General features: G+C 31.6%; 6 protein-coding genes across 6 annotated transcripts in view; 2 read left to right on the forward strand and 4 right to left on the reverse strand.

Moving 5' to 3' along the window:
* LOC133313030 (glycylpeptide N-tetradecanoyltransferase 1-like) overlaps nucleotides 1-2,448 on the forward strand; it is a 2,557-nt gene extending 109 nt beyond the window's left edge. Inside the window, exon 2 of the mRNA XM_061514336.1 lies at nucleotides 729-2,448. Coding sequence (XP_061370320.1) covers nucleotides 753-2,057 — 1,305 coding nt within the window. The 5' untranslated portion in view covers nucleotides 729-752 and the 3' untranslated portion in view covers nucleotides 2,058-2,448. The remainder of the gene's footprint in view (nucleotides 1-728) is intronic.
* Nucleotides 2,449-16,146: 13,698 nt separating this feature from the next.
* On the forward strand, nucleotides 16,147-18,838 carry LOC133313028 (glycylpeptide N-tetradecanoyltransferase 1-like). The gene is made up of 2 exons (XM_061514332.1): nucleotides 16,147-16,261; nucleotides 17,278-18,838. The coding sequence occupies exon 2, from the start codon at nucleotides 17,302-17,304 to the stop codon at nucleotides 18,604-18,606; it is 1,305 nt and encodes a 434-aa protein (XP_061370316.1). The 5' UTR covers nucleotides 16,147-16,261; nucleotides 17,278-17,301; the 3' UTR covers nucleotides 18,607-18,838.
* A 1,404-nt stretch (nucleotides 18,839-20,242) lies between these two features.
* On the reverse strand, nucleotides 20,243-24,266 carry LOC133313029 (telomere repeat-binding factor 4-like). Its single transcript, XM_061514335.1, has 6 exons — nucleotides 24,044-24,266; nucleotides 23,760-23,941; nucleotides 22,536-22,620; nucleotides 21,951-22,034; nucleotides 20,695-20,977; nucleotides 20,243-20,597 (listed from the first exon to the last, which is right to left on the reverse strand). The coding sequence occupies exons 1-6, from the start codon at nucleotides 24,191-24,193 to the stop codon at nucleotides 20,566-20,568; spliced, it is 816 nt and encodes a 271-aa protein (XP_061370319.1). The 5' UTR covers nucleotides 24,194-24,266; the 3' UTR covers nucleotides 20,243-20,565.
* A 1,317-nt stretch (nucleotides 24,267-25,583) lies between these two features.
* On the reverse strand, nucleotides 25,584-32,497 carry LOC133313032 (seed linoleate 9S-lipoxygenase-3-like). Its single transcript, XM_061514338.1, has 9 exons — nucleotides 32,293-32,497; nucleotides 30,393-30,679; nucleotides 29,471-29,711; nucleotides 27,893-28,216; nucleotides 27,681-27,766; nucleotides 27,413-27,520; nucleotides 26,965-27,269; nucleotides 26,612-26,875; nucleotides 25,584-26,470 (listed from the first exon to the last, which is right to left on the reverse strand). Exons 1-9 carry the CDS (start codon nucleotides 32,495-32,497, stop codon nucleotides 25,714-25,716), a joined length of 2,577 nt encoding a protein of 858 aa, XP_061370322.1. The 3' UTR covers nucleotides 25,584-25,713.
* Nucleotides 32,498-34,508: 2,011 nt separating this feature from the next.
* On the reverse strand, nucleotides 34,509-39,484 carry LOC133313052 (linoleate 9S-lipoxygenase-like). The gene is made up of 10 exons (XM_061514358.1): nucleotides 39,274-39,484; nucleotides 37,988-38,274; nucleotides 37,217-37,457; nucleotides 36,678-36,889; nucleotides 36,569-36,602; nucleotides 36,396-36,481; nucleotides 36,170-36,277; nucleotides 35,722-36,026; nucleotides 35,368-35,631; nucleotides 34,509-35,265 (listed from the first exon to the last, which is right to left on the reverse strand). Exons 1-10 carry the CDS (start codon nucleotides 39,482-39,484, stop codon nucleotides 34,509-34,511), a joined length of 2,505 nt encoding a protein of 834 aa, XP_061370342.1.
* A 20,684-nt stretch (nucleotides 39,485-60,168) lies between these two features.
* Nucleotides 60,169-64,390, reverse strand: LOC133313034 (linoleate 9S-lipoxygenase-like). Its single transcript, XM_061514340.1, has 9 exons — nucleotides 64,153-64,390; nucleotides 63,302-63,588; nucleotides 62,946-63,186; nucleotides 62,328-62,648; nucleotides 62,155-62,240; nucleotides 61,939-62,046; nucleotides 61,514-61,818; nucleotides 61,159-61,422; nucleotides 60,169-61,051 (listed from the first exon to the last, which is right to left on the reverse strand). Exons 1-9 carry the CDS (start codon nucleotides 64,388-64,390, stop codon nucleotides 60,295-60,297), a joined length of 2,607 nt encoding a protein of 868 aa, XP_061370324.1. The 3' UTR covers nucleotides 60,169-60,294.
* Between the last annotated feature and the right edge of the window lie 7,699 nt (nucleotides 64,391-72,089).

The following is a 72,089-nucleotide window of genomic DNA, read 5'->3' on the forward strand; positions in this document are numbered from 1 at the left end:
TCTTTTACTTCCATTTTGTGTTTTCGATCGAAACCCTTCTTTCATTCCCTTTGTTTCCCCTGAAAAACCATGGAAAATAGAAAACAAGTTGCTTAGATATTAGGTGCCATAATTATTACTAGTGGATCTGTGGATTCTCTCGTTTTCACCTCTCTTTTTAACCATTTTATGATGTTTGATGGACTTGTTTTGTGTTTCAATAGGTTCAATCCCCTTCCTCGTAACCTGTTCTAATACTATATATATATATAGTTAAACGGAAAATTTAAAGTACATAGGGTTACACACTGCCATCTAGACATGGAAATCCCACCATTCACAATTCATGGGGGAAAGGTTTATCAATTAGGAGATACTATGCTTCCCCCTTTTTAGTTGTAGCAGCTAACTATTGTGAATGATAAGCATTTTATTTTCTTGTGTGGTTATCCAACAAAATTTCACATCTTGTGCCTGATCCAGGGGGGATATGAAGATACTTAATTCTAAATATCAGTTTTGGTTTTATATGATACAGTACAGGTTTCTTCCCATTGATTTGAATAGAAGAAGATAATAGTTAACCAGAACCAGAACACATTGATCAAGGAATGGCTGAACATGGCAGGATTAGCATTAGTGTCGTTTTGTTTGATAAGAAAATTAAGCTTTAGTTGTCTAGTGTTAAGGGAAAACTTTGCTTTCTTCTATCAAATCTTTTTATTGAAAATATTTATTTTGTCTTACAGACTGCCTTTCTGAAAGCATTTCAAATGGTTGATAGCAATACTTCCTCTGGATCACCTGAAGAAACTCAAAATCCCAACCCAGATGGGAATGCACCTTCTGATAGTGATCTTGCATTGGATAATCTAGCGCAAAAAGTTCAAGAATCTCTTTCTCTGGAAAAAAAACATAAGTTTTGGGAAACCCAACCTGTTGGGCAATTCAAGGATATAGGGGATACCAGTTTGCCAGAAGGCCCTATTGAACCTCCGACCCCCTTATCTGAGGTCAAACAAGAACCATACAACCTTCCTAACCTCTATGAATGGGTTACATGTGACATCAACTCCGAGAGTATGTGCGATGAGATATACAACCTTCTTGCTCATAATTATGTTGAGGATGATGAGAACATGTTTAGATTTAACTACTCAAAGGAATTTCTGCGCTGGGCTCTACAACCCCCTGGTTATTTCAGGAGTTGGCATATTGGTGTCCGTGTTAAAAGTTCCAAGAAGATGGTTGCCTTTATATCAGGTGTTCCTGCTAGAATCCGAGTTCGTGATGAGGTAGTGAATATGTCAGAGATAAATTTTCTTTGTGTTCATAAGAAGCTTCGAACAAAGAGGCTTGCTCCGGTCATGATCAAAGAGGTGACCAGGAGGGTACACTTGGAGAATATGTGGCAGGCAGCCTACACTGCGGGAGTGATTCTTCCTACACCAATAGCAACTTGCCAATACTGGCACAGATCGTTGAATCCCAAGAAGCTAATTGATGTTGGTTTCTCCCGGCTTGGTGCACGGATGACAATGAGTCGAACCATCAAGCTTTACAAGCTACCGGAATCAACAGTCACCCCAGGGTTCAGAAAGATGGAAATACATGATGTTCCTGCGGTTACAAGGCTAATTAGGAATTATTTGAGCAATTTTGTTGTTGCACCTGATTTTGATGAAAATGATGTGGAGCATTGGCTTCTTCCAAGGGAGAATGTTGTTGATAGTTACCTGGTTGAAAGTCCTGAAACTAATGAGGTCACTGACTTTTGTAGTTTTTACACACTTCCTTCCACTATCCTTGGCAACCAAAATTATTCAATTTTGAAAGCAGCATATTCATTTTATAACGTTTCGATAGTGACGCCGTTGCTTCAGCTAATGAATGATGCTCTCATTGTGGCAAAGCAGAAGGATTATGATGTTTTCAATGCATTGGATGTCATGCAGAATGAAACCTTCTTGAAGGAACTGAAGTTTGGACCAGGTGACGGGAAACTTCATTATTATCTTTACAACTACAGAATAAAGCATGCATTGAAGCCATCAGAACTTGGTCTTGTGCTTCTGTAGTTTAAATTTTGGAAATTTATCTATGGATGAATTCGGAATCATAATGATTTTCCTAGCAGATGGTTGCATGTTCTGTGGTGATCCACATGGTTAGACCTTAAATTTTGCTTTACTTTTTAAACAAACAAAATTTTTAAAGCCTTTGGAGGCAGTTATGGTGTGTCAGTAACGCACTGGTATAACTTAAGAATAGCCAAATTCCTGTTTGCAATCTTTTTATGCTGCTGCTGATGATGTCTTTTCTTAAATTTAAATGCACTGGTTTAACATTCCTTTTAGCAAAGCATGTGATTATGTGCTCCTGGACTTTTATATCAGTGGTTATTACTGCATGTTTCAGCCATATGGCTGAAACTACGGGTGCTAAACGAGCCAGGGCCTTTGGCTCGGCTCGTGAAGGCCTGAGCTTACATGTCTAAAATTGATTGTTGGACCCAGGCTTGGACTTGTATAAAAGCTCGTTTAATAAAAAGGCCTCATGCTCCAATTCAAAAACTCGGCCTTAGAGCCTCTCAAGCTTGCCTAATATATTATTTATTTATTTATTTTTTATACTACTTGTGATAGCCCTCTCTCTCTTCTCAATTCATTTCATCCCATTTTATTAATTAAACAGACTTTTTAAATGATTTTGTTTTATATTATGCTATTTTGATATACATTAAATTTATGAATATTTATGGAATTAATAGTGTTGTTGATTGTATATTTTATTTGGATAAATTTTTGTTGTCTTATTTTTTTAAACAGGCTAAACAAGGTTTTTATTTTTTGTAAATGAGCCAGGCCACAGGCTGATATTATATTCGTAACAGGTAACAGGCTAAGGCCAGTCTGACACATTTGAACACAGGCTCGGCCCGTTAAGACCAAAGCTCGGCTCGTTAACACCCCTAGCTGAAATTAGGATTTTCTTCACAAAATGATATATATATATATATATATATATATATATATATATATATATATATATATATATATATATATATATATATATAGGGAAAACAACTTCTTTAAAAGGAGAATAGCCATCTTATGCGGTAGAAAGAGTTGCTGTGGGTCCCATTTGTTTTTTTGAAAAAGAAAAAGAAAAAAAGCTGGACACAAGAATGGATGTGAGAGCAGTAGATGTTTTTTGATTACAGTAACATGAGAGGTATAAACCCCATATATATATATATATATATATATATGGATTAGTGTTTCTCATGTTGTAGGAGATAATTTTATCTCACACATAAAAAAATGTGGACCCATATTTTTTTTTTCTTCTCTTCGCATGAGCCCTTCACATGAGCTCACATACTTTTATGTATGTGTAGGAGATAAAATTATTTCCTATAACATGAAAAACATTAACTCCATATATATATATATATATATATATATATATATATATATATATATATATATGCACTTGTTATATTAAGAGCCCGTTTGTTTCACCTTCTACAAAAAGTAACTTTTATCTCTTCTTTATTTTAGAAGTGTTTTTTACAAAAGTTAAAGCTATTTATATTTTTATAAAAATATTTAGTTTTTGAAAAAAATATTTGGCTTTTGACTTTTGCTTTTTTTAGAAGTTAAAATTTTTAGCTTATAAAAAAGTAGGTTTTTGACTTTTTTTGTGACTTCTATTTTTTTTAAAAGTAGACATCCAAACGAACTTAAAGTAAGAAGTGTTTTTTTTTTTTTTCTTAAAAAAAGCAGTTTTTGAAGAAAAAAAAAAACACATCCAAACGGGCCCTAAAACTAGGATTTGTATGTTTTCTTATGTAAAATGATATTAACTTTTTTTATTATTATTATTAGTGATAAATGATTATATGAACATTCATAAACAGAACCAAGTTTTCATTCATATGGTAGCCAGGCTTATGGTTTCTCAACCATATGCCCTCTGGGTCAACATTTGGCTAGCAAAATGTGGTCCAAAGTGAGGTGTTCAAAGCAAATCTTATGATTCACACTTCCTGAGAAGTTTGTGCAGTGTCTGACTGATTTTCTTGATAGCACTCAAAGTGACTGATAAGTGGGTGGGGATGGACAGTCCTCTAATGTATTAGCTTCCCACCCCCTTCCTTGACTAACTTTGAAATGACGGTGGTTGAGGCGGTTAATCGGGAATGTGTGACCTTTGGAATTGGGAGCTGGGAGTATTTAGACAGATTTTTAAACCAACATACCCTCTTGAGCTTGCATGGCAGTACAATCTTCATAACATCATTATTGAAGGAGACTCTTGCAAACGATCTCCCCAATCCTAGCAGTGATGCTCCAAACTCTCAGATGGTGGGTGGAATTCAAGCCTGATTGAATAAAAATTGGTCAGTTAAGCTCAAGCATGCTCCTGTCAATACAATAGATGTGCTTATTGGTTAGCAAATGATGCTCTCTATGATAATCCAGAAAAAAAATTGATAATAATAATAAATAATGGTGTATAACATAATATATATATATATGGGTTTTATAAGAGTTATGTTATAGGAAAAGTGATTATGTAATGTTATAGGGATTCGATTTGCGTGTTTTAGTGTTTTTTTTTTTTTTTTGCTTTAAAAAATGCGGGCCCTAAAAAATGAAGTGTGTGTAGGAAATTATTTTGTGTCATGTTAAAGGACAAACTACAATTCTTATATATATATATAGGTAGGATCTTTTGACACCAATTATAATTATTGATTAATGCTTGAGTTGATTATGATGAATTATTACAATGGAATATCTTGATTAATGCTTGAGTTATATATATAAATAATATATTTATCTTGAATTATATATATAAATAATGGATCATTTTTTATAGCAATGGCATATCTTGATTAATGCTTGAGTTGATTATGATGAATTATTACAATTATAATTATTCTTTTTGTGTTTTGGATTGAAATTATCAACTTTTACTGCATGTTTGTGTTTATGTGCTACAATGATCCTTTAGAAAAATAGATTCTCAACGATGGGTTATATTCAAAAAGGTAAAAAAGAGGGGGCAAAAAACTATTAAGTTTCGACATTTAACCCTTCACATGCCTTGTGGTATAAATACCAATATCCTCTTACTATTTTGATGTGATTGTGATTGTTGGGAATAAAATGTGTTAGGATAAAATTTAAAGATGATTTTGTCTCGTTAAGTTTTTGGAGTTTATCAAAATCTTTACTAACATTAAAAAGATAAGATTCTATTTTTTTAAATAAAAATTGTGAATATCTTTAAAGAAGGAGATAAATCCAAAAACATTACAGAGACAAATTTATATAAAATTTTAAAATGAGAGAATCTATTTTAATAATTTGTTAAATATAGTTTTTAAAAGCTAAGAATATTTTTTTTAGACAAGTTAAGCAATTTTAATCGGTAGTTGTTAAACTAATTGCGTTTTTTTAATTGTTGGAAAAAAAATTCTTTCAATAAATTTACACATATTTTTATAGACATTACCTTTATTAATCAAATTGCAAATTTATTTAACTAATAGTTTGTAATTTGTTTATCAGTCATAACTGAAATGCATATAATTATTTAATTATGGTTCGTGGCACAAGTTCTTTAATTAATTGTAAGTAGACTGATAGTTTAATATGTGTAATATTTAATCTCAATGTGGTGTAAAATAATATTTTGACAAGTGTAGCATTAAGAATTATTCCAAATTCTTTTAAGCTTTCGTTTAAAACATTAAACAAATTTCTTAAAAAAATATGATGTACTTGATTGGAAATGTATCACCCTCACGTGTGATTTTACATAAAGAGAAATGTGAAAGGTTGTTAATGGGTTGATAGACAAATCATATGTGATTTTCATCACTACTAGAAAATGCTGAAATTGCGACGGAAATTGCTACGAAAAATCAATTATCGCATTTTGAGACGGAAATTGCGATCGTAAAATAATTGTGACTGAATTACGTCCAAATTTTGGTCACTAAAGAATTGGACACAAATTTTGTCGCATTTCCATCGCAAATTGCGACGGAAAGTAATTCGGTCGCAAAAATGAAAAACTTTCGACGGGTGTTTATGACGGAAATTTTTACGACGGGCAAACCAATCGCAAACCTTGGGAGCAAACTTTCCGACGACTATGAGAGTTAATCCGTTGCAATTTGAGATGGAATTTGCGACGATATTATTAGCAGGCTTTTAAAATTTTGAAATTCAAAAATATTGCGTAAATTTGCGACCGAAAACATATCCGTCACAAATTGTGACGGAATTTACCGTCGCAATTTGAAAACTAAAATTAGCGGGCTTTTAATATTTTAAAATTCAAAAATATTGTGTAAAATTGCGACCGAAAATAAATTCGTCACAAATTGGGACGGATATTTTCCGTCGTAATTTCAAAAATGAAATTTGCGCACTTTAAAATTTTTAAAATTCAAAAATATTTCACAAATTTGCAACCGAAAATATATTCATCGCAAATTGCGATGGAAATTTCCGTCACAATTAAAAAATAAAATTAGTGCACTTTTAAAATTTCGAAATTTAAAAATATTGCGCAAATTTATGATCAAAAATATATCCGTCACAAATTGCGACAGAATTTACCGTCGCAATTTGAAAACCAAAATTAGCGGGCTTTTAGTATTTTGAAATTCAAAAATATTGCGTAAATTTGCGACCGAAAATATATCCGTCACAAATTGGGACGAAAACTTTTCGTTGCAATTTGGAAAATGAAATTAGTAGCCTTTAAAAATTTTAAAATTCAAAAATATTTCACAAATTTGCGACCGAAAATATATCCGTTGCAAATTGCGATGGAAATTTCCGTCGCAATTTGAAAAATAAAATTGGAACAATTTTAAAATTTCAAATTTTCAAAATATTACGCAAATTTATGACGGAAAATATATCTGTCACACATTGTTACGGAAATTTCCGTCGCAAAATGCTGTTAAGTACAAAAAATAACTTCACATTTTTCACTTCTCTCATTTCTCTTTCAACTCAATTCTCTTTCAATTTTTTCTACATTTCATGAAAAAAAAATTCATCATTTCACTTTTATCTCCATTTGACTTTACCATTTTCATCTTTCCTTCCATGGCCTCCTTTCCATGGCTTCTCTTCCATGGTTCCCTTCCATCTCCATTTCCTATCTTTTGGGTTTAATTCTCTATGTTTTTAGGTTCTCCAAAATGACTTCAATTTGTTGAATCCACCGGCCGAGCTCGAGAAAAGGAAGCACAAGCTCAAGGGTATGATTGATAGTGTTTTGATTTTTTTGTTTTTAAAACAGTTTTGTAAAATAGTTTATAAAAACTGTTTTTCAGAATAAAATAAGGAAAAAATCCGTTTGATAAAATTGTTTTTAAAAGAGTTTTTAAACTTAATAAACAGAAAAATTTGCTTGGTAATTTTGTTTTAAAAATATGTTTTCAAAGTTAAAAAACAAAAACTCGTTTGATTACTATGTTCTTAATCAACTTCAGTTTATAATTTTTTTAACCATAAGAAATCACATTATAATTATTTTTTAAAATTAAAACAAATCACATTGCAAACTAATAAAAACAAAATAAATATTTTAATCGCTATTTAAAATTGTTTTTCATGTCAGACTTCTTTTAACATTAAAAAGAGAAAATCATCAATAATGGTTTCAGTCCATTAAACTGACCACTAATTCAGTTATATGAGCATCATAGTAATGGAAGCAAGCATCATCATGTCACTCACGTAAACATAATCCTTGCATATGCATAACAGTCACATCGATACGCAGGTCATATTTTTTTCTAACATTTTTTATACTCAAATCTCCAAATGAACATTGAATCCCAAATGTTCTTCCCCCCATATAAACTGATGATGGTAATAAATTACCAAATAAAACATCTAATAAACAAAAAACACGCCGAAGATATGGCATCGTGCTGATTCAGAGCTGCAAGAGTAACGTTCCATTATTCTTCATCACTATCGTTACTAAATATAGAGGACACACCACTGAAACATTTTGCTTCTTTGCAACATTCTGCTTCTTGACACCAACCGTGCTACTACTACCATGCATTTCCTTCATTTCTTTGAAACACTGTATTAAACATCAAGGATTTAACATTAGGATTGAGGAGACAAATAATATTGAGCCAATTTGGAATTAAGACGACAAATGCAGAACCAAGTTAATATAAATTAAATTGTATACCTTTCTGTGACTGTGATATAAGAGCTTTAGTGTGCTTCAAATTCCATTGCCAATTTGTATTGCTTGTTGCAGAGATCACAATAAAACACCTTTCAAATTTCTTTCACCTCAATTTGAATGCAAGAAATAAAAAATGCAGGAAAGAGTTAGATTATAAAAAGATCATAGCAACTTCATCAACGAATTTTTAGTACTTCCATAAGACATTTAATTATAAAAAGAGTTAGATTCAAAATTTTCATAGAAGCACTTTGCCTTAGACATTAGGACTGCAGTGTTTCTTGTCCAATTAGAATGGAACACAGCAATACAGACCTCAAGCTTGCATTCTGTTTTTTCAGATAAACTTATGAAAGTAAAACCTTTAGATTAATTATATTAACTTATTTAGTTTAAAACAAATAAACAGTGGAAATTTTACGTTATGCTTCTTCCTTTGAGTAACCTAATCACTTACCCTGCATAACCTACTAGAATCCTATATTGCTCATTCTTTCACAACATACAAATAACCAATTCAACAAAGAGTTTAAAAAAAAAAATGCTTGCCACCAACATGGTTGCCATGATGTTTATCAACAAGTTCAACAAAACAAGGGCAAACAAATACTCTAATTAAATACCAATTCACCAATACACAAAAGATGTCAACAGTCAAAGAGCAATGATTGCACAGAAGAGAGCAATGGGCATATTAAAAAAACTCTCTTTTTGCGTTTGGGTGCCCACAGTCCCAATTTTATATTCAACAAACACCACAGTTATGTAGAGAGAATGGGACAAAGCACTCCACCTGAAAAAGATGCTTTCACCAAAAGAAACCAGTGAAATCACCCCAAAAAATTCTTCAGTTCCACACAACAACAGCTAAAAAAAAACTACAGTGTGTCCCAAGTAAAACGAAGAGTGTGAACCCAGAAAAGATAAAGCATTTTCCAATCTAAGATTCAAGTACAAGTAAATACAACACACAATTCAAATTCCACACACACATAGAAATAAAATAAAATGAAGAGTGTGAACCTGCAGCCTAAAGAACAATTGATGGATAAGGAAGAGGTGGGACATGTTGGTATGATTGGGGTGCTCAATGAAGTTAACGAGTGTTGCATGCAAGGGAATGAAAGGCTTTTCATTTGCATTTTAGATGATCGCACAAAAGGGAAATTAGAAAGAAGCAAAATGTGCTCACACCATTGAAAACCCTAACACCATTGAAGGAGGAGGAAGAAAACGAAAGATGTGCTCACACTTGCAGAGCCAGACACCATGGGTAAGGATAGTGTTCGATTAACTACACTTTTGCCATTAATGAAAACACCTTTTCTCCGTGTTTTTGGTGTTTTCAGAACAAAAACTAAAAAACTAAAATCAAAACACCTCGAAGGTGTTCTCTAATTTCTGTTTTAAAAACTAAAATTGAAAAACTGTTTTCAATTTTTTTTTTACAAAACAGTTGGTATCAAGCAAGTTTTTTTGTTTTTTTGTTTTTAAAAACAAAAAACTATTTTACAGAACACTTATCAAACAGGCCCCAAGTGTCTTGTTTCATTCTCAAACTCATTCTTCATGGTAGCCATTGTTATCACCTATCTTTGTTTGTGTTAGAATAATTTTTTATAATATAATCTTTGATATTTTGTTTTTCTTCAAATTTGTTGTAGGATGTAAAATTTCAAGATTGGTTGTTTTAATATGTAAGTCTCATATGAATCCCTATGTATTTATTTGAGTAAAAATTTAGTTTTTGAATTTTTGTGTGGTTCATTAATATTAAAAATTTATATATGTACAACCATTTTCTTCACTCACTTCCAAATGGTTGTGGTTTTTGAAAATTGCCATATCATTTTGTGGTTTCTTATTGGTGGAAGTGCTAGACTAATGAAGTTTGTTTGATGCAATTACTAGAGTCTTTTGTGGATTTTATTATAATTTAAATCTGTAAAATAAATGAATTTTATTTTATTTTATTTTTTTCGTAATTTTGCGACGGAATTTTTGGGACATTCCATCGCAAATTCAGCAGTTGACTTCGATGGTATTTATTATTCCACGCAAATTGTGACAGAATTTTTAAATATTCTGTCGCAAATTGTGACGGTATGTTAATATTTTCCGTCGTAAATTTGCGATGAAAATTTGCAATTAAATATTCCGTCGCAATTTGCGACGGTATTAGTCTACATTCAGCTCAATCTTTTGCGATGAAAAATGTTGTTTTGCGACGAAAAAAATCCATAGCATTTTGCGATGGAAAATAATCAGCCAAAATGCCGTTGCAAATTTTGTTTGCGACGAGGGTTTTTGCGACAACTTTTTTCCATCGCAATTTGCGTCCCAAAGTGTATTTGCGACGGAAATTGCCAATTTTGCGACGGAAAATGTCTGTCGCAAATAATGTATTTTCTAGTAGTGCATTTTTAAATATAATGTCCTTATTGGAATGAATCCTTTCATATGTAATTTTATATGACATAAAGAAAGTTCTTAATTTTTGATGAACAAACACTTATTTTTTCCCACCAAATATTCCAATATTTTTTCTTTCATATTTTATCATCCTTAATTTATTTATCAATAGATAACAACATTTTACTTGACTTAATCATATGAAATCACATATTACATAATCACACCCAATCTTTTTTAACTAGGAACCTTAATTACCTCTTCAAGACGAGTAGGATCTCCCAGTATTCCCACGACTTCGTCTCTTTGAGCCGGTTATGAGATAAATCCCGAGTTCGAGACGTGTCCAGGATTAAGATTTTAAACCCCCTCCTCAAGATGACATTGGTGAGAATAGAACGAGATCCTTCCACCACTCACTCAGCTCCCATGTACCAACTGAGCTACCATTATTGTGTCACACCCAATCTAATTACATAAAATATTTTCGGTGCTCCAAGATCAGAAAGTATTTGATACTCCTTTTACCAAATATAGTAAAAAGTAACACTTTTATACTACCATTGTCTTTATATTTCTTTTCACTCATATCCCATATTTTTTTTATTTTTAGGCAAGGAGTATTGCTTGTAAATTTCCAATATATGATTGTGAACACTAAGATAGAGAGTTACTCCATGTGCAAGTATACATGATTAACAAGTAATTCAATGTGTGAGAGTAAGTGATCGTTACCTCGAGGATTTATACAATAATGTATTCAATGAAATTTCTCAAGATCAATTGAAGAATCATGAAGTAAAAGTAAAGATAACCAAATGAACTAAGTATAAAACTAATATGCTGCAAAAATTAAACTACTAGTTCACAAAGAGGAGATTTTACTAATTAATAAAGCATCAGGTCTGAACTGCTTCCAAATACCTTATTTTACATTAAAATTTCTAAAATCCGCTACAAGATCTTTGTTAACTAACTAATCCGCTATAGCGGTTATGCACTTTCCAGTGATAGAACGTTAATTTGATCATGAAATGCATTATTCCTAATGTCTTCCACTCTCAAACGTCTTTAATGTCCTAGATCTAAGTTCTAAGTGATTGATTATTCCTAATCAAGCCAACACTGCTCAAGGTTTTTCCAGAAGATGTTTTCCAACTATCAATCCTAATTCTCCTCGTTCAAATTGGCCAAATAAGAAGAGGAATGTTCATTAATATTTCCTTGAACAAATTGATAAAGGTCCATCGCAGAATTCACATTAAACTATAAGGTATTTGTTAGCATATTCAGATATGGATTAGAAATTTAGCTTTCCATAGATTTACAATACAAATTCTCAAACTGAATCAATTCCATTATATTACTCAAATTCAACAACATTCCATTATATTACATAAATTCAACAGTTACACAAAGTGTCCTATATTAAGTGAACTGAAACAAAATTAAAATGAAGAGTAGAAGAGAAATTGAGTCTGGATTCTGCAGAGATATTTGCGCCAAGTAGCTCTCGATCTACTTTAAGAACTTCAATCAAAAAGTGCTCCAAGCTTTCGAAATGGAAAGTTGCACCAAAACGAAGAGGAAGAAGGAAGAAAATTTAGAAATAAAGTTTCGAATTACAAACGAAATTGAAAGCTGAAAAGTAACAGTATTTCTCTCAACTACCGTCATACCAAAATGTAGCTATGTGCTACAAATAACAAAAAGCAATTGAAAATTTACAAAATGACAAAAAGCTCCTAAAATATCCCGCTTTAGCCCTACTTGTAGCCTTGGTCTTCCCTTCAAAATTTCACCTAATGGTCCCCACATTTTCTTTTAGCTTTCCACGTCATTTTTGTTAAGTGAGTCTGCAAAAAAAATAAAATAAGGACTTGTTAATTTTTGTGCAAACAAATCACTAAAATTCATTTTTAGTAAACCTTTTCTCCATTTAACCATTATACAATAATGAGACGAGTCGGGTTTTGGTCTTGAAAGACTAAGTCTGTATTTAAATGTGTTAGACTAGTCTTAACTTGTAACCTATTACGAATATAATTATCGGCCTATGGCATGACTTATTTACAAAAAGTAAAAGTCTGGCTTAGCCTGTTAAAAAAAATAAGACAACAAAATTTCACAAAGATTCATAAATTCAATTTTTATCCAAACAGCATAATATAGAACAAAATTATTCAAAAAGTCTGCTTAACCAATAAACTAAAGTAGTACCAAATTCTGCATATCCAAAAAAATAAAAACACTACAAATTCTGTGTAAAAAATTTAATATATTGCGATGTTGCCTCTTCCTACATAAAAAACAAAAAACAAGTTAGATTATTTTTGACATTCAATTATAATATCATGAGACACTGAAAATACCTTATTTTTGATTCCCCATAATTGTTAGATATTTAAGAATTGCATTTGCAACATCGACTCTATGCCTTGGAAGTGACACTTTCACAAAAATCAAAACTCTTTTTTGTAAGTTCCATTCTGAATCAATGAAATGGCCAGTGATCATTATGTATTCAGCTATTTGGTGGTTAGACTTTCACATACAGTGGTGATGCTAATCTTGTTCACACTCATCAATTGAACCTGTAGCCATTTTTTTTGGCCTCATATAATCCAATGCAATCATTTTTTGTTGTATGATGTGACACTTTCTCAAAATTAGGATTTGCACACTGAAACACCCACCTCCAGGAAGTATCATCGAGAAAGCTAAAAGGATTCTTATGAACTATAATAGCAGTAGCAATAGCTTCTCTCATTTTTTCATTGGAACACTTTCGTTTCAACCTGAAGGCTGAAACGAAAGAGTGGTTTGAGTGCTTTCCTTCTTTCCGGATTGGGCTAATTTTTTTTTCAAGCAACTTGTTAAATGCCTCTTTAGATGGCTTGTGTTTGCTCCCAGTTCACCACGTGCAAATTTGGATTTACAATGGTTGCATAGTGCCTTAAGCCCAACATTAGGGATGTCCACTTCTTGAAAGTCGTCCTACACCTTTGATGTTTTTTGCCTCTTATTTGTGGTGCTTGCATATGCATCTTGGGTTGGTAGTTCTTGTTCTTGAACATCAACATTATTCACTGCATGTGAATTAGAGGTCATTTGCCTAGTTTGTCAAAGAAACAATACAAATAAATCAGCAATAATAAGCACCCAGAGCAGAACATATAGGGAAGGAATTTGAACATGCTTCTTATATGTTCCGTGAAAAATTCAAACCATTAAAATAATACCATGTAGTAATGAAAATATCACATTTCTCTTCAGGTCTAAACAAATACTGCAGCATACTCATCGTGATGTTATTAGAACAGTGGCTTGGATTCACATTGAACCTCAACACTTGAGATGTAGTTTCAAAACGATGTAGTTGTGTGTATGCAATGTCACGGTCCAGCTAAGACTGTGTTGGCAAACATCATTGTATTTGGCCATTCATTTCCATTTTCTTTCTCCTTAGGATCTTTCCCTTCTCTTTAATTCTTAAGACTAAGTTAGCAATGTGTAGGTAGTTGCATTGGTCACTCTGAAGATTTTTTTCACTGCCACCGACAGAATCCATCTTTACCATTTTAACTTTAGTTGCAGCACGATGTTGTCTCCTTATGAAGATCTACTTCTATTTCAGTTCAATGTCTTCAACTTTTTTTATTGATATTTTTTTTGTTGTTTGTTTTTTCTATGAAGGCAGCATGTGGACAAGGAAAATAATATATTGAGAAAAAAGAGAGGATATTAACGCTAGCAGAGAGAGAAAAAAGAGGAGGAAAATAAATAAATAATTATTTGTTGTATTCCTTTTATGTAAAATTAAGAGGAAATTATCCAACTATTACGAATAAAATAAATAAAAATAAAAATTTGACTTTATTGAATAAGTTTGACTTTAAATGACTTTATCGAGGAATCCTGACTTCAAATAGCTTTACTAGTAAGCTTGACCTCTTACACAAAGTGTTTTTTTATCAAATAATTCTTATGATGATTTTTATCAAATATTTCAATGTTTAAATAGATAATACAAACCAACAAAGTAACTACTCACTAACATTAGATAGGCTCCACTAATAGTTAATGCCTAAAGTTGAAATTCAAATAACAAATAAAATAACTACACACAACCCACTATTTAAATAAACCAACAATTCATAAAATAATAATAAAATAATAAAAATAAAAAAATGTAACACCAACCTTTTTCGTTTTTCATTCCTTTTATGTGAATTCAAGAGCTAGAGAACAAACACTCACATGCTATACAAAACAAGCTATAAATTCTAAACTGAAATTCACATCTTTAAAGCTACTTGGTAGCCAAAGCAGAATGCATATATTCAAAGAAAACAAATCCATAAATGTTTAATAATTCATTAAATATGATCATCAATTGACAACTCAAATTGTGTTAAGAAAAATAAAAAAAGTTATCCCCAAGATCATTCAAATAAACCAAAGTTAATAATGAGAAACCTGTGAGGATGATAAAAATAAACAATATATAATTTTCAGTATTAATCAAGTTAACAAGTGATCTTGTGTGTTTTCATTTTGTAGCTTTTATGAGATACAATGGTGAGAGGACGAAGCCTAAGAAGGTGAGGAGGAGCAATCAGAACTTTGAGTAAACTATACCTTGAAGGCAATCACGGTTCTCTGCCTTCTTCCTCACAAGCCAGCGGTAAGGAAGTCTGACCAAGAGTTTCCGGCGTGGCCTTGCAGATTTGCTTTTGTTGGGGACGATTACTTGGATCTTTGGTGGAGAAATGGGTTGAGGAGAGAGAGAGCAGTAAGGAATGTTGAAATAGAGGGATGTTGAAATGATTAATGCAAAAATTAAATAAATTTAATATAACAGACCAGCCTCCCAAACTCCAAGACCAGGCTTATCCATAAAAGCCTGAGACTTTTTAAATACAAAGAATATGAATTTAAGTTTGAATCCAATAATTAAAAAAGACGGGCTTGGCCAGGACATGCCGAAACAGCCTGGCCTAAGCCCCCTCGCGGACCCCCTACCCTTATTATCACCCCTAATATTAGCATCCAAAATATCCAATATACATATTAATTCCGGAACAGTGTGTTCATCAACTTTTTTACCTAAATGTCACGCGAACAGTATTATTTTCCAATATGCCACGTGGACAAGTTCGCTGGGTACTGTAGCAAACTCGATTTGCTGACGTGTCACGTAACGAACTTGGTACTGTGTCCACTAAAAATGTGACATGACAGCAAATCGAGTTCGCTACAGTATCCAGCGATCTTGTCCGTGTGGCACAGTGGAAAATAACATTGTTTGCATGGCATTCAGATAAAAAAATTGCTAAACAATGACATTTTGATCGGTATTCCTATTCATTCCTCTCTCTAAGGTTACCTAACAAGTATGTACTCGAGGATCACATGAAATGAGCTCCTAATTACATATTAGCTAATCACGTAATCTCACAAAACTTATAAATGGGCCCGGTCCGTTTGAAAGCCACAGTACTGGCCCAACACCCAACATGTCTTTGTCTCTCTCTGTGAGCATAGGATCTAACGAAATCGAGGAGTTAGGGGAAGAAGTTGAGACTGAGAGGGAAAGAATTGTATTCATCTTTATGCGCAGGTAAATTCGATCATAAAAACAGAATCTTTTCCTTCCGTTTTGCGTTTTCGATCGAAACCCTTCTTTCATTCCCTTTGTTTCCTCTGAAAAACCATCGAAAATAGAGAACTAGTTGCTTAGATATTAGGTGCCATATTTATTACTATTGGATCTGTGGATTGTCTCATTTTCACCTCTCTTTTTTTGAACCATTTTATGATGTTTAACAGGCTTGTCTTGTGTTTCAATAGATTCAATCCCCTTCCTCGTAACCTGTTCTAGTGAGTTATACTATATATATTATCCTATATATACATGTGTGTGTGTGGAGATTGAAATTTTATTGTTTGTTTTTGTTTTCTCAACATGCGTGTGTGTGTGTGTGTGTGGAGATTGAAATTTTATTGTTTCTTTTTGTTTTCTCAACATGCGTGTGTGTGTGTGTGTGTGTGTGTGTGTGTGTGGAGATTGAAATTTATTGTTTGTTTTTGTTATCTCAACATGTTTTTTCGTTGTGTGTCCCTAAGAAGTGGTCAAAGGTTGGGTTGTTGAATAATAGAATTGTATGTTGCAAATGGACTAGTTTGGAAAGCTATAGATGAATTATAGTTTTGTCAGGTAAGTTTGGGCTAGGCCTTTCTTTCCCTCCAAGGAAATACAGATGAATATCTCTTCTAAACACTTTTACAGCCACCCAGTGTTAAGGGTAACTTTTATTTCTTCTATCAAATCTGTTCGATGAAACATGGTTATTTAGTCTTTCAGAATTCAGACTACCGTTCTGTTTTATTTTATTTTTTCAAATGGTTGATAGCAATACTTCCCATTGATTTGAATAGAAGTAAATAGTAGTTAACCATAACACACTGATCAAGGAATGGCTGAACTTGGCAGGATTAGCAGTAGTGTCGTTTTGTTTGATAAGAAACGTAAGCTTTAGTGCATCTTATTAATTTTGCAGCCATCTAGTGTTAAGGGAAAACTTTTCTTTCTTCTATCAAATCTATTTATTGAAAAATATTTATTTTGTCTTTCAGACTGCTTTTCTGAAAGCATTTCAAATGGTTGATAGCAATACTTCCTCCGGATCACCTGAAGAAACTCAAAATCCCAACCCAGATGGGAATGCACCTTCTGATAGTGATCTTGCATTGGATAATCTAGCGCAAAAAGTTCAAGAATCTCTTTCTCTGGAAAAAAAACATAAGTTTTGGGAAACCCAACCTGTTGGGCAGTTCAAGGATTTAGGGGACACCAGTTTGCCAGAAGGACCTATTGAACCTCCAACCCCCTTATCTGAGGTCAAACTAGAACCATACAACCTTCCTAACCTCTATGAATGGGTTACTTGTGACATCAACTCCGAGAATATGTGCGATGAGATATACAACCTTCTCGCTAATAATTATGTTGAGGATGATGAGAACATGTTTAGATTTAATTATTCAAAGGAATTTCTGCGCTGGGCTTTGCAACCTCCTGGTTATTTCAAAAGTTGGCATATTAGTGTCCGTGTTAAAAGTTCCAAGAAGATGGTTGCCTTTATATCAGGTGTTCCTGCTAGAATCCGAGTTCGTGATGAGGTTGTTAATATGGCAGAGATAAATTTTCTCTGTGTTCATAAGAAGCTTCGAACAAAGAGGCTTGCTCCGGTCATGATCAAAGAGGTGACAAGGAGGGTGCACTTGGAGAATATGTGGCAGGCAGCCTACACTGCTGGAGTGATTCTTCCTACTCCAATAGCAACTTGCCAATACTGGCACAGATCATTGAATCCCAAGAAGCTGATTGATGTTGGTTTCTCTAGGCTTGGTGCACGAATGACAATGAGTCGAACCATCAAGCTTTACAAGCTACCAGAATCAACAGTCACCCCAGGGTTCAGAAAGATGGAAATCCATGATGTTCCTGCAGTTACAAGGCTAATTAGGAACTATTTTAGCCAATTTGTTGTTGCGCCTGATTTTGATGAAAATGATGTGGAGCATTGGCTTCTTCCAAAGGAGAACGTTGTTGATAGTTATCTGGTTGAAAGTCCTGAAACTCATGAGGTCACTGACTTTTGTAGTTTTTACACACTTCCTTCCACTATCCTTGGCAACCAAAATTATTCAATTTTGAAAGCAGCATATTCTTTTTATAACGTCTCGACAGTCACGCCGTTTCTTCAGCTGATGAATGATACTCTTGTTGTGGCAAAACAGAAGGATTATGATGTTTTCAATGCATTAGATGTCATGCAGAATGAAACCTTCTTGAAAGAACTGAAGTTTGGACCAGGCGATGGGAAACTTCATTATTATCTTTACAACTACAGAATAAGGCAGGCATTGAAGCCATCAGAGCTTGGTCTTGTGCTTCTGTAGTCTAAATTTTGGAATTAATCATGGTATGGATGAATTATGAATCATAATGGTTTTCCTGATAGATGGTTGCATGTTATGTGGTGATCCACACGGTTAAACCTTACATTTTGCTTTACCTTTTGATAAAACAAATTTTAGAGAGTCCTTGGTGGCAATTATGGTGTGTCAGTGTCTCAGTGATGGTATAACTTAAGGATTGCCAATTCCTGTTTGCGGATTTTTTCATGCTGATGGTGGTGATGTCTCTTTTTTAGTTTAAATGTTTGACATCTAATATTCCTTTTAGCAAAGCATATAATTATCTGTTCCTGGACTTTAATAACATTTGTTATTACTGCATGTTGGACACATGGCTGAAACTAGGATGTTCAGCACAAAATGCAAGAACAGTGTCATTGCAAATCTCCATGTTCCGCCTCTCATGCATTGATGATGCATATTCGAGAGGCCTACGCATATGGAGGATTAAAATCAATGTGAACAAATGACCCGTACGGAATGCCAATTTCGTAGCATTCCTCTTTCCCTGCGATTATCAATATTTAACATGCATTTTTCGTTTATTAATTTTGGAAGACAATATATGTTATATGGGTAAAGTGTGTGTCATTTTAAAGGATGTAAAATTATGTCATTTTAAGAGAGAGAAAGATATAGATAAAGAATGAGAGAGAGAGTTGACTAAAAAAAATAAAGGTGTGGGTCCTACCTCTTTATAAGAGTGAAAGGATATAAGTTGTGTCATTTAAAAGGATAAACACTTTTTCCATGTTATATATACTGGGATTGAGAGTATTTTATTCTTGGATGAATTTTATCTTCATGTTATTTTCTAGTTTTTGGATGATCTAATTTGATAAATATTATTCTTGCAAATCCTATCATGAACGAAATTATACAGAAAGCAATTCCAAAGTGATTTTATTAAGGGGGCAAAATGGATAAACTAAGTATACTTTTGATGGTTTTAAAACTGGACTTGGATGCAAAGAGTTATAGTAGAATTAAGCGATATAAAACAAAATAAAGGGGGTAAATGATTGTACGACAAACCACGAGAGGATTTATAAACTTTTCCCTAACTATTTATTCTTATTATTAATGATGAATAATTATGTGAACATTAGAATTGAACTAAATAATTTACTAAACTAATTCATATATCATTCATAAGTAAACAAGGTATCCATTTTGCAACTATAAATAACATTTATACTAGATGGAAACATCATCGTCCTACTCTCAAGTTTGGCACTTACATCAATTATGGTGATCAAGGCGGGTGAAATTATTTTGTGAGCTATAATTTTAAAATTAATCTTAATTAAATACAAAGACAAAAATATAATTAAAATTTGATTAGAATAAAAAAGTATTATTTGAATAATCTAAAAAATAATTAAACAATAACTTATATTATATGAGCACAAAATTGAAAATACCTATAGTGGTATCCAATCAAGTTATAAGTAAATACTGAGATTCGAGCTTTAAGATAACCTTAAATTTAGCCAAATGACAATAACATTAAATGAGTTTATATTGCTTCTACATTGGAAAAATATTCAGTAGTACGAATGTACCTATCACTCGATAGGACCTTTACCAAATACGAAAAAAAGTAACATATTTACACTATCCTTACCTTTAAAAAATTTTCCTTTCATATCCCTATTTTTTTCTTTTTTGATAAGGATGTACCTACTCCTGTCGTAGATTTACTCCTACATTGGATCCAAATCCAGATAGATTCAGTGGACTGTTACTATTAATACATAAAGACATGTTCGGCCTATAAACATCACATGCCACGCAATAAGAAATTAAAATGCCAAAGGAATCTGATAAAATAAATTCCCCCCAAAAAAAGTTGAAATACAATATCATTGGATCAACAAATTTTTATAAACAGAAAGTGAAATCAGGAGGAATCTATTTATCGACCTTGCATTGAACAACTTAAGCCAAGGGGATAATTTCACCGCGGCAACCTGCATGAATAGACCCACAAGATCAAATGGTTGTTATTATGAATCATACGATTGGAAAATTAACAAATAAGTAGGTAGGATTGCGTATGGATGGTACATTGTTCATAAAACTCTTTGGCTAGCTGTAACATTGAATCAGTATCTTCAGCCATCCATGAGATTCTTTCTGCCTCCTTGATTGCCTCAGCGGCCAAATATGATTTGCTTTCAGCATCAGCCACTCTGTAGGCCGCAGTATCAGCAGCTTCCTTTATTGTCTCATTAGATGCCATAAAAGCAGAGGCTGGCAATGGCCGTTGTGGCCGGACATCCTTTTGTTTCGGTGTAGGCGATTTTGTCCCTGATGAGGCCTCCTTTTTTATCTTGTAACAATTTTGTACCTGCAGTTTAGATGCTAAAGAGTTGAGAAATCCACCTTGAATGAAAACAAGCTTCAAGATCGTTCGGCTTAAATGTGTGGGATTTCTGCTTGTGTGCCCGTTGGAAGCAGTGGAACAACAATTTTGGGAGGGCAAGAGTCCTGAAAATGGAAGCTATGGTAATGGTGATAGTCTTGTGCAGTAGAAACTTGGAAAGCTATGATGCTGAAAAAGAAGAGAGCAAGGGACAGCTACTCCTTAGAGAATATCCCCCACCCAAGATCCTTACAGAAACATATGGCAGAACCACTACCCAATTTCAAACCATTCAGAGGTCTAAGGAATACGTATCAGTCAGAAAAGAATTTCAAAAAGACTGAGTGAGTGGCATAGATTGCTGGGCTGGCATATCACCGGCATGCTGGTGGAAAACAATGCTTACACCTTATAGCCTGTGGATACATTGGTAAGAAGTGTCTAGTGGGAAGCCCCATAGCCAATTGCCAAAGTAATGTTTTCGGACACCAGATTGCCAAAAATCCAAACCACCCTTCCTCTGCATGGCCCTACAAGTCTCCCAATTCAAACTGATCTCTCCATTTCTCTCCCACCCTGACCCGAAAAGTCTATCATATCCTCCCAATGCTTTGAGGAACCCCAATTGGATTTTTGAACAAAGATATGAAGCAAAGAGCATTGGTAGACTGGCAAGCTTGAATAAGGGTGACTTTTAGAGCAACAAAAGGTTTGAGGGCGTAGGAGCTTAGAAATAAGGGAATAAAACTGAGAAGCAGAGGAGGCAGGCAGATGCATACTGTTTAGGAAAAGAGAACAACAATCAGTCAATCACTGATCAAACATGCACTAAAGCCAAGTCAACCAAGTAAGATTCTTTGACGATAAAACAGCATAACATCCACAAGTTGAAATAATAAAAATTAATAACTATAATATACAATATATCTGTAAAAGCATCAATAGAGGATTGATTTACCTTTTCAAGTTTCCCTTGACTAACAAGCCTCCTCAACCTTGTACTTAATGCTCTTCTGAAATTTTGAGGAACCTGGTGCTTTTTCTGCAGTATTATATGTGGTTGTTGTTACTTCTAAAGTAAAGAAAAAAAGGTGCAGGGCTTCAACATACTACTTCGAAAGATCATAATGGAAAAAATATCATCTTCAGGTCAAAAATACTGGGAGGTTCTTTGAGTTGATGAATTGATCTTAAATGCCCAAAAGTAAGGTGAAGATGGCAAAGGGATACGTAACGTTACAATTTCCAAACATGTCAGGCATAACCAAAATAATTTAACCTAACAGGGAAACAAATTGTTTATTACTCTCTTGTAAGAGTGCACTGGGGAGTCAGACAGCCCAAGGAAAACTCAACCCTAGATCTTCAAAGCACAATAATGATCGCAAAATTATATCAAGGTAATTGAGATGCATTTCCATTCTAGGCTTTGATACGTAAAATATTTATTATGTAATATCAGAAACACCACGATGAAACTAAATGGTATAGTGAGAGCGTTGTCAAAATATGGTAACATTAAAAACAATAAAGATCATCTTACCTCGATGAAACTAACAATGGCATTTAGGTCAGATCCATTGGTATCTTTTAGTGTTGATAAAGCTTCAAAAACCATTGCATTATACCTGATAAAATGAACAAAAATACAAACAACCCCTCATAATATGATCTTAGTTGACTGAACAAATAGCATATCACATTAAAATGCTCCATCAAATTTATAACAACATAATTAATGACAGTCAGCTAGAAATGATGTAAAGGGTAAATGATAATGGAATGAATAGTTCTGTAAAACCACGTTTACTGCATAAAAAAAAATAAAGTTGATAAGTGGATAAGATAACATTAACATATCTCTCCATCATACATTTAAAATGACTGATATTTTGTTATATTGAAATTTCAACTTCAGTTGTCGTTTGGTGTCCTTGGTCGCAGTCAATGCAATGCCAGGACTTAAGGAAAACCTCTCTCCTTAGACTTGTTATTGGATGAGAATATTTTATGGCATCTTTTAGCTCAGCAGGTGGATTCTTCCAAGGCTTTTATTTGGTAGACATGCAGAGGTTGAGGGGTTGAATAGCTTTTTATTATGAACATCATTGTATGTTTTTACCTTTTGCTGCTTTGTATAAGTAACACATCTTATCATCTTTTTCTTTGTAACTTTTATTCAGTTTTTCATTCAAATAAACTTTCATCTATTCTCCATAAAAAGAAAAGTAAATGCAAAAATTCTGAATCAATTGTATCATCTATGACGCACGGATACTCCAAAATTGGTGACCTATCCATATCCGACACCAATACTCATACAACAAACTTGCATTTATTTTGGCATATCCCCAGATTTTTTGTTTTGTGAACACCCACCAGACCAACACCCAAAAAGTTTTATTATTTAAAAAAATCTAAGATACAAATTCAACTATTCAAGCCCCATTCCCACCAATTCCCAACCTCAGATTATAATACAACTCTTACAATTTTGTTTCCTTCAAAATTATTGCACAAAATAACCATCAACATGAATTATAACATAGGTAATCATCATAGACAAGGTGAAAAGTGGTCAACACTCAACAACAAGTAACTGTCAAATAATAATTCAAAACAAAAGCTGCCTCTGAATGAAAATATTTATTTTTTTGGGATTAATGTAAAGAACAGTCACTTCTAGGTTACTAATATAACATTAATTTTGCGTTAATGGGTGCAAATGGATAAGGCATATAGATAGTACTGACATAGATTAAGATACCTTGGAGGATTTTTGACATCATGGTCATTTTGAGAAGGATCAGAAGGTGCCGTTTGCTGAGGCACAGCAGTAATTTGTAGAGTGGCACTGGAAGCAGGAGAAGGAGCTTTGAGTTTGGGAACCCTGGATTTTTCTTTGGACCCTTGAGCACCATTACTCACACCCAAATTTCGCCATTTATCCTGAAAATCAAAATCAACAAAAAAATAAAATAAAATAAAATAAAATAAAAACAAAAATTGTAAAAGAAAGAAGTAGTTGGGTGTTAGGAGGTAGCTAGGTACCTTGAGGTCGATGTTGGAACGGGAAGTGAGGAAAGGGGCAAATTGGGGATCTTTGAGAATGTTCTTCCATTTCCCAGGGCCATGCTTTTCCACTCCAGCGATTAGGGCATCTTCTTCATCCTGCGTCCACTTCAGCTTCTGATTCCCCATTCAACATTCAAACCTTACCCCTTCCCTCTTCTTCTTCTTCCTCCTTTCACTTTCAGATAAAGCATGAAGTGTTCATGAAATAACTTGCATGTTAACAGCAAGTGTTCTTCCCTGGTGTTTCAGTATCATAGTTGGGCTTCATGATTAGGGCCTATTACATTTCTAGGCCCGATAGGCCCAGATCCAACATTACTGCTCTGGATTCACATATTTTATATTTTTTTGGTAAATTGTTAGGTCTGATTTAATTTGAGTAGGTTTGGGTTTCCCCAAAATAGCATGATCCAAGTGAATAATTAATTTTCATGAATCATGCCAAAGAGAATAACATGTATTCTATATTTCTATTTGCATTAATAACTATTATTAGTAAATATTTTTTTTAAAAGTATTTAGATTCAAATAAATATTTAAATTTAATTACCGTTTTATCTTTAAAAGTAAATATTTCGGGCAAAACATTCGTTTGTTTATCTTTATTGAATAATAAAATTTATCTTTACATGATGCCAAATACTCAACCCTTACGAAGCTTCAGTACATAACCAATTAAGAAATTTGTAAGTCAACTATTTTGTTATATATAGCATTTGTAAATTATTTTTAAATTATCAAAGTGATGACATACGAAATATATATATATATATATATATATATATATATATATATATATATATATATATATATATATGGGAAGAATTTGTTTATAAATTTTTTTTTACAAATTTTTTCAAATAAAACTATTTACTCCGGAAATACATAGTGTAACCTAATGTACTTCCGAGAGTACATAGTGTAGTTTATAAACAAAAATTTTGTAAATATAACTCTCCACATCTTCGTTTGTGTCTATGGCTAGTGAGTTTCCTGTAACATGATATTTGTATTTTCCAATATTTTATATATATATATATATATATATATATATATATATATATATTTCGTATGAGATATAATATTTTACTTACTTTTTTTCTTACTTATCTTACCTGCTCATTTTCAATACTACTAAATCAGAATCTCACTCTTTTTCTCTCCTCTTGAGATCAGAATTAGAGGTATTCTTCACAAGAAACAATCTTGTTCATGGAGCTAGTTCTCTAAAAGGAGATTTTTTGCATTCATAAAGACTTGAACACAAAATCTTACTTAAGCAGAATCAAGTATGTACTACTTGAACCAATCACTTGGTGACAAGTTGTAAACTTTTTATTGCAAGTGAATCTTTCGTTTTAATTTTCCACCTCCATAATTGAAGATTTTTAAAGCCTTTGGATATTAACTTAAATCCATAAAGTAAAGTACTTTGCAAGATGTTTAAGGGCTCCGCCACCCCTGCATATTGCAAATCTAGCACTGTACAAACATAATTGCTTATATTATTGCCAAAAACAATAACACGAACGCCTATAAACTCAAAAGATAATTATACATAAGTGGAAAAGGAATTAATATTCCTTGTCGTGCATAATTTATTCTAAGGTCACAACCACAACTATTCACAAACCAACAACACTTTTTTAAATGGAGATACTGTTGGGGATTCCTCTGAAAGTTAGTCCCTCCTCACTTGAAGGATAAAGCAAAGTGTAAGGCATGCTAACTGGACCAACTCGGTTTCTCAAAGTTTCATCATTGTTCCTTTGTATGAGTTGTTGCTCAATATCTGCTAGTGTTTTTCCAAACTTCTTGAAGGCAGCTAAGGCATTTGTATCAGAAGTCCAAAATTCAGCACTATCTCTCTGCCCAAGGTAATACTCATCAGAAGCATGCCTTGACAAGATTTCTATGACCGAAAGATCAATGAGAGTTTGAAACTTAGGTGTAATTGTTCTCAAGTAAGCCTTCTGAGGGTTTTTTACTAGCTCATCATACTCAGTGGTTCCTTTCTCAGGCATGAATCTTCTGCTAAGAGTTGGACGGTTTAAGATGAAACCTCCATAAGGGTATTGTCCAAAATTAACAGCTGCATGAAGTGCTGAAGCAATCCATATGATAATGCTGCAAGCTTGAATCAGGTCTTCACGAGATTGCATTTTAGGCCACCATGTCTCATTTTTCTTGTCACCATGACCAACCTCTACAGCTTCTTTCCACCAAGATTGGAGTTCAGAATCTTGCTGAATTGTGCTATCTGATGTGTAGTATAAGGAGACATAGTCTTGAACCCATGTATTAATAGCACCCCAAATGTCTAGTCCATCAACAGCATAAGGGTAGTCCTCTATCACAAGGCGAAGACCATGTGGGGAAGCTGAGTCCTCCACTGCTATTCCCCTACAAACAACATATATAATAATTAAGATCAAAAATGGTTTCAAATCCATGCCTTTTGTATTCAAATTTTCATTATTAATCAACTAAACTTCAATTGGAATTTTGGATTTTGTTAATGGTGTGTATATTTGTAAGGATTACCTCTTGATAAGATCAGCAGGTAGTGCTTGCTCTGGAAAAACCCAATCCTTGTAAATTACTGAAGACATTTCCATAGCATGACTTCCCCATAAGAATGTTTTTTCAATAACACCATCTTCATTGACTAATGCTAGCCTAGCAAGTGCATTTATATTCATGGTATCACGATAGTGAGGATGTAACAGTTTATAAATAGGATGAAGCACACTAAGCTGTCTGTTTGTTGCTATGACGAATGGCTCAACAACTGCATGCGTATTTAACCTGTAATCCATGTAAAGATATCACTAATCATTTTATATATACATAAACCTAAGTTTATTTGTATGAATCCCATTGACAAAATTTTATACCAGTGGCTGACTAGTTGATGAAAGCATGAGTCATTTACAATAACATAAGCCTTGGCCAATAGCCATATAGAACTTTCAACACCTTCAGCTGCAGGCAAGTAGACATTACTAACAGGACCATGTTGATCTCCCTGAGGATTTGGCAAACTTAACTCAATGGCCAATGGCTTTAAAGTTCCATCAGTTTTCAAGAAAAGGATGGTTCTAGAAGCATAAGCCTTTGTGGAAGTTGAGTTTATTATCTTTAGATATGGAAATATTGCATCATGGTGATCCAATAGAAACAATTTCTTGCTCTGGATAGCCTGCTCAACCCAATTTAACTTAAGTCAATTTTATTTATTGGAACCATACAAACAATAAAATGGCTTTGAGTCTTTGACTGCAAAGCAATAGCAAAATTCATCTCAATAATATATTAATACATGAGACACAAATTTATCTTTACCTCATCTGCAGTGAGCCCTTCTAAGGTAGGTTCTATAAGTTCTTTGGTTATTGTGCTAGTATGATCACCATAGACTGCGCTATCTAGCTTACTTTTTGGAGGAAAATCCTGCAATTAATTTTGTGAAATTATGAGGAATGTTTTTAAACAATGGTTCTCTCCATTAAGGCCATTAAGTAGATCAATGTTGAGAATAGGAATTTAAACTAGTATGAAAATTCAATGTTAGTTAGATGTAGTTGTTTAAACAATGAACTATCAATCTTACTTGAAGACAACGAATTAAGCCAGGATTTACACCAACAATAATCTCTCTTGCAAATTCTTCATCAGTCATCCATGCAGACTTACTCACTGCTCAAAATAATAAAGAATAACCATTGTCAAATTATCCATTAGCTTTGCATGCTGTTGAATGTAGAAAAATTATAACAATTTAAGTACTTGTAAGTGTCATTTTATCTAAGAAAGGTAAGATACCTTGAATAACTTTAGGAGGAGGAAACTTAAGGAACTGTTCACCATCAGTTCGGAAGATTTCACTTACCACTGGTAAAGATTGAGTAAGCTTACTAATTATATCTGTAGGCAGCTTAATTCCTCCTTCGTAGAGACTATTCACATCATCAAAGCTATCAAACTCATTTGGCGTGAAATTTATATCAAATACAGATTGTAACGCAGGGATTACATCTTGAGATACAGATTTCAGACCATAAGCAAGAAAGTCTGAGGATTTCACGTGACCAAAAGCTTCATCTCTTGGAATATAGACACTGTCGCTCCTGCTCTCACTCTTAGGATCTATTAAAGATGATAGAATAATAAATATAAGCAACGATAAAATGCTTTTTGAAGCCATGAAAAATTTCCATAACTCTTGAAACATTGCATAATTTTCAAGGCATTGTAGTACACCTTTCACCCAATGTAAACAATTATGTTATGTCTAAATTGTGGGGCTTCTTTATTGGACATGATTTAACTTGGAAGTATGGATTTAAATAAGTTTGGTTAGAATGTGACTAGCCAAAACATGGCTTTAAATTGATAAAGACTTATCACCCCCTTTAGCCAAAACATGGCTAGTACGAACCAAACCCAACTTTGATGAGAGTCAGTCAAGGAAAACCCATGGCAGTGGACCACAACCAATAAATCAACTATAACAAAATGTACTAAACACCACGATTCAACTCAAAACGTTAAGACATTGAATGTATGAGTATTCCAAATTATATGATATTTACTTAACCTTTTTTTTATAAATGTGAAATTCCATCGCACTTAATTGAATATCATAAGAAACTATGGGCGTGTTTGGATATGTTTTTATTTTTTTGTTTTAAAAACTATTTTGAATATAAATTTTGAAAATTGATTTTGAAAGTAAAAACACAATAAAACTTGTTTGAATATAGTTAGATTTGATGTTATAAAGAAAAACTTGTTTGAGTATAGTTAGATTTGAAGTTATAAAGAAGTTGCAGTTATTTACAAAAATATCATTAATAAAATTTCATAATTACAAGATTGCCATTATAAAATAATTTAAAATTAAAAAGAAATTAAATTTATTTACAAGAATGTCATTAATGAATTCCCATATTTATAAAATTGCCACTGCGTGCTAAAACAAAAAAACAACTTTTGAAAACATCATTGGGTTGGCCTGATTTTTTAGTTTTTAAAACAAAAAAACAATCATGATATTTAGAATCATTTTTTAAATTCCAAACAGGATTTGGATGTGAAAAAGTAATTATGTGATCATGTTATTTGATCAGAACCATTCGTTTAAAAATCATATATTTTTTTTCTCTTATCTCACCATGATTGTGATCAAATAACATAACTATAAGTATTTTTTCACATGAAATGATCCAAATTTCTCAAAACAAGTTTTTTGTTTTAAAAGTTTAAAAACTGTTTCAAACAGGCCCTATGTATGTGTTTTTGCCCAAATTATGAACCCCCTTCCACAAAATGAAATTAAAAAAAAAATGTGAATTTATGCAAGAGTATCTTTAAAAAAGGAAAAGAAGAGAAAAGCCTGACCTGTACGTGTTGGTTTTCTGCCTGTTCTTCCCCTACGAGGATAAGGATAGGTGCTAGATCCTCCCAAAACTGGACGAGCATACTGTTGACCCTTATCTGGGTCACCCAAATCATTGTAAGTATCATAATCATATATTCTTTCCCAGTACTGTCGCTCCCCTGTTCCATCTCCTCTTAAATTCTTCAACTCTAATTGTCTGAAGGAGACTAATGCAGCTGGTGTTGCGCTTGGTAGATAAGTCTACAATATATTTCATGTATTTTCTATTAACGATATATATAGAGTTCAAGAAACTTCAGAACGAACAATACTAACAGTTGAAAGGGAGAATATACTTACATATATATACTATGCCAAATATGTATAAAATTAGACTATTAAAAAAAGGCAATTATACTTCTCGTGTTAAGAACCATGTTAAAAAAAGGCAATTATACTTATATATATATATATATATATATTTTTTTTTTTTTTTCTTTTTTTTAATTCCACTTGAAAGCGGGAGACGGTGAGAATCAAGCTCTGATACAATGTTGAGATATATAGTCTCACATTAATTGGATGAGCAACTAATATGACCTCTATAAGGTCTTGGACACTCTCACCCCTTGAGCTAGCTTTTGGGATGGTGACCTCAAGTTTCTTAACATTGCTAAAAAAAAAGTTCTTCTACCGCAGACACATATTTATCAAAACATGGTGTTGGATTTTAATTTTTTTTAAAAAAAAACCAAAGGATCCCATTTTTCTATGCTTTTTGCTGCAGAAGAAGTGAATCCTAAAAAAAATTCACAAACTTGTGGAATAATATGTGTGGATTATTTGACTGTAAAAATATGTGAATTAACATCTCTACCTAGAATGATATAATTTAAGTATTTAAATTCCAACTATAACTTGCTAGATAGATAGATAGCTTACATTGTTGGCGAAGAAAATGCGATCACTTTGATAGTTTTTTGCATTGTAAATCCATGAGTTGCAAACAAAGTGGATGGTTCCTTGGTTTGGAATATCTTCAAGAGTCAAACTGATAAGCAGGAACTCAGCTGACAAATAGTTCTTAATATAAAATGCTCCAGGGATTCCAAAGTTACTATCATAATCAAATTGAATACTGAATGCATTTTGCTTTGCTCCCAAGGTTGGCAAATTGATAATAGGATCTTTTATAAAAGCCGGATTTCCCAGTTTTCCTTTCCCGCTTGCTGCAAAAAATTTGTGCACAAAATTTGTAGATATTAAAGCAGAATTTTAATAGTGCAATATATTTACCGAGGAAAGGGGCATGTTCCTTATTAATTCATCACAAAAAATTTAAAGAATTCAATTTGAAATTTAGCGTGATTCACATCTTGAGCGGACTGTTCAATTTCTCTTAATAATATCATTTTGTTATCTCTTAAGTAAAAAGCTTACTCTTAAGATTTTACTCTTATTTTTTTAGGACTTCAAAACTTACTATTAATATTAATTAGAATGATTGATGATTTGAGCATGATACTAGAGCCAAGTGGGAAGTTAAATTTATCTTAATATTATAAAAGTTCTTCTTGTGATTATGATTGTTGAAGTAATAAAACTGCTTATACAATTATTTTACTCATTCAACAAAAATGATTCGAAGCCATCATTTTAGGACAATGTTACCTGTACGTCACAATAAATATATTATATAGGTTTAACTTTTAATGGTTTGTTTGGCTTTTGTTCTCATTTTTCTCCATGAGTCACAATCTTCAATAATTGTGTTAGTTTTCTATTTAACTTGTGACTATCTCATTAGTGAGTAATGGACTAGGACCATATAAATAAAACGATTTCTAAAATTAGACTTTTAGATGGTGTTAAAGTCCACTTATTATTGAATACATTATATTACTAAGATGTAGAAACGAGCAAAAATCATAATCATTTGCCCTCAGTTATTGAAAATGTATATCAGAACTTATAGTGACATAGTTAATGAAGGACGATGCTTTATATAAATATATTTCTAGCCAAATATATATATGTTTGTCAAAGAAATTATGTATAAAACTATTAGAATGACTTTTCCTTTGTTGGGTTGAAACAATTGTTTATCATGATATCGTAACATTTGTAAATATAGAATTATGGAAAAGTATTTGTCATTTTAAATGACACAAAGTTATGTCATTTCAAGAGAGATAGACACATAATAATTTTTTTATTTAAAATTTAAATTTAAAAAAAACCAATCATTTTCTCTCCCATGATTTTCATTTCTTGTATCTATCTCTTCCCTAAAATGACATAACTTGTGTTATTTAAAGTGACAAACATCAAACCCATAGAATTATGAGTTGCACTCCACTTACTATTGAAAATAAGGGAGTATAAGGTAAAAAAAAAAAAATTAACCCATTCATATTCACATTTCAAGCCAAATAGCATTTGCATATATTAGAAAAATTATATATAAAACCACGGATTTTATTAGCCTTCTTTTACATAAGATAATTATCTTATGTTATAGTGAGAAAATGAGTGGGTCCCACCATTATAAGAAAAAAATATAGGGTACAAAAATCAGAGTGAGAGAACACGAGAGAAGTTATCTTATGTAAAATGAGAGTAATATTTGCCATAAAACCATTAGAGTAACCTTCACCCAAAAACTCGAACTTTTAGGTGGTTGAAATAATTGTTTATCAATATTTGAAGTTTGTTTAAGAAAAAAAAGGTTGTAGTTCCATCCATCACCCAAAGCTTAATACCTTGCTTGAAAACTTTAAGGAGATGGGGAAGAATTGTATAGTTTTTTTGTGCATGAAAGGTGGTAAGTGAAAGAACTTACAATCAGCTTTAGTAGCACTAATCAACTGGAGGGAGACAGATCGGCCGGCGGCGGAAGTAATGGTATCGAATATTGAGCCAACTGCGCTTCCAACTCCACCAACAATCCCCGCAGCACTAGTTATGCTATTGATGTCCAACACTTCCTTCTGCATTAGCACCACTGTGCCTTTGATCTTTTGCCCAAAAGGGTTAAGAAACGACATCTTTGCTTCCTCAATCAAGTTACACTCACTACTTTGGAAATGCTTAGAAAATTGCTAGTGAGGATGCCAAACAAACTTGGTTGGTATTTATAGAGATTATAGAAGAACAATAAACATAAAACAATTACCCTGAGGTTCAATCTTCTATAAGGGATTCACTCCATGTGCCAAATGTGCTTGGTAAAAGACAAAGAAATCATTATCGGACAAGGAAGAGATAATATTGATTAATCATCACAACTTTCTCCTTCAATTAATATTATAATAATGGTAATTATTGAGGAGTAAATGCAACTCTTCTTTTTTTCTTATATAACAACGCCTGCAATAGAAGATGCTTTTATACGAGTATCTTAACTCAACCACATTTTTTTTTAATACAAAAATCTACAGATATATTTTAATAACAATAATTAATTGAAGTAAGGACTCGGCTCATAGAAGACAAGACACTAATTAATCTTAATAAATAATATTTCAAAAAAAAGAAATGTAGAGACTTGATAGAGTATGTAACTTTTAATACCAACGTTGTCTTTTAATAAATAACACCAACGTGTGGGTGTCCTTTTGCCTATTGTAAGTGTAGGGATGATTAAAGGAGATTCTTCTCTTACCTCTTTTGTCTTTTGCTAGGGTTTCTCCTTAGAGTCATTATCGTACTCGTGTGCAATTGGCTATTTTCTGTAGTGTTTATGCAATCATAGAATTAAAACATTTAGCTATAGTTTGAACAAAAGGAAACAAATACAAAAAAAAGGAAACAAAGGTAGACGACGCTGCAGCATAATTGTAGAAATAAAACTAGCATATTATTTCAGACAAAAAGTAAATAAATTTTGCAATCAAAAGTCTTCCTTAACACCTAAGATAGCACTGTCATATCATAATAAAATTATTAACGCAACTCACTCACTTTTTTTTCTACAACAAAAAGCAAAAACATTACACACACATATATATATATATATATATATATATATATATGGGTAAAATATTTTTACAGCCACCTTAGATGAAGTTATTTACAGTTATCCAAAAATTACGTCGTTTAGATTAATAATGGGTATTTTTGTATTTTAAGGTGAATTAATGAAGGGTATTTTCATAATTTTGTTTATTTTTTATCATATACATTTTATTGAAACACCTTTCATTAATCAAAACGATATAATTTTTTGGGTAGTTGTAAATAACCTTATCTAAAGTGACTGTACAAATATTTTACACACACACACATATATATATATATAGAGGCAGGATCTTTTGACACCGGTGTCAAATTTAAAATTTGACACCTCATTTGAGAGCCGTTAGATAAAAAAAGATCAATGGTGTCACATGTTTACAAATCAGAGCCGTTGATCTTTTTTGATCTAATGACTCTCAGATGAGGTGTCAAAATTTAAATTTGACACTAGTGTCAAAGGATCCTACCTCATATATATACAAAAAAGGTAAGGTGCAACATCGTGATCACGTTCTTGCCAAAGCCAACTTGCGCACTATTCTAATTTGAATATTAATTAATTATTTGGTGGTTTTGTCAAAAAATTTGGTGTTGAAAAAAATAAAATCATTATGGTTAATTCACGACTTTTTCAAAGTCATTAATCTTCAATCTCGGGGGCGTTTGGTACGCGGGATTCTTCAAGAATCTCGGGAAACTAAATTTTTCTAAATTTTAAATTTACGAATATTATCATAACTGAATGTAAAAGTCGTATTTTTGAAAATTGAGATTCTCGGCTAAAAAATAAAAATTCTCCTGTACCGAACGTTTCCATTGCTGGCATTGTACAAGCTTTGGTGCTATTATTTTATTATTTCCAAATATGATAAGTTGCATTTCATATTGCAAGTCTAGCATAATACAAAGTACAAACATAGCAGTTCTTATTGATACAAGACATAATAACATCCAAACAAACATGATAACCACACATACATAAGGGAATGAAGGAATTGGATTCCTTCTATATTTTATTTAAAACTGTAACACACACAACCATTAGATGGAGATACTATTAGGAATGCCTCTGAAAGTCAATCCTTCCTCACTAGAAGGATAAAGCAGAGTGTAAGGCATCTTCACCGGCCCATATCGATTCCTCAGTGTCTCATCATCGTTCCTTTGAATGAGCTTTTGCTCAATGTCAGCCAATTTCTTTCCAAACCTCTTAAAGGCCTCTAATGGCTGTGTATCAAAAGTCCAAAAATCACCACCATCTCTCTGTCCAAGGTAAAACTCATCAGAAGCATGCCTTGACAAGACCTCTATAATGGTAAGGTCAGTAAGAGTCTCATTCTTTGCGGTGATTGTCTTCAAATACACCTTCTCAGGGTTCTTAGCAAGCTCATCATACTCAGGGGATCCTAACTCAGGCATGAATCTCCTGCTAAGAGTTGGTCGGTTAAGGATATAACCTCCATAAGGGTATTGCCCAAAATTAACAGCTGCGTGAAGTGCTGAAGCAGTCCATATGAGGATGGTGCAAGATTCAACTAACTCTTCACGAGTTTGCAATTTAGGCCACCATGGCTCATCTTTCTTGTCACCGTGACCAACTTCTACAAGCTCTTTCCAAAAAGCTTGGAGTTCAGAATCTTGTGCAATTGTAGCATCTGAGTTGTAGTAGAAAGCAACATATTCTTGAACCCATGACTTGATAGCATCCCATATCTCTAGTCCATCAGCAGCATAAGGATAATCCTCTATCAGAAGACGAATGCCATGTGGGGAAGCTGAATCCTCAACAGCCACTCCTCTGGATATATAACAAGCAAGGAAGATCATATATTAATATCAACATTGAGAATATCTTTTTAGATCAATATTTTTTTTTAGGGGCATGCTTTTTATGGATTACCTCTTGATAAGATCAGCTGGTAGTCCTTGCTCAGTGAAAACCCAATCCTTGTATGCAACAGCAGACATTTCCAAAGCATATCCTCCCCACAAGAATGTTGATTCAATAATACCCTCTGCATTGACCAGGACATTCCGTGCAAGTGAATTGATGTTCATTGTGTCACGATAATGTGGAAGCAGAAGCTTGTGAATAGGGTGAACCACACTAAGATGCCTGTTTGTTGCTATGACGAATGGCTCAACAACTGCATGAGTGTTTAACCTGCCATACATGAAAGATATTGATGAATAATTCATAGATAGATATACTAAGTTTGTAATATTGTATAAATTTCATTAACAAAATTTATACCAATGGCTGACAAGTTGGTGATAGCAGGAGTCATTCACGACTACATAAGCCTTGGCAAGTAGCCAAATATAAGATTCAACACCTTGGTCTGCAGGCAGATAAACATTACTGACAGGACCAAAACTATCACCCTGAGGATGTGGCTTACTTAGCTCAATGGCCAATGGCTTCAAAGTTCCATCATTTTTCAAGAAAAAGATAGTTCGAGTAGCATATGCCTTTGTTTCAGTTGCGTTTATTCGCCTCAAATATGGAAAGAGTGGGTCATGGTGATCCAGTATGAACAATTTGTTATTTTGGATAGCCTGTTCAGCCAAATATAATTTAGTTATTATGATTCATTTGAATCACATCGAATCAAATCCATTTTGCAGCAAAGCATAATTAATTTGAATTCTTCCAAGTAATGTTTCTATATAACAAAAAAAAAAAATAGTTGTATCATTACCTGTTCTACAGTAAGCCCCCCCAAGTTTGGCTCCAATTGCTCTTTGAGTATTGTACTGGTATTATTACCATAGAGTTGGCTATCTAGCTTGCTCTGTGGCGGGAACTCCTGCATTAAATTTAGCATGCAATTATGTTATATCAATTGCAAATTTAACATGAAAAGTGGATAACATGTTTTTTAGTTTTATGTACTTGGTTAACAATAAACTATAAATCAAGTTTACCTGAAGTCTTGTAATAATGTGTGGATTTACACCAGCAATGGTCTCTCTTGCAAATTCCTCATCAGTCATCCATGCAGACTTTTCCACTGCTCCAAATTAGGATATTTCAAAAGTTCTATTAGCTTTACATGTTTCTGAATATAAATATTGCTAGGACTATGTTTCTAATATACCTTGAATCACTTTAGGTGGTGGAAACTTAAGGGTCTGTTCGCCATCACTTCGGAAGAGTTCCGTGAACAATGGTATTGGGCTAATCTTGCTAAGTATATCAGTAGGTACCTTAATTCCACCTTCGTATAGTCCACGCACTTCATCAAAGCTATTAAACTCAGGCTGATTGAATTGTAATGTGAGTACAGATTGTAATCGAGGTATAACATTCTGAGATGCAGATTTAAGTATATAAACAAGAAAGTCTGATGATTTCTCGTGACCAAATGATTCATCTCTTGGAAGGTAAACAGTGTCGCTGCGACTCTCACTTTTAGGATCTGTTCAGATATATAATAGCAAAATGTATATATATATTAGCAACAGTAACAACAATTTTACAATCAACAAAAGACATTTTCAACTCCAGAAAAATGATTTCTTATTTCTCATGTTCTGATTCTTACACATATAAAAGTATATGAGGTAATGTGAAATAAAAAGAGAGAAAAAGAAAATATAAGTTTCACATATTTTTATGTGCGTAGATAGAACACCCATAAAAAATTGCTATATATGCTATGGTAAACTTTCTGAATACAATTTCACAATCATAAAAAAAAAGGAACTAAAAACAGGCTTAAGTTTTAATAGAACAGAAGCTTTACCTTTCCTAGATGCTTTTCTACCAGTTCTTCCCCTACGAGGGTAAGGCAAGCTGCTATTACCTCCAAGAACTGGACGAGCCAACTTTTGATTCTTGTCTGGATCTCCCAAATCATTGTAGACATCATAATCATAGATCCTTTCATATTCTTTGCGTTCTCCTTTTCCATCTCCTCTTAAAGTGTTCAATTCATCTTCTCTATACTTGACTAGTGGAGCTGGTGTGTCACTTGGAAGGTATGTCTACATTTATGTTGAATAACGCTTTATCATTGATTTTGTGAATTTTTGGAAAAAAAGACTTTATTTTTTTTTACATAAAAAGTTAAGAGTAGGGGAGACACACCTCGTGTAAGGGGGAAGACTACTAACCTCATTGATAATTTAAAATGGGATTACATATAGGAGAATGTTATATTTACAAATTTTTTGTTTACAAATTCTTACAAACTACACTAAGTATGACCGGTCATACTTCAATCAAAAGTGTATGACCGATCATACTTAATGTAATTTGTAAAAAAGTTTGTAAACGGATCTTTCCTTTCCCTTACATATATATAATCAATCTTGTTGAGTATTTAAGATGAGATTATATATTACATATCATCAATCTCATTAAGTATTTAAGGTGAATTTATATATTATTGCTTAATTACTAATGCTTATAAAAGGTTTGACCAGCTTTGCCAATCTTGATATATCATTGGCTGTGAAATAGAATTTTAAATTTAACAAATTACTAGTTAATTGCTAGGTGAATAGTTGTTTACCTTGTTGGCAAAGAAAATGCGGTCAGTTTTGTACTTTCTAAAGTTGTAAACCCATGAGTTGCAAACAAAGTGGATGGTTCCTTGGTTTGGAACGTCTTCAAGAGTCATACTCACGAGGAAGAATTCAAGATCCATATAATTCTCGATGTAAAATGCTCCAGGAATTCCCATATCACTTCCCCATTCAAAATCAATATCGAATGCAGACTGGCGAACTCCCAGGGTTGGTATGGAGGTAACAATACCTCCCAAATAGGTTTGCTTTCCCAATTTCCCTTTCCCAGTTCCTACAAAAATTTCACACTTCAAATTCTGAATTATTGAGCTTCAGTAGTAATGAATGTGAATTATAGAATTTAACATAAGAAACGGCAAGTTTTCTTTAAATAAGATTTGTGTCTTACTTATTTTGTTAAAGAAAATAAAAGGAACTTTTTTCTTTTCATTAAACTCATTGTTGTCCCCTTTTAAAATCAATTAGTACTTTGTCCTATGTTGTATATGAACAAAATCCACAATTATTGGGGAGTGAAATGTTAACTACTAAGCCAAATTATTTTGGTTAATATATTACTTTTATTTATATATTTATTATATGATAAAAGTATTTGTTATTTTAAATGAAACAATTATGTATTATTTTAAGTGAAACAACTGTATTTTGATTGATATTTGATGATTTTTAATTCTCTCTCCTCTATTTTTTATAAAGAAGAGAGAAATATATGTATCAAACACGATCATTTCACTTAAAATAGCACAAAATTATATACTTTGAAATGATAAATATTTTTCCTTTATTATATACTTTATATAAATTTAATTTAAATATCAGTGACCTATACAGAGTCAATATAACGATCCCGAAATTAACAACGTTAATATATATTAATTAGGAGAATGTTATATTTACAAAAATTTTGTTTACAAATTTTTTGTTTACAAACTACACTATGTCTGACAGGTCATACTTCAATCAAGAGTGTGTGACTGGTCAAACTTAACATGATTTATATAAAAAAATGAGTTTGGTGTTTGTCATTTTTAAACGACATAAGTTATGTTATTTTAGGAGAGAGATAGACACAGAAAAATGGAAATCATGGGAGAGAGAAAGTGGGTGGTTTTTTTTAATTTAAAATTCAAATTTTCTGTGTCTGTATCTCTCTTAAAATAACATAACACTTTTTCAAAAAAAAAAAAAAATTGTAAACATATCATTCCCAATTAATTATATATTAAGGATGGATGAGTATTAGAATTGAGTAATGAGAGAAAGAAGTTACCATCAGCAGCGGTGGCACTAATCAACTGCAGGGCCACCGATCGGCCCAAGAAGGAAGTTGCAAGGTCGAGTGTGGTCTTAGCGATATCGGCGATAGAATTGACGATACCGCCGAAGATACCAGTGACACTTTGAGCGGATGTAAGGGCGTTGATGTCCAATGCATTCTTGTGCATCAACACGACAGTACCCTTCAGCTTTTGTCCAACCATCTTTGCTGTTTTGAGTAGTGAGTACTGAGTAGTGAGGAATCCATGCAAGGGATTAGTCACTATTTATAAGGCCAGAAAACATGTTACAGATCATTTTCTTGAGCTACTAATTAACAACATGTGCAAAACGAGATTATATAGAAACACAAACACATCCATATAAGATCATTTGTATAGTAGAAAATTGCTAAATGACACATCAGTATAAACATATGAAAAATAAAATGAACTCAAGTATAATAAAATAATATAAATTATTCTATATTGGTGCGTGAAGCAAAATTTTATTGATTATTGTGGAGCTTCGACTTTATGTAATGTTTTTGTTTGCATTATATACATATTTACTTATTAAAGCTCCTCTTCGTTTAGTTCAATTTGAGATTGGTAGGATTATATAGACAAAAAAACTCTCTCTTCCAAATGTTAACATAGCTGAATTCCAAGGGACTCGAACGGTTAAGCTAGAATAAGTCCTTACCAATTGATCTGCACGCTTAGTGATAAAGCTTTGTGTAAGATGATTTATTTACATGGTATTATTATAGGTTTTAGTAAATGCCGGGTTTTGGGGTAAACTTTTGCTTTAAATAACGTGTACTCTTGTATCTGGTTGTTCCTTTTATTTCAGAAATTTATAATTAGCATCAAATTTGTAACCAAAAGTAAATAATTACCATCAAATTAGTTCACTAGGGTGTCACTCAAAGAATCTTAAAAGTAACCTCCTTTTTAATTATTTTTAATTATTGGACTTTGAATGTTGAATTAAGTTTTTAAAAAAAGTAAAATGTTAAAATTATATCATTTTTGTCCTATCTTCAGCCACTAAGAATGCATGTTATTTTATGTTTTAGGACTAATTAATCAATGTGATATATTTCTTTTATAAAACCAAAAGAATGGAAAAGCACAAGTTACCAAAAGAATGCATGACAGCCGCAAGTTGTGTGTTGTACCGTGGTTTGAGTTGCTGATAAGCTAAGAAAGTTGGCCCATTTTACTCAATTGTAAATTGGGACTTTGCTCCTCTAATTTAAGGGACGCCATTTTACATACAAGAAGACAGGCACGATCTTTTACAGCCGTCGCACATAAAGAGGGTGGAGTTCTGAAAGAGAATTTGCGAGTTTAATGACTTGATAGTACATTGTTATGCCAAATAATGTTACCATCAATATCATTATCATATCTTAACTGCCAATCAACAGTTATTATTTTCACAAATCAAACTCATTGATTAATTAATAATTCATAATAAATGATAATTGTTAATTGACGAAAATCAACGGTTAAAATATGATACTAACATTGGTAGTAATAATATTCTATTCCTTAATTACTGGAAACCTATATTAAATTTATGTTCTTATAAAAATTCATCTCAATGACATATTGACATCCATTCGCCTGATAAAGTACATTCTTAACTAGTGCTACAATTGTATGTGATAATCTTCGAACAAATCAACGCATATACATGAACGAAAATTTACATTTTTTTTCCGTCTCAATACGAGTTTAAATTGTATTTTTTTAATATCAAAAATAATAATTTTTAAGAAATAAAAATATTTTATTACTTAGCCCATTTTGATGTAGACATACTTTTTAATGATAAGGAATAATTATAAAAAAAAAAATCATTTATTTTTTATTTTCAATGTCACTGACAACTAATTTTGAATATTCGTTACTATCTTTGAATAACTTCGTCAACCCAAATTTTAACTGCGTCTTATATGATTTACAATTAATAATAGGAGTTGAAAACTAATCATAGAAGAAGTTCAGAGTCACAAAGAAAATTACAAAATATTATTGAAGAGTTCTTTCATATTAGGGAAGTAATTTTGGATCAGCTGTGACAAAAATCTATTTGCTTTACATCACAAAGTTAATTGATTAGCCTCATCCAAATTAATAAAGTGACTCCTCGAATTCAAATATATATATATATATATATATATATATATATATATATATATATATATATATATATATAAACATATTAACATTATAAAAAAATCATAATTTTTTAAAATTAAAAAAATACAATTTAAAACGTGCAAGATAGTGTAATTTATCTATATCTTTCAGGTTGTGAATCTTTTAGTTTACTTGTCGATAGGATCAAATTTTTAAACACAATACCAACAACTAAGTGACTCACACAAGACAATATTAAATTAAATAGCTCACATCTAACTATTATTTAATTTATTACTTTTTTTAATATCTTTCTTAATGTTTTGGGTAAGATGAAAACATGAGTCAGATATTTTTTAGTTTTTATTAGCTAATGAGAAGGAATCGGGCATCATTTGGCAATATAGTTTCACAATATTGTCATTGAGCAGCAAGGAGTTATCGAATAATACAGACTGGTATGAATAAGGCCTCAGAAACAAACTGGTACGCTTAAACTATGGGTAAATGATTTGTGAGAGTCAATGGAGATAAATTATTTCTGGTGAGCCCAAAACAATGTTATTTTGAATGAAAATTAAGATGTTTTTGTAATTATAATATATTGTAAGATTATATTAGTCTTTATCATTATAATTTTTTTAATCTGATAACCCAAAACGACGTCGTTTTGAGCATACTGGAGATAATTTTATATCCGGTGACTGGAGAAATACTTTTCTGTTAAATATATACACTACCTGACTAGAGAAATACTTTTCTCTTAAATATATACACTACCTATATATTTTGAGAGAACGATGATTTTTTTTTTTAATCTCCAAAAAAAATAAAATCCATTCAATCATACTTATATATGAGTTGTTTTTGTGTGTATAACTTATTTAGCGAACAACAAGATTTACACTATATTTTTAATTTATCATCCATTTTTTGGGTATAATTTAAGGGAAAAATGTTTGTCATTTTAAATGACAGAAAGTTATGTCATTTTAAGAGAGATACAGACACAGAAAATTTGAATTTTAAATTAAAAAAACCATTCACTTTCTCTCTCCCATGATTTCTGTTTTTCTGTATCTATCTCTCTCCTAAATGACATAACTTATGTCATTTAAAATGACAAACACCAAACCCATAATTTAAACAATAAACGTTTTCATGTAAATTAAATTCATTAGATAAGCTTGGATTGGATGATATATAAGTATATCACACTTTTAGAAATAAAAAAAATTAAATTTGAATAAAATAATTATTAAGAAAACTCCTTAATTATAATTTATAATAATTCTCTAAATATTAGTCTTAATAATTTCTATAAGAATACCCAAATAAAAAAGTCCATATTTGCTTTTGCAATCCAAATCGTGCTTGTTGTTTTAATTGATTTTGGATAGTTAAATTATGACAAATTTTATATTCAGCACTAACATCATAAATTTGGATCGAATTGAAACATTGTTCTATGTATATGTTATATTGCATGGCCGGTCAACATATATATATATATATATATATATATATATATATATATATATATATATATATATATGTATGTATGTATATGGTGGTGCCTCGCATTTGTTTATTTTATAACAGTTATTAATGCTATAATATTTATTTATTTTTTTAAAAATGAGACTTGTGTATTATATTTAAAAGAAAGGATATGGGAACAAAGTTATCCACTGTAATTCGAAAATAATATTATTTAGGTTTAAAAAAAAGGAAATTTTGAAATTAATTTTCATGTTTTAAAAAAGAAGTAATATTTTCAAAATGCCTTGTATTCCCCTTCCCCGAAACTCAAGCAGTATTATTTTGAAATTGCAGATATAATTTTATCTCTTCTAGCAAGAGAAATATTTTTTCCTAAAATAAATTACTTACCTAAATAAATTGTTTACAAAAATTTAAAAAGCTTCTAAATAGTTATTTAATATCTTGATATAACTAAAATTTTTAAGAAATTTCAAATTTAAAGGAAATTCATTTTAATGGGATAGGTTATTCTACCTACCTTTTTTCTGTCTACCTTTGCTTACCACTCTCAAACGTCGTTAGATCGAAAGTTCAAAAAGAGAGAGAAAGATAAATATTAATTAAGATCAAAATGAACATATTATAAGGATAAAAGTAAATACTTAATTGAAGAGATAATTAAGGAAGAGAAGGTTTTTTATTTGCAGATGAAGTTCAATAAAAATAAAAGATTACCGATAAGAAAAATGTCAGAAAAAGAAAAATAATATGCTTTCCTATAAAAAAAATTAATTGGAATTGGAATTTGTTTAATTGGATTTTTATTTACAAGTTTATTTTTTCATCATTTTCCAATCTTTAATTGAAATTTGTTTAAAAAGTAACTTATAAAGGTATGATAGCAAATATTTTTTATCATAATAAATTTTGGGCGAACACAGGAAGAAAAAAAATTAATTATTAAATTATTATTTATAATAAATTTGACGTTTTTAAATTTATAAATATTGCAATAAATTGTGCAAGACATATGAGAATTATTCATTTTTTAATTATTATTTAACTCAATTAGTTTTATGCTAATTTCTGATTTTATGCCAAAATAATTATATCAATTTATATAGAGTTATAGAATATAAGTAGAAGAGATAGTAAAACGATTACCAAAAAAAGAAGAGATAGTAAAACAAGAATCTCATAGAGTTACCATGTGATACTCCAATATCGCTAATGAGGCCATTAGGAGTGTTAATAGGTCGAGTCGAGTCGAATTTTAGTCTTAAAAGATTAAATCTGTGTTTAAATGTGTCATTCTGACTAAGCCTATTATCTGTTATAAATATAATTATCGTCCTGCAGCCTGACTTATTTATAAAAAATAAAAGCCTAGTTTAGTCTATTTACAAAAAATAAGACAACAAAAATTTATCTAAACAGAATATACAACCAACAACACTAGTAATTTCATAAATAATCATAAATTCAATGTATATCTAAACAACATAATATAAAATAAAACCATTCAAAAATTCTGTTTAACCAATAAAATGGGTGAAATGGATTGAGGAGAGAGAAAAGGCTATTACAGTAGTATAAAAAATATAAAAATAAAAATTAATATACTAGGACCAATAAAAGGTGTGAAATGGATTGAGGAGAGAGAGAAAGGGACTATTACAAGTAGTATAAAAAATAAAAAATAAAATAAAAATAATATACTAAGTCAGCTTGAGAGGCTCTAAGGTCGACTTTTTGAATTGGAGCCTGAGGTCTTTTTATTAAACGAACTTTTATACAAGTTCAAGCCTGACTCCAATAACTAATTTTAGACATGTAAGCTCAGGTCTTTACTAACCGAGTCAAAAGCCTCTGAAAGACCGCTGATTCGTTTACTACCAGGCCATCAATACTTATTAGAGTAGACATATAAAAGGTCTCCACGAGAGAGAAAAATTGATCAAAGCTATATGTAGATGAGAAGTAAATTAATCATGAATATAACATGAAAATTTAAATAAATAAGGTGTCAATTGAGTTAAAATAAAAAGAGCTTAATTTGAGTTAAATTCTACGTTTTAATGGAGTTAAGAGTTTGATTTTTTGCCTTAGTATTATAATAAATTAACAATATATAATTTATTATAAAGTTGGATAAAAAAAAGTATTACATTATGAAATTTTCATCTCAAAAAATTGAAAAAGGTGAATAAGAACACATTAATAGATAGTCTAGAGTCCGCTAGTAATTCTTTTTAGAGAGGCAGGATCTTTTGATACTGGTGTTAAATTTAAAGTTTGACACCTTATCTAAAAGTTGTTAGATTAAAAAAGATCAACGACTTTTATTTATAAGCATGTGAGACCATTAATCTTTTTTGATCTAACGACTCTTAGATGATGTGTCAAACTTCAAATTTGACACTAGTATCAAAGAATCTGCCTCTTCTTTTTATAGGGACAAAATGGATAATCTAATTTAATTTTAGCCATGTTAAAAAGTGGAATGGATAAAAAAATCATAAAGAGATAAATAATTTAAAAAAAAAACATAGGGGTAAGACGGTAAGTGACTACAAGAGAATCCATAGGGTGATTATAAGTGATTAAAAAAAAAGGGGGTACATTGGTCTTTGAGTCTAAGAAGAAATTAAACACAATTAGAAAACTATCACCAAATAAAAAAAATGCACATGATTACATGAAGATAAAAATATCAAAAAAATATTTCTGCAGATAATTTATCTACATTTACATTTAAAATGACGTCGTTTTGGAATTGAAATATTAAAAAATTATAATTATAAAGACTATGATAATCCTGAAATAAATTAAAATTACAAAAATCATGATTTTCGCCCTAAAACGACGTCGTATTGGACTTACTGCAGATAATTTATTTACAGTAACTGCAGAAAAAATGAATCCTAAAAATATATACAATTTTTTTTTATTATGATCAAGACTCAAATTATTATATAACAATTAAAGATATTTAACTTGCATAGATTAATCTTATAAAATTTTATGATTTTCCTAGTATCATGTCGGTTTAAACACGAGACTAATTTCCTTAAGTACTCAGTGAGAAACTTAAATTATCTTTGAAAGTGACGTATTTGATATTTGGATTTTTTTTCTTAATTACTATTATCATAAGATTTTGACATACCGTAATTAAAAAGAGATAGATTATTCTACCTATCTTTTATTCTGTCTACCTTTGTCTACCACTCTAAAAGATCATTAGATCAGAATCTTAATTAACATTTATCTTTCTCTCTCCTCTTTAGATTCCGATCTAATGATCTTTTAGAGTGATTGACAAATGTAGACAAAAAAAAAAAAAAATAGGTAGAATAACATATCTCATCTTTAATTAGTTTCAATCAATACTCAATTTTTTTCTAATAAGAGTGTGATATCATAAAAAAAGTTAATTTAACACTCATCAAAACATAAAAAGTTCACACACGCACAAAAAAAAATAAAAATAATCTACATTACGCTAGTTAATAATTTGTTATTCAATGCTTAAATATTTAGTCCTTAGTAACTACAATAGTCAATAACTAATAAATGAAAAATACAATATCAGAGTCTTATTTTATTTTAAACCAATTATTTAATACATTATTTTTTGTTTGATATGCTCTCTTTATTTTTAAAATTTTTCCTTTAAAGTACTTAGGAAATCTCGAATATATTACAACAAGAAAGATTCCAGAACAAAAAAATGTTCTACATTTTTAATAAAAAATGATGAACGTTCTTCACGCGGGGGAATTTAATAATCTTTATCCTACAAAGACAGATAAAATTATTATAATGATACTATGATAACATGAGTGAATCGTTTGGGAAAAAGTAGACAAGCATAATTTACTTGGATCAATGGATAAGGAAATATTCAGCTAAATTAATTATTTTGGGTTTAAATTTTTAGGAATGCAGATTAAAATTTAATAAGAACAACTCTATGGTCCATATAATCTTACCTGTCTTTAATCAGTCTAATCAAATAATTAATAAATCGAATGAGTGACTCATTTCCTTATGTGGAATCGTGGTCCTTCCAAATCAGTTTGAGCACGCGTCCAACCCACACCAAAAACAATAAAAGAAAACAATAATAATGGCTTAATACTTTATAAATGAGGAAATTAATGAAAGTTTAGTCTATAGTTATGTGTTACATCAATTTGATGGTTTGTTTTCTAAATCATTTTATTGCATTTCAAATCATACATCAAAATGCTGCATTGATGCAGATTTTTTATTAAAATAATGTAGTAACGATGAAAGGTTCCGAATATCTCAATTTAAATATTTCCAAACAGTAACCTCGAGGAATACGAGGGGGCTAAATTTAATAGTTTGTCTAATCAAACGCTTTGACTTGTTTAAGAAATCGACCAAAGGAAGCAGAGAATACAAAGAAAGAAAAACGACAGTTTATGCCAATAGGAAAAGAGAAAAAGAAAAAAAAAGTACATCGTGTTATTTTTAACTTCTTTTCTCTCAAAAAAGAGAGAAAAACAAACTAAATATTTTTTCTGATAAAAATAATAATTTTTAAAGAAAGTATAATGGGTTGTAAATAGGAATTGATTCTCTTATATGTGAAAAAGTTCAGCTATTCATTAATAAATCAATTATCATAATTTTAGTCCAAAAGTAGAATATGTTAATATCTTATAGGAAAAATATTTTTAAAAAAGGCCAAATAATTTTAGATACGTCACTTTTATCTTAAAACTTATATATATATATATATATATATATATATATATATATATATATATATAATTATGTACACCCATTCAAAAAAATGTACATGCACCATATTAGAAAATCATAAAGTTTTATTAGAATAAAATTTATGTAAAGAAAATATTACCTCCTTTAACTGAATTTTCATCTACAGTTTTTTTTTTCTCTTCCTTAATTAATTCTTTAATTCGAAAATGCATTTTACTTTTAACAACTTATGTGCATTTTGAACTTCTATATAGAATAAAATTCTTCACCTTAATCACTTATTTAAGTAAAGATTTAATGATTCTAATGTAAGGGAGAGATATTCTCTCTTGCAGATATAGGGAAATGGATAAAGCCTTACAAAGAGAAGAGAGAGGAAATAAAATATTTCACTTATTTTCTTATGCCTGCAAGAGATTATTTTATTTTTATAAAAATATTAAACCCTTCAAATAAATAATATTTTTATTCAAATTTGCTCTAATAAGATCAGTCACCATGCGTGAGATATTTGCAATTGATAAAGAAGTTACAAGTCACATACGGATGAATCTTCTATCAATTTCAACAAATTTATTGAAAATAGTTTCTAAAATTGAATTTTTTAAAATTAAATTATGATATACTAAATTAGAGTCATCAGATTCAAATGAGTTGAACAATAAGGACGGTCATTACATTGGTGTAAAAATAACAAATTTTACAGTCAATTGTAATCATTAATCTTACTTCCATTTAATGATATACATAATTAATAAATTAAATCCTTTAAATATAAGTACAATCAACTGCTAATAAAAATAGGGTAAAGCTTATTATTTTTATGCTAATATAGATTAAGGGAAAGATTATATTTACAAATTTTTTGTTTAAAAACTCTTACAAACTACACTATGTCTGACTGGTCATACTTCAATCAAGAGTGTATAACCGGTCAGACTTAATATAATTTATAAAAAATAAAGTGTAAATGAATCCTTCCTCGTAAATTAATCCTCCCCATTTGTCCATATATCACGCCAATAAAACAATCATTCTGTAGAAATGCTTAAAAAAACCTTGTCATGACTTTTGAGGAAGCCAACCAAACTCGGTGTGTATTTATAGAGATTATAGAACAATAAACGTTAAAAGAACCACTCCTAAGTGCAGGAATTTTTAGTAACTGATGTTAATTACTCTTTGAGGCGAATCAGAACCCCCGTGGGCGAATCAGAACCTCCGGTATCTCACGGGTTCGACTCTTTGAGCCGCTTATGAGACTAATCCAGAATTTGGGTGCAAGTCCAATGATTACGGTATTTATACCCCTCTCCAGATGATGTTGGTGGAATTCGAACCGAGGTCCTCTCCCATCACTCATCCCCATGCTACCAACTGAGTGATCAGGTTTGATCTTATCTAATGTGCTCACTCCATATGCAAAACGTGAATGTGAAAATACAAAGACATCGCTATCGGAGAAGGAAGAGATAATACCGATTAATTGCAACTTTCCTCTTACCTATATGCATTTTTCGTCTCTATTATAATGATGGCAATTATTGTTGAGCAGTGTTTTTTCTTTCTTATATATCAACGCAACAGAAGATGCTTGTGTACGAGTATCGTCACTCGTAATCACTTTTTTTTTTTAAATACAAAAGCTACAGTTGCATTTTTAATATTAGTAAATAATAGAATCAATAACTCATTTGATAGAAGACTATAAGCTAATATAATCTTTATAAATAATATTTATGAAAAAATATCCGGGATTTGAAGGTAATGACCTGAGTGACCATCGCAGAAGCTAATTGCAATTCTATATAAATTTTATAATGTTAAGAATCTGAAGGCTATATTTGTTATTTAAACCCAACCTAAAATTATATAAGCAATTGTTAAAATTAAAAAAAAATTGGTATAATTAGATGTGATTTACTATTAATTTGGCTATTTGTGTGGTGAGTAGAAAAATTATCATCTGTATACGAAAAGGAAATAGCTAAACACTAACTTCTAATTTAAAGGTTTCAATTGATTCATTTCACTAAAATTCATTAATAAAGGTTTCAATTCATCAACAAAAATTTGGTTTCCCTCAAATTCAACCTTATCAACCAAAAACCTAATGTCAAACCTCAAGACATTAGGTTTATGTATTATGCATTTATATTCATCCGCAACAAATGTAAGACACTTTCACACTTTAATTTTAAGCAATTATTTTCTCTTTTTTAACTACCATAGCCACTTTTATCACAATCATCTGCAACATCACATATTTTCTGTTGTACTTGGACGATCCTGAGCAGTTACGCTAATGTATCAAATAAAGAGAAATTAATTACATGGTCCCTTTATAACTCTTTCTTCTTCCTCTTGTCCTCTCTCTCTCTATGCGGCCACAAGAGTCGAGCCGGGTTCACTGAATATTTGCTCCAATTGAAAAAATGTTTTCACGTTATTTTGGAGCTCTCTATAATTTTATACTCTTGGAACTAAATCATCACAAAAATGCTGTTATATGAAAGAAAGGTAATCACTGAAAATCTTAAATCAAGAAAAAGAGCATTCGGTGCCATGGCAAAAAGAAAATTAGCAGCTAGCTGGTGGAATGTTTTCGTAAGTCCCTTCATTCAGGTGTAATATGCATAATTTGATCGGAACAAGAAATTTATTTTTCTTATCATAAATTTCTTATTGAAAAAATAATGAAAATGGGGGAAAAAAAATAAAGGAAACAAGAGACTAAGTAGAAATGATGAAAAAAAGCAAGGGAAGGAGAATATAAAAGTGAAAACAAATTTGGGGAGAGAGAGTAAAGGGAAAAAAATGTAAAGAAATATGAGGCCTTTGTTGGCCCAATCGAATCAGCCCAAAAGCCACAAGTTCTAGTCCACGGAGAGTGTCCAAACTGCAAAGAGTAAGAGATGATAGCTACTTCTTCAAACTCCCACCATTATAGGTTGGGCTAAGTTCGGTTGAAAAGCGTTCTGAAACCCACAAATTTCGGTCCACTCCCCTGTTTTTTTTAAAAACGTAATATGGATTAGGTTTTGAAACTTAGTATATAGGGTTTGAACTTTTAAGTTCACAATGACCGATAAAAATATGTTAACAAATATCTTGAAAAAATTGTAAATGACATAATTTAGAATGAGAATCCGATTAATCGCTTGGATAACAACGAATATTTTGCGAAAATTGATAATGAAGTCAATGTTATATCAAATCCAAATGTTATATGTGATGATGACATTGACTTCATATAGCTTATGTGATTCGCCATTTATGACTGTCGTGACTTGATACCTTACCGTAGTGTTTTTTTTTTTTTTTTTAAACTCAAGTTAATTTAGCAATACTTTTACTTGTATTTAGTTTATTTGAGACTTATGCTTATTTAAGACTGTTTACGTTACTTTTTTTTTATATATATATATATATATATATATATATATATATATATATATATATATATATATATATATAAGCTTATCATTTCTGCAGCCGCCGTAGATAACACTCTTTACAGCTGACACAGAAATGGGGGCCTCACGTTTAAAAAAAAAAAGGATCCGGTGCTGTATCCTAGGATCCGCACGCGGATCCTGGCTATCAATTAGTGTAACACCCTCCCTTGTATGCATCCAAGAGAGTTGTTTGCTAAGCGAATTAGAGTTCTAATGTCATTACTTAAATACTGAAAAATCATTTTTGAGTTACAATTAAGAACTTAGAGTCGAAATCTGGTTGTTCCTAAAATTCAGAGTGACAATTTAAAAAAATATATAGCTTGCTGAATTTTCTAACTTTTCTGACAAACCTTGTTGTCTTGTAAAATTCGTATAAAATCAAGTTCAACGATTCAAAAAAATATTCTTTGTTATATAGAAAGAGTACATTTGGGGCTTCGCATGCATATAAATTATTAGTAAATCGGAGGTCGTTTTCCCCTCGAAACATAACTCGCAAAGTGCTCGCAAAACTGTTCATAAATCAGCAATTAATAAAACGTTCAAGAAATTATTTTCGCAAAACGTTTTCATAATTTTTCCAAAGTAATAACTGATCATAAAAGTCTTAAAACAGTAGCTAGATCATAGTTCCAACTTTCATCCAAGTTCTCGAAATATCAAAATAATACATTCATCCATCAAATAAATAGTCAACAGTAGACAATCCAAACAGCAGCAATTAACAACAGTATCCATATAATCACTAAACCTGGCGGCTGATTTTCAACAGTATCCATATAATCACTATATCCAAACAGCAGCAATTAACAACAGTATCCATATAACAACAGTATCCACGTCCTCATATGCTCCTATGTTCTCCTGCAATTTATAAAAATTGCAACCCCAAAAGGGTGAGAAAAATCCCAGTAGTGTGATAGCAAAACCAATAATGCAACAGTATTAAACTAGGCACAAAATTATAAACAGTCACATCAACATTTCATTTTCCGTTAACATATCATAGTGCGTATATAACACCCTCATTGCGCTCATAGCACCTTCGTGCGCGTACTAACATTTCATAGTGCGTATATAACGCCATCATTACGCTCATAGCACCGTCGTGCACGTACATACATAGTGGATATTCCATAATGGCTCCCTCAAAGGTGAATTTCAACTGTGGCCTATGCGGACGGAAGCCAAGTGTCCCATACCCTGGTACTGAAGGGATGCCTATATGATGCGTGCTCAATCGTATGCATATTTATATAAATATTCTAATCCATGAACAGCATGAAAGTCGTGCATGTATGCCATGATATGCTTCACACACAAACAAGAAACAAATGAATTATGAGGTGTATATGCATGACTAGATCATCATCATAATAGCATATCTTTCATGTACTTTCTGTACCAAGCTGCCACATAACAATTACTTCTCATTCATGATTTTCCATCTTGTCACATTCATAGGCAGCATACATGTAGCATATAACATCACATTAATCCAAGGCACATGTGAGCAACAATTTACAATTCTATACGCTAGCTAATAGTCACATTAGGTAATACCACCAAACACTTACCTCGAGTCTTTAACCTTTTAAAATCAAGCATTCCAAATATCATCAAATAGTCCAATTATTTAGGACCTTGCGTACCTAAACAAACATATACACCAAATCAGAATTTATTATATTCATAATTAGAGTTTAACAAGAAGTGTCTCCTAAACCCTAAGCTCTAGACAAAAGCAGTACTCATCAATGTAATTCCTTTTCCGCAAGATAGTAGCAAATATGGTGCTGTTAACTTAATTGATGCCGTTAAAGTTTTATACCTCAATAGTGATGGAATAAGCTCTTTAGAAGATAAGAACATTAACGGAATTCTATACGTGATGAAATTTTGGTAATTTATGAAGACCCTCGTACGTTGTAATCTAGAATATGATGCATTTTGTTTTACTTATTTGATTTTCTGTAGACTATTAAGTATGGAACTCTGCTAGGTAATTAGTTGTAAAATGTTTGTTGAATTGATATGATTTTTTTAAGACAGCAAGGTTTTCTAGAAAACTGTAATTTCAGCCAGTTATGTATTTTCACGAGTATTACTCTGATTTTTTGTACAACCAGACTTTAATACCTAATAATGTATGGTGATTCCAAAGTGCGTTTTAATTATTTTAAATTATTTTTGTCACGACTCTAATCCGCTTAGCAGATAACTCCCTTGGACGCGTACAGGGGAGGGTGTCACACTAAATACCACTTGTAACGCCCGGCCGCTTCAAGAATCAACGACTATCCCCACATACTAACACGAGACTTTTCAGTGTACTTTTTCCTCACTCGCACACTTCCCGGGCAAAGAGGCACAGACAAGGAGCGGCTCCTGACAGGCTTCCAGCGGCGGATTGCATGCATGAATGAATCGAATCGACACCTGAAAGAGAGGGATTCCAAAGGTTGTGCAGGTATAAGGCTGCACAGTTTAGGATAGCTTATAAGAATTAATTAAATCAGTTTGCCTATATATATATATATATATATAGGGATAAACATTTCTACAGTCACTTTAGATAAAGTTATCTACAGCTACCATTTATAACTATGTTCTCATGGGAGAACATAATTATATCTTTAAAGTTACTTTTTTTTCCTCTCTCCTCAGTTACTTTTCAGAACTTGTTTGCTGACGTGGAGAGAGATAAAAAAGAAACTTTAATGTTATAACTATGTTCTTCCAGGAGAACATAGTTATAAATGGTAGCTGTAGATAATCTTATCTAAAGTGGCTGTAGAAATATTTTTTTCATATATATATATAGAGAGAGGTAGGATCTTTTGACACTAGTGTCAAATTTGAAGTTTGACATCTCATCTGAGAGCCGTTAGATCAAAAAAGATTAATGGTGTCACATGCTTACAAATCAGAGCCGTACCTCATATATATATATATATATATATATATATATATATAGGGTCAGGATCATTTTACATCAGTGTAAATTATACTCTTAATCTTGTCCGTTAATCCCACTTATATCTAAGGGCTCAAAGTTTTTAGTAATGTGAGTCATTGGATACAAGTGCATCAATGGTCAAGATTGAGTGTAAGACTTCTAACTCTTACACCGGTGTAAGAATATCATGCCCCATATATATATATATATATATATATATATATATATATATATATATACACACACACACACACACACACACACACACACGGCAAAAAAATTAATATATTGCTTTTTAATAAAAAAAATTACGAATTTATTATAGTTTTTAAAATAATTACAAGTGTATTGCAGAATGTCACATCTCAATTGAGCGTGATTATTCACGCGTAAAATAGGCGTCATGCGTACTCATAGGAACACGCCCAAAAAAGACCTCACGGTTCGGGCTGAAAAATAAGCACCAGTCACGCCTCTTACAGGCGTGACCTTGTTAAACCATTTTAATAGTTCATCGAGCTGCGTGCCAATACTCTTGCAAATTAATTCAACCACTGACTTTCTTTTTGGCTTTGGGAACCTTCCCACATTCCAACTTGACAATAAAGGCCATAAAATTGTATTCACTTTGCTGGGATGAAATACTCAGGACCGCACAAACAATGTATTTTTTTTTTTCGATAACAACAATGTATTGTCTTTCTTCAATTTCTTCAATGATATTACAGATTCCTTAACTTTTATGCAATATTGCAATGTATTATTACAAACTTTCAAATTACCTAAATTTGCATTTAAATTTTAATTAATATGTTAAGAGTTTTTTCTTTTCAACGTTTTCAATTATATAAAATTGATTTACAAATACCTTTCCCTAACTTTTTCTTTTCAACGTTTTCAACTTTTTTATAATTTTAAAACATTTAAAATTAAAAAAATAAAAGAATATAATCTGAACAAAAATTAAAATTATATAAAATTATGCTTTTTAAAATAAAAAATACTTTTTTATTTTTTTTAAATTATATAATTTTTTATTTTTTTTAAATTATATAATATTTTATTATATAAATACAAATATCTATCCGTGTCCATTCTTTAATAAGATTTTGATGGATTAGATTTTTCACCTCAAAATCAATATCATAATTAGCCCCTGATATTTCTTTCATAAATAAAATTGATTTACTTTTAAAATTAATTTTAAAGTAATTAGTATTTGTAATAGATTTTTGACCTGTTTTGATAAAATTAATATTCTCAAGAGCAAAATCAATTTTAAAAGTAAATTAATCAACGATTGAAAAATTAATAATAGACAAATAAGGTTTTGTGACATATATATTTCATTTGTGACTTAATGGAAAACAGTGAAAAGAAAAAACTCTTAATATATTATTTAAAAAGAAAATTAATCAACGATTGAAAAGAAAATCAATTTTAATCCATCTGCTCATGTATGCCTAATGAAATCATTACAGCTTACACAAAACCAGTCCATCAAATAATGAATTTTGAGATAAAAGAATTGATAAATATTTGAAGAAGTGACGCTTGAAATGCTTTACATATATGATATCTCTTCAAATTATCTCTAATCAAGCGTCTTTAAAAAGCTCCATAAATACAATAAAACCGATGCAAAAAAAAGGTAATGTATGCAAGCGTCAATGCTTACTGTGCGCTCTTCATCGGGAAAATATAAAACCTATGTAACATGAACAATTGTGCAGAATAGGGTTTTAGGAAGAAAAGCAAGAGATCTGTGATAGAGAGAGAAAAGAGAAAGTAGAGGGAAGATTTCTGAATAATACTTGTACCATCACAAACTTTGAAAGTTATCTCCACTAACAAGGTCACGGCGGTAAGAAGCTTGAGTGTGGTTTGGATGACGCTTATTTCAGGCGTGAGTGCCGACTAAGGGTGGCAAGGGACTGAGTCAAGCCGAGCTTTGATCTTAAAAGACTAAACATGTGTTTAAATGTGTCAGCCTAACCAAACATGTTACCTATTATGAATATAATTATCGGCTTGTAGCCTGACTTATTTACAAAAAAATAAAAGCCTTATTTAGCTTGTTGTCCTGTTTAAAAAAATAAGACAACAAAAATTTATCCAAACAGAATATACAATTAACAGCACTAGTAATTCCATAAATATTCATAAATTAAATGTACATCTAAACAACATAATATAAAACAAAATCATTCAAAGAATCTGTTTAACCAATAAAATGGAGTGAAATAGATTGAGAAAAGAGAGAGTTATTAAAAATAGTATAAAAAATATAAAATAAAAATAAAAATTAATATACTAGGCCAGCCTGTCAGGCTTTAAGGCCGAGCTTTTGAATTGGAGCCTGAGGCCTTTTTATTAAACGAGCTTTAATACAAGTTCAAGCTTGGTTCCAACAACCAATTTTAAACATGTAAACTCAAGTCTTCACGAGCCGAGCCAAAGGCCCCTGGTTCGTTTACCACCCTAGCGGTGACACCTTTTTTGGGCGTGTTCCTATTAGGTATGACGCCTATTTTGGGCGTGAGTAGTCACGTCCAATTGGAGCGTAACATCCTGCAATACACTCGAAATTTTTTTAAAAACTATAATAAATTCGTAATTTTTTTATTAAAAAGCAATATATTAATTTTGTCACCCACACACACATATGTATATATATGGGCTTATCATTTCTCAAGCTGCTTGAGATAATTTTATCTCCGGCTACTAAATCATAACTATACAAAGATAGATCAATGGTGATAAAGGAAAAGGGAGAAAAAGATAATCATAACCATTCAAAGGTGAATCGAGGTGAGTTTGTTTTTTCTGCATTTAATGCAGATAATTAATCTGCATTGAGCCCAAAATGACGTCGTTTTTGGATAGAAATCAAGGTGTTTTTGTAATTTTAATTTATTTCAGAGTTATAATAGTCTTTATAATTACAAATTTTTAATATTTCAACACCAAAACGACGTCATTTTGGGAGTAAATGCAGATAACTTATCTGCAGTAACTGCATAGACATTTTTCTCATTAATATAAGGAAATAAATAAACAAAGCGACATAGTTTTAGGGTGGCCGAAGATAAACTTATCTCAAAAGTTACTGGAGAAATGTTTTTCCCTATATATATATATATAGGGAAAAAAGTATCTAATGTTACTTTAGATAAATTTGTTTAATGTTCGCCGAAACGAGGTCGTTTTGAGGTAGAAAATTTAAAAAATTATAATGATAAAGACTATTATAACCCTGAAATAAATTAAAATTACAAATACACCATGATTTTCGCCCCAAAACGACGTCGTTTCGGCGAACATTAGATAAAGTTGTCTAAAGTAACTTTAGAAAAAACGAACTCATATATATATATATATATAAGTTTATTTTCAGCTACTCCAAAAATTACATCGCTTTGATTAATGAAGGGTGTTTCTGTAATTTTAGGTGAATTAATGAAGGGTGTTTCCATAATTTTGTTTATTTTTTATTGAGAGAGGATCCACCTACCACCACTTAAGTATACCACCTTTACAACCAATTTGATTACTGCTGGATTAAAATTAAATCCAATGGCTCAAGATTAATTCTTATAATCTTAATTTTTTATCTTTCATTCTCTCACATCTTCTCTCATCCTCTCATAACTCTCTCTCGGTTTTCGTATTTGATATTTTTTTTAGGGTTAACATCAGACGCTGAATCCCTTTTTTTTCATAGTTCAAGGTAATGTCCTTCCATTTTCACCAGCTATCTCGATTCATTGTTTCGATTTCAGGGTAATTAAAAACCGTACGCTGAATCATGTTTTTTGAAACGTGATTTATTTGATCTAGTTTTTGTGAGTTTAGCCCAATTAGCTTCACTTCCAACACGTGGCATCATTGGGATCCTTGACTGAGTATCGACAATGAAGTTGGCCTTAATCAATTAAAATGAAGAAATATTCATCTGGGACATCTAGAATCAATACAATAAAACTGATAAGGGAAGTAGTATCAATTGAAAGGTAGCGGAAATCATGTAAATACAAAGATTCTCATAAAGCAATCTTAGCAGTATGTGTTTTAGTATTCCGATAAATTGATCCGAAATCATGTGTCCCATCTTGTGAACCCTAGAAAAAATATATCAAATACAGAGAACAGAGAAAGTTGCGAGAGGATGAGAGAAGATATAAGAGAATGAAAGGTAAAAAAATTATGATTATAAGGATTAATCTTGAGCCATTGGATTTAATTTTAATCCAACGGTGATCAAATTGGTTGTAAAGGTGGTATACTTCAATGGTGGTAAGTGGATCCTCTTTTTTTTTTATCATATACATTTTACTGAAACACCCTTCATTAATTCACCTAAAATTACATAAACATCCTTTGTTAATTAAAATGGTGTAGTTTTTGGAGTAGCTATAGATAACTTTATCTAAAGTGACTGTAAAAATATTTTTTTCCATATATATATTATCCATTCGACTTGCCTAAATTCGAGCTGGGTAAGTGGGTAGAATTACATAAGAAACAAAAATTTTCCTATCAAGTTTTAACACATTTGGATTTTCAGGAACCGTGACTCGAGAATACTACTTAAGTTGGAATAATTTTTTACTAATTAATATATGTGATTGGTGGTAATGTTAGTTTTAATTCAAACATATTATGCCTAATGAATTTTTAATTTCGTATTTGGTCATTTATTTTAGCAAGATATTTTTTTTTTTAAATATGTGGGATACATATTAGCCGATTGGGTTAGATCAAAGTAGAAGAAGAAAAAAATATCCTTGAATTCAACCTAATATAATCTATAACTTGATCAGCACATGGGGTCCAAAAATATCCCAAAACCCACCCAATAATACCTTTATTCGCCACGGAGAACTCTTACTCACATGGTATATTGGTAGCCATCATCATCTCACGTGGCCGCCCAACTCCATCTAATCTCCGTTGATTATTACATAGAACCTTCTGTTTCCTTCCCAACATCAACTCAGTAGTAAAAAGAGTGTTTTGGTTAAGATTAAAAAGTCCAACCAAACTAAATGGATAAATGAAAAAAATTTGCAAAAGGGTGTATGCCAGTATGAGTTTCAATGATTTGATCCATTAAACAAAATAAGGTAGCCAATGGCGTCACAATGCAATTTTTGGCTTTCTTCTATATACCTGTTAGGAGTCCCACATTAGTTGTTCACAATAACAAAGGATAACGTGGTCATCTGTTTTCAACACTTGTGAGCATCTGATATTTGCATAGGAGCCAGAGAAATGTTTCATTGAACGTGATGCTAAATAGTGTTTATTCTTGAATCAAAATGGGTGAGGAAGACAATCTCCTATGCTGTGATCTATTCATATGGGGCTATATCCATGTTCTTGATCTCCTCTTCTGGTTGCTACTTGAGACCAACACAATAGTAGGATGCCCAAGTAAACCTTACCCTCTTGTAGATTTACAAAAGGAAAATACCACTGACTGTGAGGTTGAACTTGTAACTTTTAACACCTAGAAAGTATGTAATTGGGGATTGAACAGCTCTTTTTGTGCATAAAATATTTGATTAATTGGATATTGTCATTGCCAAGACTCTCAACCACATCTTATTTTTACCGAAAAAGATGCTTCTGAGAATGATGCAATTTATTATATCAGTCACAGGAATTATGATACTTATTTCCCAATTCAAAACCATCGTAGATACACTGTCTAGTTTCTGTACATACGGGTGCTTGTGCTCCAAAATATAGAAAGAGAATACACTAGTAATCTGGATTCTGAAAGACCATGGTTCTTTCATTGCAATAATGAGTAACATGAATGATCACGTTCTTGCCAAGACCAACTTGAGCACTATCATAATTTGAATATTAATGTATTTTTTGGTGGCTTTGGCAAAACATTTGATGTTGGAAATAAAATCATGATGGTTCATTCACGACTTCAAAAACATTTATCTTTTCTAAATCCCATATTACAATTTTCGCAGTGCTAGCTTTGTACAAGCTTTGGTACTTTTGATTTATAATTTCCAAATATGAAAGTTGCATTAGAAATTACAAGTCCAGCATAATACAAGGTGCAAACATAGTAGTTCTTATTGATACATAACATCAAAGCATCCATAACATACATGAGAACCATACATGGGGGAATGAAGGAATTAGATTCCTTCTATCTTTTATTGAAAGCCTCGACACAACCATAAACCTCTTTAGATGGAGATACTATTAGGAATGCCTCTGAAAGTCAATCCTTCCTCACTGGAAGGATAAAGCAGAGTATAAGGCATCTTCACAGGCCCATATCGGTTCCTTAGTGTCTCATCGTTGTTCCTTTGAATGAGCTTTTGCTCAATATCAGCCAACTTCTTTCCAAACCTCTTGAAGGCCTCTAATGGCTGTGTATCAGAAGTCCAAACATCACCACCATCTCTCTGACCAAGATATAACTCATCAGAAGCGTGCCTCGACAAGACCTCAATGATTGTAAGATCAGTAAGGGTGTCATTCTTTCCTGTAATTGTCTTCAAATACACCTTCTGAGGGTTCTTTGCAAGCTCTTCATACTCAGCAGATCCTTTCTCAGGCATGAATCTCCTGCTAAGAGTTGGTCGGTTAAGGATATAACCTCCATAAGGGTATTGCCCAAAATTAACAGCTGCATGAAGTGCTGAAGCAGTCCATATGAGGATGGTGCAAGATTCAACCAACTCTCCACGAGTTTGCAACTTAGGCCACCATGGCTCATTTTTCTTGTCACCATGACCAACTTCTACAAGCTCTTTCCAAAAAGCTTGGAGTTCAGAATCTTGTGCAACAGCGGCATCGGAGTTGTAGTAGAAAGCAACATATTCTTGAACCCATGACTTGATAGCATCCCATATCTCTAGTCCATCAGCAGCATAAGGATAGTCCTCTATCAGAAGACGAATGCCATGTGGGGAAGCTGAATCCTCAACAGCAACTCCTCTGGATAAAAAGCAAGTAATAAGATCAATATTTTCAATCTTATGTAAGGAATAGACCTATAATCTAAATCATATTAGGGGCATGGTTTTATAACTTCTAAGGATTACCTCTTGATAAGATCAGCAGGCAGTCCTTGCTCAGTGAAAACCCAATCCTTGTACGAAATAGCAGACATTTCCAAAGAATAATTACCCCACAAGAATGTTGATTCAATAATACCCTCAGCATTGACCAGGACATTCCTTGCAAGTGCATTGATGTTCATTGTGTCACGATAGTGTGGAAGCAAAAGTTTATGAATAGGGTGAACCACACTAAGATGCCTGTTTGTTGCTATGATGAATGGCTCAACAACTGCATGAGTGTTTAACCTGCCATAATTGTCAAGATATGAATGAATAATTCTTAGATAAATAAACTAAGTTCTACCGACTGCGTAAATTTCATTAACAAAATTTGTACCAATGGCTGACAAGTTGGTGATAGCAAGAGTCATTCACAACTACATAAGCCTTGGCAAGTAGCCAAATAGAAGCTTCAACACCTTGGTCAGCAGGCAGATAAACATTACTAACAGGACCAAAATTATCACCCTGAGGATGTGGCCTACTTAGCTCAATGGCCAATGGCTTTAAAGTTCCATTATTCTGCAAGAAAAGGATGGTTCTAGTAGCATATGCCTTCGTGTCTGTTGCGTTTATTTTCCTCAAATATGGAAAGAGTATTTCATGGTGATCCAATATGTACAATTTGTTACTTTGGATAGCCTGTTCAACCAAATATAATTTAGTTATAATAGTTCATCTGAATCATATCAAAACAAAATAGTAGAATTTGTTCGAAGTAATCTTACTGCATAACCAATAAAAAAATGTTTGTGTCATTACCTGTTCAACAGTGAGCCCGCCCAAGTTTGGCTCCAAGTGTTCTCTGGTTATTGTACTAGTATTATCACCATAGAGTTGTTTATCTAGCTTGCTCTGTGGTGGGAATTCCTGCATTAAATAAAGCACGCAATTATGTTATCAATTGCAAATTTAACATGAAAAGTGGATAACATGTTTTCAATTTTCTGTACTTGCTGAACAATAAACTATTTTTACCTGAAGTCTTGTAATAATGTGTGGATTTACACCAGCAATGGTCTCTCTTGCAAATTCCTCATCAGTCATCCATGCAGATTTTTCCACTGCTCCAAATAAGGATATTTCAAAAGGTCAATTAGCTTTCCAAGTTTTTGAATGTACATATTTCTAGGAGTATGTTTATAACATACCTTGAACCACTTTAGGTAGTGGAAACTTAAGGGTCTGTTCGCCATCAGTTCGGAAGAGTTCCTTGAACAATGGTATTGGGCTAATCTGGCTAAGTACATTAGTAGGAAGCTTAATTCCACCTTCGTAGAGTCCACGCACATCATCAAAGCTATTAAACTCAGGCTGATTGAATTGTAATGTAAGTGCAGATTGTAATTGAGGAATAACATTCTGAGATGCAGATTTAAGTATATAAACAAGAAAATCTGATGACTTCAAGTGACCAAATGATTCATCTCTTGGAAGGTAAACAGTGTCGCTGCGACTCTCACTTTTAGGATCTGTTAAGATAAAATAGCAAAATATATATTAATAACAATTAACAATAATTTTACAATCAAGATCAACAAAAGACATATAGTATATGCTATGGTAAACCTTACTTTAATTTTATAGAAACCAAGCTACCATGAAGCAACTCACTAAATGTTTAACACCAATGACCAAAACTTTGCCTATTAAGTTATAAAACATTTTAACAACATACCATATAATTTGTAATGAAATATCATAAAATAAATATCACAGCAAAAAGAACTGAAAACAGACTTGAGTCTTAGGTAGAAAATAAGCCTTACCTTTCTTAGATGGTTTTCTACCCGTTCTTCCCCTTCTAGGGTAAGGAAAGCTGCTGTTAGCACCAAGAACTGGACGAGCCAATTTTTGATTCTTGTCTGGATCACCCAAATCATTGTAGACATCATAATCATAGATCCTTTCATGTTCTTTGCGCTCTCCTGTTCCATCTCCTCTTAAAGTCTTTAATTCATCTTCAACATACTTGACCAGTGGAGCTGGTATATCTTTTGGAAGATATGTCTACATAAAAAGGTTACATTTAATAACTTTTGTCATTAATGTGATGATGTGAAGTTTTGGTAAATAGAATTTTAAATTTTCAACAGACTAGTTGCTAGGTGAATGGTTTGTTTACCTTGTTGGCAAAGAAAATGCGGTCAGATTGGTACTTTTTAGAGTTATAAACCCATGAGTTGCAAACAAAGTGGATGGTTCCTTGGTTTGGAACATCTTCAAGAGTCAAACTCACAAGGAAGAATTCACCTTGCATAAAATTGTCAATATAAAATGCTCCTGGAATACCCATGTCAGTGTCCCATTCGAAACGAATATCAAATGCAGATTGGCCTGCTCCCAAGGTTGGTAACGAGGTAATAAGACCTTCCAAAAAGGTTTGCTTCCCAACTTTCCCTTTTCCACTTCCTACAAAATATTTCACACTTCAAATTCTGATTCATTCAATTTGAGTAATTGCAACTTCCTATCAAAAAATTTAAATCACTAATTAAACTGAAATAATTCCTTATCAGTGAATATAAGTTATCAAAACTATTGACATAGCTCTTCAAAATCAAGTTTTCTACAGCTAAATTAAATTTCATTTTAATATGGGAAAGACATTAAACATAAGTAACGGTAAGTTTTGGTTAAATAAAATATGTCTCTGTTCTTTTGTTAAAGAAAATAAAAGCACCTTTGTTATTTTTGTTAGTTATAACGTAGAAAAAGTATTTTTCCTTTTAAATGACACAACTTATATCATTTGACTCTCACCAAAAGATGAGATGAGACCCACACCTTTATATTTTTTGTCCACTATTTCTTCTCTTTTATTTATCTCTTTCTCTCAAATAAAATGACACAGCTTTACATCCTTTAAATTAACAGATATTTTTCCCTTCAATTATATATATAACATCATTATAAATTTATAGTATAATGTGTGGATAAGTATTGAGTTAGTGAGCAGGGAGAGAAAGAAGTTACCATCAGCAGCGGTAGCACTAATCAACTTGAGAGCGACGGATCGGCCTAAGAAGGAAGTGAGGGTATCGACGGTGTTGCCAATGACACCGCCGACAATACCGATGGCACCGCCGATGATTCCGGTGGCACTTTGAGCTGATGTAAGGGCGTTAATGTCCAACACATTCTTTTGCATCAACACAACAGTTCCCTTGAGTTTGTGACCCCTGTTAACGAGACCTGTCACCCCTGAAAACATCTTTGCTATTTCTACAACAACAACGTTATACTGTTTTGACGAATGAGAGAAAAGCCAATGGCTTGTGAGGAACACACTGAAGAGTAGTGCCTATTTATAAGGCCAAAGAAAACATGTAAGGAGGGAGGATCATTTTCTTGAGCTACTAAAATTTTAGCATGTGAAAAACGAGATTCGGCTCATCCTCCAATGCACTTCCACATAAGATAATTTGGATAAGAAAAATGCTAAATAACACAGTACGAGGGCTTAATATGTTTTTTTTTATTACATTAGATAAAATTATATATATATATATATATATATATATTTTTTTATAACAGATAAAATTATATTTTATATGAATAAAATTAATTTTATCTCTTATGATATAAGAATATTAAATTCTCATTATAAACATATAAAAATATAAAATGAATTCAAGTATAATAACATAATATAAATTATTATATATATATATATATATATATATATATATATATATATATATATAAAAGTGTGTGAAGCATGATGCTTTCTATTATTCTGGGATTTGACTTTTATGTTATGTTTTTGTTTTCATTATATTCATAGTTACTCTAACACCAACGAAAACCTCCTCTATAAACTATAAAGTACTCTCTGTTCTTAACCTTTTTCTTTTGTTTAAACAGACGTGTAAATGAGTTTGAGCTTACTTGGGGTTAAATTGTGTGATTATTATATAAGCAGTGTTAAATGTAAAATAAACTTGTTTTATTTATTTTATCATTAGATTTCTCTTTAAATTTATGTAGATTTATAAGATTTTTTAAATCATTAAATTGAGAGATTACTTTTATTTTATTTTTTACAAATTTCTTTATTTTCTTGTACAAAATGAGGCTTTTTTTCCCCTCTTTGAATTATGTTGAAGCGTTTTTCTTATTATATATTATACTTTAGTGCATGATGCAACACACGATAGGTACTTTTTTCTTTTTAAAAAGAGGTCACTTGTCTACCAAAAAAAAAAAAGGTGACTTTAGAGTATACTATGATATGGCCCTACATAATAGAAAACAGATAATGTTATTTATACACCAGAAATATTTTGTTATTCTTCACACATTTTTAGTTTAGAGACAAAAAAAAATCAAAAAGATAAGAGTATTAATGAGATATAATATAAAATCATCGAAGGTTCGTCACAAATTTAAGATTTTGGGTTGAATTAATTAAAATAATTAAATATTATAAAATTTCTTTATACAACTAGATCTATTCATCATTCATCCTATAAGTCAAATTGACTCTTATACGAGAGGATACTCTTATACGAGAGGATGTGGTAGAGAAATATAAAAACTATTAATTGATGTTTCTCTTATCCACTTAAGTTTTTGCATTGAAATAATTTTTTACTTAATTTCTTTTTTATTATTAAAAAGTATATAAATGGCGTAATAAAAATAACATCAGTCATAAAAAAGAAAAAAATAATAACATAATCATTGGAAATTATAAAATATTAGGAGGATTTGAAATTGGAGATTTCCCAGTTCCCACGGCCGTACACGAGCTATCCACGTATGCGTAGAAGAAAAATGAATTTTAATTATCATTATGTTTGCATTATATTTATTCTTAAATCAAAATCTGTGTAACAATTAATTTTCACGTCGGGAATACCAGATATTTTAAATTTTGTATGTTGAACGCAGCGTAAGGTGCTGCAGATCAGAAAAGAAAGTTGGCCCATTTTATCCAATTGTAATTTATTTAATTGGGACTCTGCTCTGATTTAGGTCCATTTGAATGGATTTTTTTTTCAAAAGCTATTTTTTTAAAAAAAAATCACTTCTCGTTTTTAATTTGTTTGAATGTCTGCTTTTACAAAAAGCAGAAGTCACAAAAAAAAGTCAAAAATTTACTTTTTTTAAAAGCTAAAATTTTAACTTCTACAAGAAGCAGAAGTCAAAAGTCAAATATTTTTTTCAAAAATTAAATATTTTTATAAAAATATAAATAGCTTTAACTTTTATAAAATGTACTTCTAAAATAAGAAAGAAATAAAAATTACTTTTTTGAGAATGGAGGCTCTTATGAGATATGTCTATAGAGACACAGAAAGATAATGGATTACTTGGAGGTACAACCTTTTTTTAGAGCCATCCCACACAAAGAGGGTCAATTTTTAGGAGATTTTGCGCGTTTATGAGAAGCCTATAAGAATTTCTGATATCCTCTTAATTTATCTCTTTGTCTTGCTAAAAAATGGATGAATTTGATATAATTATGGATAGCTATACTCGTTTAAGGGATTCATGGGATCCCCATATAACTATTAGAGCGTGTGATAGTTTGTTTTGACTTTATATCAATGATTTGAGGCTTTGTTTTTATTCATTTCTATTTTCAATTCATTTGAATGTGTGGCAGTAATTCTTAAAAAAAAAAAATATCATTTGATCTAGGCTTATGAATTTGGATTTTAGAGCATAAATATGGAAAATGCATGTTCAAGTATATCTAAATTTTTTTTAGTTTGTTATTTTACCAATAAGATTAGAAATATATTTGCTTACCAAAATATATATATATATATATATATATATATATATATATATATATTAGTCTTAAAGTGTATTTACAAATATAATTTTAATGCATGTATAAAGATCACTAAAACTTAATGATTCAGGCAAAATATAATATATCTATTAGATACTCAGATATGTTATTTAACATGATTTGGCCATGGAAGATGATCACAATCATTCATAACTAAATAAATGGTTATTTTTTAATATTCTTTATGTTGACACTTTTTCTCTTTCATCTCTTATTTTTAATTAGTATTGATTTGGTTACGAATAATTATTATTATCTGATTTATCTCATATAAAATAACACATGATCCATTTTAAATTTAGAGTTCTTGCTAATAAAACCAAGTAATGAGTGTTTAAGTTAGAGAAATTTCACATGTTTTAATCCAGACTGAATTAATTTCCATATTGAGTCCATCATTCACTTTTAATTATAGGATAAAATATTATTACTACAAAAGATTTTGTTAATTATGTGAAATAACTGCCCTTTATCCATGTCCAGCACACCCCCTCACACATGCAAATTAACCTTCTCCATATCAAACACTCCAAAGTACTCCCTCTTTCCCTACATAAGGAACGCCTAGCACCATTGCAAAAGACTCTTTACACTCTCTAACTATTAAACTTTGCTGCACTCTGTACTAGCTTACTTAGCTTTCTATACGCCATTACCCCCCCCAGTCCCTCATACTTGTTTCTTTAAGTCAATTTATATAGCAATGAACCAATATGCATAATTGGGCTGCACCTCTACTTATTATCTTTTTAATATGAACACATTTTTATTCCGTTTTTAGTTATGAAGTTTTGACACAACTTCTGCTACCTATTTTTGTTGTTAAGATAAATATTGATTGATAATTGATGGTTTGTTAATCTATTATTCTCCTTAAACAATATTTATATTCACTATTTTACTTTTCATACAACCTATATACTTGTGAATAACCTCAACAAATATATAATTAATTATGGGTTTAACTTTTATACAGTTGTTGAAAAAAAAAATTGTGTGTCGCTCTTACAAAGAAAAGCGGTGGGTCCCATGTATTAGAATTCGTTTAAAAAATTTGCCAAGTATTTAGGGGAGTACATTATGTGTAGCAGATAAAAACTTCAGCGACAACTATAAAAATACTTTTCCGATTAATTATTTATGTAACTTAATCAATTAATGTATTACATACATAATTTAAAGATACCAACCCAACCATTATGGATAGCTTGGTAGCAGCTTAGTAATTACAAATTAAAAGAAAAATCAAGGAGAAACATTGTTTGGAAGAAAATTCCGGGGTAATTTATTTTTTCATGTTAGTTGAAATTTTTATCTCTAACTGAAAATTGATCCCAAACTTGATATACGGCAGGAACCTTGTCCAAAATGCGAATCTACGATGATAATAAGAGAATGATAAACCAAGATTCCATATCTTGGGTAAAAACTTTGTTGGGTAAAATAGAAAAAGATTAATTGGTAGAGGAGAAAAAAAAATTTATCTGAGAATCTTGATTTTCAGAAATATGATGAAAACATTCAATTTACGATAATATCCAAAAATTAAAAATTTAAAAAAAATTCAATTTCACGAGAATACTGAAAAATACCGGCTACCAAACGCCTCCTAAAGGTCTCTTGAATCAGAAGCTATGAAAGTAACATAGAGACAAAATTTCCAACAAGAAGAAAGAACGGTGAAGAAAGTTACACTCCTGTTAGGAATAGAGAAAATTTACTTCCCAAGACAGGGTGGAATTTACCTCGGTAATATTTATTTTTTGAAAAAATATTTTCTCATGTTGCACGAGAATTCAATTCTCATGTTGTGACCCTTCGATTTGTGTGCAAAATTTTTCTTTTCTTTTTCTCTTTTTAATAAATGTATGACCCACCACTAGTTAAGTCACAATATGAGAATTCAATTCTCATGCAACATGAGAAAATCAAACCCCTTATTTTTTATCTGTGAATGAAAGATATTTATTCTGCCAAAAGCACAATACTAATCACATTTGCCAAAAATTATGTCAAGTCAAAGCAAATTTGAGATGTTATCTCATTGTAATGCAGCCAAACTCGTATCTGTCATAGACGAGAGTAGTCCCGCATGCACAATAGACGGGAATCCTTTTCTAGGGCAGTCAATCCCGCATCGCCTATGGACAGGAATGTTGACGTGGAACTCCCATACCTGCAACAGACCGGACATGTTAACGGACGTGGCAATCCCGCATATTGTAGGTACGGGACTTGTTGGGTTATCCCCCTAGCACCCCCTCCCGCCCCAGTCCCTCTTTCATTTTCTCACCTTTCACTAATTTCACTCTAAAAAGTTTCTTTGGCCTCTCTCTACAATTTTTGGATAATAGCTTTCTCTCTACTGCTTGTGACTCACCACTGCAAGAAAGTATTCTATCATTATTAATTACTTACTGATTTATATATTAGTATTTATAATTATTAAAATAATTAATTAGAAATTGTAATTAATTATTTAATTACATATTTAGATTGCTCAGAAAGTTAGATTGACAATCTTATATCCTATGTTTGGTACAAGATCACTGAAAAACTTTACTGGAAAAGTTGTTTTCCCAGTGTTCCAATAACAACCCAAATTGCCCATTTGAGATAACCATCAATAGTGTGGCATTTTACAAATCTCGCACCAAGGGAAAATTGAAACAAATTTGTGAGACAAAAATACCTTGACTTGCGCTGCTTTGCGTTGTTCACCAAATTGTTCTATAAATTTTTCCAATAATGTTCCTCGTATCCTCTCTTGAATCAGAGGAAGAAGAATCATTCTTCTTCAATTTCATGGGTTTCTTCATGTTGTTGCTGTGAAATAGAGTAATGGGTGTGTTTTTCGGTTTAGGTTGACGTTTACGAAGGGAATACATGGCTTTGGTGGAAGGAGAAGCAGCAAAGTTTCTGAGAAATCCATGGAGCTTTGATATTGCCCAAAGGGACAAACACCACCAGCAAAACAAGGAAGAACCAGTGACATCCATAGAGCTTTCTCTGTGTGTTGACAGGGAGTGAGAGAGAAAGTTGAGAGTGATAAGGTTATTTTTATAAAATCACCTCATATTTCAAGTAATATTTAACAATCAACCAAACATTGAATCAGTAATCGTGAGTCAATATTTCGATAATATTTTGATATATCAAACAATTTTTTTGTCAAATTTTCGGGAAACTCATTTTCCCAACGTATTCTTGGGAATTATGATTTCCGGGCAAAAAAAAATTATTCTCTACTAAACACCCCCTAAAAGTTTGGATAGAAACATAATTAGTGATTTAATTAATTAGTTCCTGATTTTATTAATTTATAATTATAATTATTGATTTAATTAATTAGAATTTCTAATTAGTTACTTAATTGAATTTTTTTAAATTTAATGTATATGTTATCTATAAAACGTTAGGATAGGAATTAGTGTTTTAAATAATTAGAGAATTAACTAATTAATAATTTAATTAGTTACTGATTTTATTAATTAGAAATTGTAGTTAGGGAAATAATTAATTGGGATTTCAAATTAATTACTTAATTAATTTTTTATTTTAATGTGTATGTTATTTATAAAACATTAGGATAGTAATTAGTCATTTAATTAATTATAAAGGCAATTAGTTACAGATTTAATTATTTAGTGATTATAATTATTTATTTAATTAATTAGGATTTCTAATTAGTTACATAATTAATGGATTACAGTTTTAATGTGTATGCCATTTATAAAACCTTAGGATAGTAATTAGTGATTTAATTAATTAGTAATTAAATTAGTTACTGATTTTATTAAATAGTAATTATAATTATTGAAATAATTAGGATTTCTGATTAATTACTTAATTAATTAATTTCTAATTTAATTTGTATCTTTTTTATAAAACCTTAGCAATTATAATTATTGAAATAATTAATTAGGAATTGTAGTTATTTACCTAATTAATTTTTATTTATTTTAATGTGTATAATATTAGTTATTGTGTAATTAATGATTTTTTTATTTGTATGTTATCAGTTAAATGGTTAGTCATCGCGCACGCATCGATCCTTGTCTGAAAGAGTAGGGCATACTAGATCCTGATATGCAGCGCTCGCACATCTCGTAGAGAGTGTGGAATGACGGACATTATAGGGGTTTGAAAGTGAGGCAAGCCTCACAGGGACATGGTACAAATGTGCATAACCCAGATGACATCTCCATTGGCTTGCAACAACACCTAATGCATGCAGGTTTCTGGCATGCAACCCGCATGAGATAACAATTGGTATATTTTTAACTTTTGATATAATATAGTCATTTAGTTATTTACATGATACAGATAACAAAGGACCTTTATATTTATCCTTCTTATTTTGCTTTGGCAGATCGACAATGCACTTATTAGTGCATTAGTTGAGAGGTGGAGACATGAGATGTACAAATTTCATATGCCGGTTGGGGAGACAAATATTATGTTACAATATGTAGGGGAAATTCTCGGTTTGCCCACTGAGGGACGAGTAGTTTTCGGCCTCACACACGGCAACTGGCGCCTATGAAACACGGACACGTGTTTTTTGAGAAAAAATGTGTGTCCGACACGGACACGTTAGGACACGTTCGGACACGCGTCCGACACGTGGTCAACTTTTTGGGACACGTTGACTTGAGGGACACGTGTGTTTGACCGAATCCGACACGTAGTCAACATATTTGGACACGTTTTGGGACACGTTTTGCATTTTTTTTTGTAAAAACTAAATAAAATTACAATTAAAAAAAAATAAAAACTATTTAATAAAAATCAAAGATGAACCCTATCCATTTATCCTCTCTCGCGCTGGAGAGTGGAGGCTGTTGGTCGCCTGGTCCTTCTCTTCTTTCGTCGTCAATCGTCGTCGGTCGTTGTCTCCGGTCGTTGGTCGTCAATCGTCGTCTCCGGTAAGTCTCTTTCCATTCTCTTTCGATTCTCGCCTTTTTGATTATTAGTCAATGGGACCTTGTAGTGAATTAAGTTCTGCTCACAGTTGAACTATAATATTTGAAGTTTGGCATATGATATTTCATGATTTAAGCTCAGTGATCATGGGTTTGGTTCTATCAGAAAGTTAAGGGAAAGA

This window comes from Gastrolobium bilobum, unplaced genomic scaffold (genome assembly GCF_033153095.1).
Source record: "Gastrolobium bilobum isolate Gb01-03AN ecotype WA unplaced genomic scaffold, APGP_CSIRO_Gbil_v1 utg4095, whole genome shotgun sequence".
NCBI classification, from domain to species: Eukaryota; Viridiplantae; Streptophyta; class Magnoliopsida; order Fabales; family Fabaceae; genus Gastrolobium; species Gastrolobium bilobum.

What these genes read in the sequence shown, in the direction of transcription:
- LOC133313052 (XM_061514358.1), bottom strand. Translation starts at nt 39,484, where the DNA reads ATGGTTGGACAAAAGCTGAAGGGTACTGTCGTGTTGATGCACAAGAAT. An exon ending in GCATTTTCTTTGCCAACAAG is followed by an intron (nt 37,458 to 37,987) that starts GTAAACAACTAT and finishes ACATAAATGTAG; the next exon opens with ACATACCTTCCAAGTGACAC. An exon ending in TATACGAAGGTGGAATTAAG is followed by an intron (nt 36,603 to 36,677) that starts GTACCTACTGAT and finishes GATGGCGAACAG; the next exon opens with ACCCTTAAGTTTCCACCACC.
- LOC133313034 (XM_061514340.1), bottom strand. Translation starts at nt 64,390, where the DNA reads ATGTTTTCAGGGGTGACAGGTCTCGTTAACAGGGGTCACAAACTCAAG. An exon ending in GCATTTTCTTTGCCAACAAG is followed by an intron (nt 63,187 to 63,301) that starts GTAAACAAACCA and finishes CTTTTTATGTAG; the next exon opens with ACATATCTTCCAAAAGATAT. An exon ending in ACATTATTACAAGACTTCAG is followed by an intron (nt 62,047 to 62,154) that starts GTAAAAATAGTT and finishes TATTTAATGCAG; the next exon opens with GAATTCCCACCACAGAGCAA.
- LOC133313029 (XM_061514335.1), bottom strand. Translation starts at nt 24,193, where the DNA reads ATGGGGAATCAGAAGCTGAAGTGGACGCAGGATGAAGAAGATGCCCTA. An exon ending in GATGTCAAAAATCCTCCAAG is followed by an intron (nt 22,621 to 23,759) that starts GTATCTTAATCT and finishes TCATTTTATCAG; the next exon opens with GTATAATGCAATGGTTTTTG. An exon ending in CAAAGAGTTTTATGAACAAT is followed by an intron (nt 20,598 to 20,694) that starts GTACCATCCATA and finishes CTATTCATGCAG; the next exon opens with GTTGCCGCGGTGAAATTATC.
- LOC133313032 (XM_061514338.1), bottom strand. Translation starts at nt 32,497, where the DNA reads ATGTCGTTTCTTAACCCTTTTGGGCAAAAGATCAAAGGCACAGTGGTG. An exon ending in GCATTTTCTTCGCCAACAAT is followed by an intron (nt 29,712 to 30,392) that starts GTAAGCTATCTA and finishes AATATATTGTAG; the next exon opens with ACTTATCTACCAAGCGCAAC. An exon ending in AAGGGCTCACTGCAGATGAG is followed by an intron (nt 27,270 to 27,412) that starts GTAAAGATAAAT and finishes TGGGTTGAGCAG; the next exon opens with GCTATCCAGAGCAAGAAATT.
- LOC133313028 (XM_061514332.1), top strand. Translation starts at nt 17,302, where the DNA reads ATGGTTGATAGCAATACTTCCTCCGGATCACCTGAAGAAACTCAAAAT.